General features: G+C 49.2%; 2 protein-coding genes and 1 non-coding gene across 5 annotated transcripts in view; all 3 read right to left on the bottom strand.

Moving 5' to 3' along the window:
* Positions 1 to 8,439: 8,439 nt before the first annotated feature.
* ETF1 (eukaryotic translation termination factor 1) lies at positions 8,440 to 37,013 on the bottom strand. 3 transcript variants are annotated; one of them, XM_075164073.1, is made up of 11 exons: positions 36,903 to 37,013; positions 36,674 to 36,818; positions 21,163 to 21,338; positions 20,198 to 20,337; positions 16,748 to 16,886; positions 15,614 to 15,804; positions 14,957 to 15,086; positions 14,021 to 14,176; positions 13,388 to 13,452; positions 12,023 to 12,170; positions 8,440 to 10,556 (listed from the first exon to the last, which is right to left on the bottom strand). In XM_075164073.1, exons 2-11 carry the CDS (start codon positions 36,757 to 36,759, stop codon positions 10,474 to 10,476), a joined length of 1,314 nt encoding a protein of 437 aa, XP_075020174.1. In that variant the 5' UTR covers positions 36,760 to 36,818; positions 36,903 to 37,013; the 3' UTR covers positions 8,440 to 10,473. The 3 variants fall into 3 exon arrangements, with proteins under 3 accessions (XP_075020174.1, XP_075020176.1, XP_075020175.1); XM_075164075.1 differs by lacking the exon at positions 12,023 to 12,170; XM_075164074.1 differs by lacking the exons at positions 36,674 to 36,818; positions 36,903 to 37,013 and adding an exon at positions 30,978 to 30,996.
* A 5,275-nt stretch (positions 37,014 to 42,288) lies between these two features.
* HSPA9 (heat shock protein family A (Hsp70) member 9) overlaps positions 42,289 to 60,948 on the bottom strand; it is a 22,399-nt gene continuing 3,739 nt past the window's right edge. The window contains exons 5-17 of the mRNA XM_075164072.1: positions 60,694 to 60,818; positions 59,024 to 59,097; positions 58,824 to 58,930; positions 57,840 to 58,002; positions 57,076 to 57,168; positions 55,154 to 55,363; positions 52,462 to 52,689; positions 51,540 to 51,644; positions 50,361 to 50,478; positions 47,853 to 47,947; positions 45,487 to 45,579; positions 43,617 to 43,757; positions 42,289 to 43,064 (exon numbers count right to left, since the gene is read on the bottom strand). Coding sequence (XP_075020173.1) covers positions 43,005 to 43,064; positions 43,617 to 43,757; positions 45,487 to 45,579; positions 47,853 to 47,947; positions 50,361 to 50,478; positions 51,540 to 51,644; positions 52,462 to 52,689; positions 55,154 to 55,363; positions 57,076 to 57,168; positions 57,840 to 58,002; positions 58,824 to 58,930; positions 59,024 to 59,097; positions 60,694 to 60,818 — 1,612 coding nt within the window. The 3' untranslated portion in view covers positions 42,289 to 43,004. The remainder of the gene's footprint in view (positions 43,065 to 43,616; positions 43,758 to 45,486; positions 45,580 to 47,852; positions 47,948 to 50,360; positions 50,479 to 51,539; positions 51,645 to 52,461; positions 52,690 to 55,153; positions 55,364 to 57,075; positions 57,169 to 57,839; positions 58,003 to 58,823; positions 58,931 to 59,023; positions 59,098 to 60,693; positions 60,819 to 60,948) is intronic.
* On the bottom strand, positions 52,138 to 52,208 carry LOC142088981 (small nucleolar RNA SNORD63). The gene has a single exon (XR_012676072.1). It is a non-coding gene; the product is annotated as a small nucleolar RNA SNORD63 (small nucleolar RNA).

The following is a 60,948-nucleotide window of genomic DNA, read 5'->3' as shown; positions in this document are numbered from 1 at the left end:
CGTACCAAACGCGGCGGTGCCGTCGCTATCAGCCGACCACAAACCCTAAGGACTTCTCTTGGTCTCAGCTTGTTTCGGCTTGGCTGGAACCCGACCGTATTCCCCACCGGTGCAATGAATTCTCCTTGCTGGAACGGCGGAGCTCCCAGCTTCGGTTTAGGTTTGTGCAATTACGTGGTTGTTGCCCTCGAGAATTGGATCGCATACGGTGAATATGCTGCAAAGCTCAGTCCTCAGTATTTAATTAAATCTACAGCCCCATCGGCAAGACAGAAGAGTTGACAACGGACTGCTTGGAAGCAGACAACATGCCTAGAACAAGATTTTGACTGCAGGAGCAGGACAGTAGCTCCTACGTGTGGAAGCGGGCAGCACTGGCTCTCCATCCCGCACGGGAGGAGGTGACATTTGGGAAGCTGGTGTCCTGCCAACCGTAAGACAACCTCGGGAAGCCAATAATCGATTGAGAGATGACAATAAAGCTACGAACAGACTTGCTTCACAATGCAGCACCCTTCAGGCGCATCCACCTACCTAAGCAAAACAGCTCGGTTACCCCATTAGTAAGAACATGAGAACAAAAGCAATTCACATGCAAGGTCTTTATTCCCAGCACCAGGGCAGCGAGGGATTAAACCACCCGTTGGTTTTGCAAGTGAAAGGGAAAGCCCCAGCCCTTTTGTTGGTCCTAATCGGAATTTATTTCCAGGTTATTTTTTACCGCAACTGTCCAGACTTTGGGAAGGATTAGTGCCCTGGGGTTCCCCCCGGACCCTGCCGTCCCAGCTGGCACCCACGCAGCGCAGCCCGGGCTGCAGGAGCCTGCTCGGGAGCCCCCATGCTACAGCAGTGCAGAGCCCTGCAGACCCCCACCTCCCCCCTCTGGCCAGAAACCAAAGGAAATACAGCTTTTTGCAGATGGAGGCTTAGGAATAGCAATTCTTTCTGAGTTTCGGGTGTACTTTTACGTACTTACGGCAGCTCTTTGATTTCCCTGGTAGCTTGTACCATGGGGGATGCGACGGTGGGTGATGTGGCACAGAGGCACCTCTAAACCACAGCGCATCAGTGGCACACGCCAGGGTCTGTGCCCCCGGGGTGAGAGGATCTCCACCTCAGCAAGGAAAAGGGCAGGATAATAATTTTCACTTAACTTAAATTATCCTCAGCTATGCTGAGAGCAGAGGAGCTTGCCCTGATACCATCTCCACTCCCTTCCCACGTGTATCAGTCTTTCAAACCCAGCCCCTCTGTTCCCCAAGGATAAGCTCCGATATACTCAAGATAAATAGGATGTTACAGGAAAACTGACATCAGAGCAGCCCCGTGGGATCTGCTTCCCACATGGAACATCCCCATGGGATCTGCCCTTCCCACACGGAGCATCCCCATGGGATCTGCCCTTCCCACACGGAGCTTCCCCATGGGATCTGCCCTTCCCACACGGAGCATCCCCATGGGATCTGCCCTTCCCACACGGAGCTTCCCCATGGGATCTGCCCTTCCCACACGGAGCATCCCCATGGGATCTGCCCTTCCCACACGGAGCATCCCCCGATGCGCTGGCGTGGCTCTGAGCCACTGCCGGGGGGCAGCTCCCGATGCCCCTCGCACCACAGCCACACGCAGCACGTTCCCCCCGGCGCCCTCCTCGCACCCCCGGGATGCTCCTCCTGGAGCTGCTGTAGCAAACGAGCGTGACCCAGGCATTAAACCAAACCACGCTGGAGCGCAGCAAGGCTCATCTCAAGATAGAAATGCAACGGTGGGTCTACAGAAGGACAGTCCCCTGTCCTCCCCGGCTTTGCAGAGCACGACTTTGCCGTCCCTGCATGCACTCGGGAAAACTGCGCAGACCTTGGTCACACCCGGGATGCACAGAGGAGACAGGAGGGAGGTGTTTAAGATTCACTCGGATGCAATCAAAATCCATCCTGGCACAATAAAATAAGCAGGTTAAGGGGAGTCTAGAAGTCAGCGTGGCAAAAGGCGGAGCGGCGAGGCAGAGAGGGCACGTCGGACGTGTGACAGAAGAGGGGGAACGACGGCAGAAACCCCAGCACAGAGGTATGCGAGGTGTCCCGACGACCCGCTGCCGCCCGTGACGCGGGTTTAAAGCATCCTCCCTTCCCTCCCCACCCTCCAGAAATATGTTCTTGGCTTCCAAGCGGCGCTTGGGCGAAGGCGGCCGACTTCAGCTTACGGCAACCGCTTGCTACACCTCTGACGCTGGTGTTTCACACGGAAACTCCCCGCGCCTTATCTTGTATGCAAAGCATGAGCATCATCCTTTCGGCTGGTTACCTGCCGCGTTCCTCAGGCACTGAGTCAGTGGGAGCTTCCTTAGGCGGTCCTTGTGGGCAGCGTAGAAATGGAGGTTTTTTCTTAATGAAAACTGGCTGTGGGAGCGTGAGCGGTCCCTCTGCCCGCACCCATCGCCTGCCCTGTGGTGGGCTCCCGTGGACAACTCCAAAACGCCTCTGTGTAGTCAAGCACTAAGCAAACCTTGCAAACCGCTATTTAAATAGATACGAACCCCCTTTCTTTAAACAGAGATGATCTCCAAGTAAACTCTTCCCATCTTGCTTGCTGATCCAAGTGGCTTCAATCCATCGGTGTCCACCAAAGCCACAGGGATGCCGACGTCCTGCAGAGCAAGGGGGTGATGAAGGTGGTGGAGAGAGCTGCAGAGCATGGACCCCCCAGGGCAGCCGGTTCGCAGGGGCTCCAAATTCGGGGAGCAGCATTTAAAAGCTCACGGTAGGTGCCGATATCCAGAAGCATGTCTGGCGCGGGGGGATGTCTGCATGGCGCTGGTGTACGTGGGTTTGGGTCTGTCCTGAGCCAAATGGTCCTGGGAAAGGCACCGAAGCCTCCAACAGCGCGGGGGAGCACCGCTCCCCCCTCCCTGGAGACAGCAGTTAGTTTGTGACCTGTAGAATGGTATTTGTTTAGTAAAATGCTTTTTTCTAACGTAACCACAGGAGTTTCCAGGCATCTGAAGAGCTCCGGTTTCTCTGAGCACCGCCCAGGTCTCAGCCTGGAGGAGCAACCTGGGAGCCCTGGGAGCCACGTGCTGGGCTGAAAGGCGGATACCCACAAAATACCCAGCGATGAGGACCGCGCTGTCCCCTCCCCGCGCCCGGGCGGAGGCACCACACCAGCATGAAGAAAGCAAGAGGATGCAGGAGGGAGGCACCTCCACCTCAGCCAGGCACCAGCAGCGAGAGCGCGGCTGGGGACCCCATGACCACGTGGCTGGGGACCCCAAGAGCGGTGTCCCCCACCACTGGGGACGTCTGTGACCAGTCAAAGCCACCCGGTCTTCCTGAAGGATGGCATCCAGCTACAGCGGTGCTCAGATGAGACCAGCCATCCCTCCCTCTTCTCTTCTGCTACTTATTTCCTCTATATTTTCCATTTTCCTTGCTAGGAAAATATTTTTTTCACACACTTTTAGCTTTCAGACAAGTTGCTGGCCTCCATCCCCTCCTGTCCTCAAATAAGACAAACTTCTCTGCTATTTTGGGTAAATTTAGATGTGGCTATGCAGAACTGCCCCACTGGGGGTAACCGCGAGGTCTGTGCTCTGCATGTCCCTCCTGCACACCAGTCCACCGAGCCAGTGTCCTCCTGTGCAACCCCAAAACCACCCCAAAACCACCCCAAAACCACCCCAAAACCACCCGCGGCCGAGAAGCGTGCGAGACGCGGGCTGTGCCCTGCGCAGCCTTGGCCTGTGCCCGGCCCCTCACAGCAAGAAACGCTGGAGCAGGCGTGCGGCCAGGGGAGAGACTCGCGGCACAAGCTGATCCCCGGGGAAGGACCAAAGGAGCTGGTTTGTTTAGCCCAGAGAAGCAAAGATGGAGAGGAGACGTGACGGAGCTTTTATGCGGCTGCACGTGGGGAGAAGCGCTCAAGCGAGAGGCGCGGGCACGAGGTTAGCCGTGTGGCAAGTGCAATTCCTCTTACCGAATCAGATGATTAAACACCCTTCGGTGAGTTTAACCGGAGAGCGGTTCAGCGTGGCTGTCCGAGGTGTCCCGAGCATTCCCGGCGGGTTTTGAGGAGCAGCATGAGTGGCAACGCGAGAGCATTCAGGAGCTTTTCTACTAAATTACAGCAACCTGGGCTGAAAGCAGCTCCCAAGAAATCAGCTAGAGAGAAGCAGAGGGGTTTTGTGAGCCTGGGTGAAGCCCCCCTGCCTGCAGCCTGCTTCCCGGGGGCTGCGCAGCGCCGTGCCCGGGGACAGGGCAAGCCTCCCGTGGTGCTGCGGGGGCCCGGCTCCTTCCCAGCACGGCGCAGGGCCCCACACTCGGATGCTCAGAGCAACCCCCCTGACCCTAAACCCAGGCAAATCCCCAAAAAGGGGCAGATAACCCCAGAGGAGCAGCCAGGAGAGGGATCAGCACCTGTGTGAACAATGCGGCATGATGGAAACCACCATCAGGATGGAAACCGTCAGCCCTGTTCAGGGCTTGAGGCTCCGTGGGCTGGGACATCTTCCCTCGGCCCTGTGCCTCGGGTGGGTTTGGGAGTGGGGACAGAGCGAGGGCACAGGGCGAGCGCTTCGGGGCGGGCTGAGGGGTGCGGGGCACCCTCAGCACCGACAACGGCAGGTACGGTGGAGTGAACCACAGCGTCCCGCGTGTAAGGGGACCACTGGCGGTGATCAGCGATCCTGCAGCAAGTCATCGCCACCCCCGATTTCTCCCGACACCGTCTCCCCGCTGTGCTGCACCCTCTACCGTGACGCTGGGGCTTCGCTGCCCAGCAGCACCAATTCTGGCAGCTGCCAGCCCCAGGAGCGGGGCAGGGCCGGCAGCGCACGCCGGCTGCGGCTGCCCTCTGCCGCGGGCTGCCCCGGGGTGCTCAGCTCTGCAGCACCCAGCAGCGTGGGCAGGGTCAGTCCTGCCCACACCCACCACCGGAGCCAGCCGTGGGTCACCTCCCGGGGACGCTTCAGGGTGTCCTGGAGCCGGCTGTGATTTTCTGCATTCCCGGGACATTGCCCCCGGGACCCTCCTACCTCCACGGGGCTGTTGGAGCCTGGGCGATGTGCAGGGCAGCCCTCGGGTGCCTGGAGGCTACTGGAAGCCTCAGCGAAGCCTAGTCGGAGGTCTCCCCATTCAAACCACGTCCTGAAGTCAGAGCACAGGGAAAGAAAGAGCAGGGCAGCCACCTGGGACTCTCCAAGCACACAGCAGGGAACACCAAGACAAGGAAACTTGGCTCGGAGGATCCCATTGCCAGAGAATGAGATTTTTTGTACCAGTGTGGAAACTTGGTGGCCAAACAGGTGAAGCAGCTTCTCAGAAAACTCCTGCCCTAGCATTAAAAAGAAGAAACTGCGGATTAGAAACTGTTTTTGTCTTAGAGGTGGTTGGGGTTGAAGGGACCAGTCCAACACCTGACAGCTTGACATTCAGCCCCCTGGACCTTCAGGAGCTCCTGCCTCCAGGTCCTGGCTTTTGAAGAGCTGCCACGTCCAGGGTGGCCACCACCGCGGCTCTGCGGAGAGCAGACCTGCACGCCTAGCACCGCCATGGAGCCACACAGAGACCCGGGGGAGGCAGAGGGGGATGGGGGGACCGGCCCCGGAAGGGGCACAGGGAGAAGAGCAAGGAGCCAGGAGCCACCCCAGGGTGGCAACGGCCACAGACCGCCTGCAAAAAGCGGGACAGGCTGGTGGCTATGGCTGCGCAGCGGCGTCCTACCACCCCCGCAGCCCCTTCCCCTCCCGAGCAAGGCAGCGCCCAGCGGGGCAGAGCTGGGGCGCTTCCCCCCGCCCCACACTTCACCTTTTCACCAGCTCAGCCTCCGCAGCGGCTTAAGGTCACCTCCTCGCTAACGAGCGGGACAGGATTTGCCCTTTGATTTATTTAAACACTGACAAAGATTCAAAAGTGTTGGAAGTGCAATTTTTCACCACCGACTAAAAATAGCCGAGTGAAATTCCAGAGCTGCCTCTCAGCGCCGCCGGCTGCGCTCGGCTTCCCAGGACAATGGCATTTGTAGCCCGCTAGCAACAACAGCGCAGGCCGGGCTCCAGCTCCCAAAATAACAAGTTATAAAGGGCAAATTCTGTCTTTAATTACAGCTATACAAAAAGTAGCGTTTAAAAAGAGCATTATCGGAGTATCTGAGCACACGGTGCCAACTTAAAACCGACCCGGGGAATGCAGTAAGAGTGATATGGATTTACTATACATAAAATAAAAATTCAGCGGGTATTACCGAGGGTGTAAGGCACGCGCAGTTGAAGCATTTAGAAGAGCTGAAGCCCTTTGGCATGAGAAAAAAAAACCCGCATTCAGACAGCAAGCAGAAGCCGATCACCCGCTACAACCGCTCACGCCAGCCTGCTCGCACGGCGGCGGCGGTGCCCAGCGGCACGCCGCTTCCAGGTCCGGGTGTGGAACGGCGCGGGGGGAGCGGCACAGGGACGGGACCCTCGGGGCGCGCTTTAAACCTCTCCGAGCTGCGGAGAACCGGCTCCACGCGACGTACTGGAAGCGACTATTTATTCTCTTGATTCCAGCTAATCAAGGTCAGATCCCTTCTGGGGAAATAATTATTTAAGAGCCCGCAGCACAGCGGGCACACGGAGAGCCATCCTGCCTGGCTTCCCGATACAAACCTGATCCCTTGTGCCTGAAAGCGCGCGAACTTGGCCCCACCGAGCTCCCTGCCGGATTCCAGGTTGCAGCAACCCAGCGTGCCGAAGGCGGGCAAGTCTCCCGGATGACAGCTCTGCAAGGTGATGCTCGTGTTTATACGCCGGGAAGAACCCACCCGACGCTCTGCAGCGTTTGATGTGAAAAGAGAGGACTGCAAATCAGCGCTTCCAAATACGAGACAATCCGAGCGCTAACGCAACCGGGACAAAAGCAAGCCTGCAACAGAAACTGCTTTCTGGAGGGTTAAAGGGACCCAGGACCTTATTTTGGCAGCGATAAGGAAGAAAATAGTTTCACCACGTTTCTCTCCAGTGGCCTCCTCCCTCTGTAACTGAAGCGCCTCTGGGAGGCGTTACCGAGGCGAGCACCTTCGGGGCCAGGCAGCCGGGGGGGACCCCAGCACGGGGCTCCCGCGGCTGCTCTGCGGACTGGACGCGCTTGTGTTTTCTCACTGAAACGTGAAGGGGAAGAGAGGTGAGACCCAGCCAAGAGCAGTAGGCGAGGAAACAGCAGCTTCCGAGCACGTCTGGCGCGGAGCATTTGTGACGCTGGACTCGACAGCTCTCGGGCATCCTCCACAGCAGCCAGGCTTCCCTGCTCCTCGTTTCCCCTTGGAATGCAACACTGAAAAGCAAAAAGCAGGTTTGCTGTTGCTGCCAGTAAAGGGTTAACTGGGAAATATTTCTGGTTTTTTGAAAACAATGTACATCCACATGCCCGGTTACACCAACTGCTGAGACTGCGTGGGTAGTTTTCTGCAAGCAAGAGCTTCTGTGACGTGCGCTGACTGATGGGATTTTTTTTTTTTTTAATATTTTGTGCTGATCTCAGCTTGATGCTTTTATCTGCACCACGAGCTGAATGCTGATCAGTTTTCTCTACCGAGGTTGTAGACAGCAGGAGATGCATGCAGCAAAGTGGTTTTGTGCCTCACTTTTATTTCTGCTCCGGTAGAAACGTCCCATCTCCAAAACTTCTGCTATCCGGAGAGGCGAGGGCCGTGAGCCACGCTCTCCCGTCTGCTACAGCCGCCCATCAAAGGCAGCGTGAGGCAGCAAGTACAGAAAGTGAAGCCTGCCTAAGCTCCGGGAAGACCTACTGCTGTATGAGCCGCGGCCAACACCACAGGCCAACAGCTACACGCACAGACCCTGCTCTGCTCTGGTACCGTGGCAGGAGAAGGTGGATGCTCAGCTTCAGCCAGAGAATCACCGCTAGGCAAGGCCAGCTGACAGGTGATTTAAGGCATTAGTGATGTCTTTTACCTGTCGCCTTCCAGCTGGGGAAGGAGGCAGGTCCTCTCCGGGCAAGTCACCGACACGTCTGGCTTGGACACGGGAGAAGCCAGAGGCAGCGCGCCCAGCAGCAAGTACACTTCTGATCCGGATTTGTCCCGCTCGAAGAGGCAGGGTAGAAAAGGCTTCTTAAAAAACCGCCCAGGTGTTCTGTGGCTGGAATAGTGGCCAGGTTTCTGCATCTGCAGGGCATTTTTCATCTGCCTCAGCTGTTCAGAAGACCACCTTAGGTAACACTCAGAGCACAACTTTCTGTGAACTTGGGCTGTTGGGTTCCCCCCCCTTCTGAAGTTAGATTTCTGCTACAGCTTCAAAGAGCAACTCAGTGCGATGAAGAAACACGATGCTCAAGCCCAACTACGAAACAGCTACCTCGAAACTCAAGTACTGACCTGAAGCTGGCACCGAGCTGAGAGTAGAACAAGTGTTTCCTGGACTAAAGAAAATAAACCAGGAGTCCGTACTATATTCTTAAATATGGTTTAATACTCTTCTCCATTTCTGTACATCACAACACCAAGATATCACTGCTTGGGATCTCTCTGCAGAGGCTATATAGTATGCGAAGGCTAGGATTTTTCACCCCCGTTTAACGTGTTTGTATGTGTAAGTGTAATACATATCAGTATATATTGATATACACATCAATATATAATGCAATATATATCACTGAAGAGAACACATTGATTAAAGAAATACAAAAATTTGGCATCATTTCCAAACTTAAATAGTAAAAATAAAAACTACAAAAAGGAGCTGCATACCCTAATGTATCATGTGAAACAACAAGCAGTATATTCAAAAATGTAAATTTACATCCAATTTTTCTGGTCTTGTCATGTCACATTAGACCCATTTACAATGGCAAAATCCAGAACATACCGCTGCGAAGACCGCAAATGTGCTCAAACCTGGGTTTGCGCAAATCCACGGCGGACCCAGTCGCACCTTCCGTGAGAGATTCCAGCTTTGATGTGAAATCAACAGCAAAGCCATCTGCCAGGTTATAAACCAGGGTTACAAATTATATTGCTCACAATGACAGTAATTTTGGACCTCGAAGAACAGCGTGGCAGAAATTTTAAGACAAGCTCCCCCTCCATTCAAGTGAAACAGGATTATCGGAAAAATAGGCAGGTATGCAACTTGGAACAGAAGCTGCTTTGACCGATGCACCAGGAGTGACAGAGCCAGTGAAGAACAGAACTGCCAGGCACCGCGATGTCAGAGTGCCCGTCAGAGAACCCCATAACCCCAAAAAGAAGCAAGACTTGTGCATTATCTCGTGCCAATGTTCACTTCACCCTCTGCCTGCAAGACCGTCTGAAAAACCCTTCGCCGTTTCTAGCAGGTTGAAATGCATCCTATATAGCAGGCATGACAAAAAGCTTTCTTGAGTCTTGATGCAACCAGAAGTTTTACCCATTAAGGGCGCATTAGAGTTCAGCATCAGATTTACAGGACACTTGTGAGCCAACACAGCAGACTGCCTTAGTGCTGGGAGATGGACGTCCCCAGTGGGTTGTGCTAACGTTCATCGTACGACTATCAAATGCTCCAAATGCACCAGCACTAAGGTTTCAGCCAAGGACTCCACTTACTAATTATTCCTGTAAAATACCCGCTTCCGTTAAAGAACTGTGGGTTCAAATTCACATAATCAAGGAAACCTTACGCAGTCCTAAAGCAAAAAGAAAAACTTACTGAGGAACAAAACAAAGCAAAGTGTACCTTACTTCACTTAAATTGTATGTTTATTTTTGTCAAGACTGAAAAAAAAAAAATCCTGAAGGCTGCACTGCTCAAATCCAAATTAAGCCCAAGACTTCAGCAGCATTTTCATTGCAATCAATGAAGTGCATTTCCTAGTTTGTAAGAGCAGTGCTTCTGCAAATAGATTAAAGCACGTTTGGCTGGTAAGCCTCCCCAGACCATCTGAATTTGCAAGCCACACATTATAAGCTAGCACTCTAGGTAAGTGCCTTCTCATTCTTTTGAAGAGAATGAATGGCTCCAATTTCATTGCATTTCTCCTTCTGCAGTCTAAGCTGAGAATGCCATGTAAATGGGTCACGTTGCTGCAAAATGCAGCAATTGATTTCTCCAATCAAAGTAAAAAGAAACAAACCAGTAGGATCTTACTTCTATTAATTTTTGAAGGAAGAGGTTTACAGCAGTTAATGTATCATGAAGGTTAAAAAAATCATTTTCATAAAATACAAGAGCAACCAATTTCACCATTGAGTAAAAGTAAAAACTGGGATTCTTTTTAAATTAGTCCAAAGTGGCATATAGGAACTTAGTAGTTTGCTGCTGTACTGACACTATGACAAATCAAAGTGTAGGGTTTTGCTTTTTTAAATCCAATGCTTGTGGATCAAGTTCTGGAAATGTTCCAATTCTAAGGCAGGGATCTGTTGTGTTTTCCACCATGAGTTTGCTCCTTGGGTTGGATGCTGGAGGGGCGAGGCACGTTTTGCCGGACCCAGGTCGACTACCTAGTAGTCATCAAGGTCAAAAAATTCATCGTCTCCTCCTTGGTATTCCATTCCCTGGAAGTCCACTCGGTACCGCAAGATACCTGGTAAAAACAACACACTTTAGCTTCTTCAAAATTCAAAGAGCATTTTAAGCAGTTCACTGAGCCCTGTCTGCACATCAAGAGCTTCCCAATTAGATCTTCAGAAGCTGACTTAGCCCTTGTATTGCAAGATAGGCTCAGACTGACGACGGACAGCAGACATGCAGCTGGAGTGAAAATGCCTCATCCATGTTCCAGCCTGATGTAGTTTCTTGCCAAAAGGAAGAAACACCTACCTGCCCAGCACAGACCAGCTTTCTTCTGGAAAAGCCGAGCTCTACCTCCAAAAAACAATACCAGTAACAGACCATTTGTCCCAGTATAACTGCTCAGACGAAGGCCTATCAGTGAAATTCAGAGGCAGCTGGCACCGAAATAACTTTTACAATGGAGTAAAAGCAGTATTTAGTGGCCGTCTTCCCTGACTCCTCCCACCTCAACCACCAACCTGGGTTTCTGGCAAGCCTTTATCCCTGGAAACGTTTACTTAGGTGAAGGGTATTCAAGGAGTATTTCCTTTCAACTCTACAGGCACTGGAGCATGGTAGCAAAGAGCATCCCACCAGGCCAAGAAGCTGGATCTGGCAGGGCAGGAAGGACTCCTGGAATTATAAACCCTGAAAACTCAGACACCTGTTGCTCCTTATGTAGCCCAACAATTCCAGCTTGTTTCCTTCTGATTGGTGTTCTTTGGCCCCTAGAAATTCCTCTTTACATACACTCATCTCCATGTTACATCCATCAACCTAAACGCAGTAAGCGGCAACAGTTGGCTTATCAGCAAATAAGCAGCAGCTTTGTCCCGGCAGCACTAGTCTGGGGAGAACAAGGTGCATGGCAGGTGGCTCTGCTCTACCTGCTAATGATTTTTGTCAGACAAGCACATGAGCTACCTCCACCTCTGCCAGACTTAGCTGAAACCGGTCAGTGAGCTCGAGAGAAGGACTGAAGGATTTCAGAGGCCTCGTTTCTCTATGAAGATGGGCTAAAAATACTTTTATTTTGAAAAGAAGCGGAGGACCCAGGGAGCAAAGTACAGGGACGTTCTGAGGGATGAGTAACAGATATCCAACTGCTTCAGAACTAGGCTGCTGTTTGTCATACACCACTTCCACCCAGCAGGGCATGGTCTGCCACAAATCAACAACTGCGCAGAGACGGAGCGAAGCAGTTCACGGCCCTTCTGAAATTCAGTGGCTGGAAAGAAGGACAGTCCACCCTCTGAGCACTCTGAAGGACAAAGGGATCTGAGCAACACAGTCTGAAAGCGACAGCCCATGCACCATCATCCTGCTGAATATGGAAAGAATTCACCTGGAGACCCCTGATGAACATGATAGTTTCTTAAACTGGTATTGTGACTAATAGAAGATTAATCTGTTTAGTTTTCCACTTGTGTTGGCACCAGATTATCAAATCAACCATTAAAAAAATAAAAAGCCACACATTTTTCTCTTGCAGTTTACCTCCAATTCCTCCAAATCCTTTCACAAATTGGGATCCTTCCTGTGATTTGTCTGTAACAATTTCCAACGTTGCGCCAAATTTCTTGTAGTTGTTTGCAAACCACTCCAGAAGGGGCATACTTTCTATCAGTTCATGTTCCTGGCCAGTCTATGTAGACATTTGAGGGGAAAAAATAAAATAAAAAAAATAGTTATGGTCACTGCATGTTAGGTATTGAGAAAGTTCATATCAGAAGTTGTCTTTGGCTTAAACATCACCACTGTCTTTTCAGTTCTAAGACAGAGACACCAGCCTTCGTGCTCCGCAGGCTGGAGCAGCCTGACACGCTTGCCGGTGTCAGGAGGTCGGCATTCCTGACACATCCGTATCAGACAAGTGCTGGCACAGGCAGGAGGCTCCTGGTGCTAAGAAATTAAATATTGACAGGCCTTGTTTTGGGCCTCCAGACTACAGAAGTTAGTGCAGAAGCAGGAGAGAAAATGACTTCTCTATTCTTCTGCTCCACTGTCACCTCATGCTACACTCTTAGTTTTCACTGTTTCTTTAGATTTGCCGTATACCACGCAAACGGTCCATCGCCACTCATCTAACCAGGCACTGTTTACTCTCGGAAATACTGATCTAGGCAAATACAGAGGCAAAAAGCACAGTTTTATAAGTAGAAGGTCAAGTGATTATTGGCATAGAAACACTACATCATTGCAGATAACATTGTAAACCTTCCGTGCACAGAAGGAATTAGCAATTACCCCACCAGGGGGAAAGCAGCTGGGAACGGCCTCCCTGGCAGTGCTAATACGAGACAGAGATGACCACCCTTTTTGCAAGGGACAGACATTTTTGCCCAGCTTATTCTGCGAAGTAATACAGCCCCGTCAGGGTTTTTTGACCTGTGCAGGCAAGAAACTCACAGGCAGTGAATGACAGATCTACATTTCAAATTATCTAGAAGCAAACACTCCCTTGCACTTAAATCCACGTCGTAGCTTCTAGCCTCACAGTTGTTTGTACTAACCAAATCAGCGCGCAATAAGCAGGGAGTAATGGTTTGGGACCTTGGCCTGCATGTTGCATGGTGGCTACCAAACTCTTCTAGCAGATGGTTTGATGGTCGTCAAAGACCCCGTATTGCCTGTCACGTCAGCTCATTACACAACCTTGGAACTGGCAGCAGGAAAGACTGGAGAAAAGCAAGTCTAGAATCCAGGGCTTAACAGCAAGAGCCACAGGCTACTGTCTTGAAGTCTCATCTGAGTGCCAGAAATGTCATCAGGCTCACGTGCTTGTGACAAACTAAGCTCAGATATTCAGAATGCTGCACCAGTACACTGAGCATAAATCTACAAGCCCCAAAGCTGAAATACCTCTTTATCTGTGAAGTGGGATTTATCCTTCTCTTGCTCTGGTGTCAAATACAGGATCTTCTCCTCTGAGAAGGGAGAGAAAAAAAATATTAGGTTGGGTAAGACTACCAGATGCAGGTTAAAGACAGCAAGAGACTGACAACGGCCAGCAATTACAACACAGAGGGTATGGTCGTTGACACTGCCTTTCTTTCTAGCTGAAGCTCTATGGGAAACCAAACAGGGCACACCAGTAGAGAATAAGTGTAGTGCCAAAACCAAAAGAGGCAGAGGTCCTGCTGTAGGCCTATGGTTTGTCTGTTTCGGGCCATAAGGGTCAAGTCATTCCCCCCTCTATAATGCACTGGTATCACATTTATACTGACATAACTGAAAGGCAGGTTTCACGTTAGCTCTGTGACAAGCTGCCACCCCAGCACTGCAATTCTTTCTCCACAGTGGAAGCTTGCTAGTTTCAGACTTTTCCCCCAGAGCAGCTGGGAAGCTGCAAGTTAGTGACCTGCCTACCCAGCACCCCTTGATCAAGTCCTTAAAGATCTACTTAGGGAGCTCCTCCAGTGTAATCTATCCAAGTGAGAGGGCTTAGGTGTTAAACCCTCACGGACCTTTCGGTCTCACAGAAGCACTACCTACCCTCCGTGCCTTGGCAGTGCAGAACGTATCTCATTATATCCAGATTTTCATAAACTATCAGTATCTCTACTGCTCCCATTTCCAAAGCTTTTAGTGTATCTTCAACGCCAAAACAGTACTTCCCCGTGTCCTGACTGATTTCATCGAAGTATCGTCCTGCAGCCAGGATACAAAGAGAGAGATTGTCATGAACACTGATCATGCCACACGGATTTTTAACAAGCCTGATCTGAATGCAAGAAACTGGAAAAGGAGACGGCAATGCTGCTGAAGGAAGCAAGGAATATGATAACATGTCAAAGCATGTAATTTAGAACGTTCATCGGCAGAAAGTCAACTCCATCAAACACTGCCCCGTCAGGGATCTCACTCCCTTGAAAGGCTTACCCTCCCTATGAAACAATCAATTGGGCCAACCCACCAGCAGGCACTATTTAACATCATTCTTTTCAGCGTAAGGTAGCTACTGCTACTATTGCCCTCTTGTGCTTTCAAATCAGCAATGTGTGTCTGCTGACAGTCAAACAAGGGATCATTTCTACTGCCATCTTAAAACAAAATAAATCTTAACTCTCATCTTGCCAAAGATGCAAACATCTGAGGAGATATTTTTTCCCCTCCCACCCAAATGTCACCAGAAGACCTGAAACTAAGGCGATCTCTGATAAAAAGATAAACAGAGAAGATCCGAGAAGTTTAGTGGGGGAAAAAACCCAACAAAACACCCCACTCCTTAAAGTCTCATTAAGTCCTGCAGCATTTGAGAAGGCGTCCAGGTAACAGGAAGAATCACTACAAGTCATGCTCTGCTCAACTCGGAAAGCATTGCAGGGCTGAGGCAGCACACAAAGGCATCACCAGGAGGTCTTCAGCAAGATCAGCACGTTCAATCAAGCATGTCTGGCTCAGGAGAAGGCTGAGCATGTAGTCACATACCTATTAGTTTCTTCTCTTGAATGAATTTCACATTGGAGAGGACCTCAGTTGACAACTCAATTGCTTGATTGAACCCATTTTCTCCTCCATATGAAATGTCAACTAGTTTGAGCACTTTGGATTGCAACCGCTAAACAAGAAAAAGAGGAGACATGAAGAGTCTATTACACAGCACTGCCATAAGACTACTTCATAACGCCACAAGAATAAGTACCTGGCAAGCGTCACAGCACTAATCTATTTTGCTTCACTTGCAAGCAGAGGTTCTGAGTCAGAGGGACCTCTGAATGCTTAATATTGAAGCACAGTTTTCAGGCAACAGGGCCACAGAGATTAGGTTTAGTGGCGTTTAATTCCAATAAAGCTTCTACTTTAGATTTGGGAACACAAAGAACATGAACACCCGTTCCAAACTGGGGAGGCCAGATTTCTTGTTAGCACTGTTACTAAGAAAAGGAGATCTTACCTCCTTGCAGGACTTCCTAGGAAAGGGAAACCTCTCTAGGATACATCAGATTTTTAGTTTTGATCAAATCACTTAAGACACCAAAGTTACATTCCTCCTGAGATGCATCTTATACCAGAGCTTCTATTAATATCACCATGTTACTACTGACAGCTTAAACGTTTGGGCTTTGCTCAGAAAAGGCCACTCACCTGATCAAACATGTCAGATTGACTTAATTCAGTTTTGAAGTCAGCTGATCCAGCTAAAACGAGACCAGCCACGTTCACTTTGTCGCCAGAAATGAACAGTTGCACAGCCGTCTCTGCTACCTTCCTTACATAGTTGTGTCGTTTTTCCATTCTCAAACGAGCAAAACGCAAGGCAGACTGACCTCCTCTACCTTTGCGAGAGAACAGATGTGAGGTAGCAATTTGGAAGTCATTTCGTTTCAGGAGGGTTATTAGTACATGGTCCCAACTGGGCCCTGAATAACTGAAGCCAAGGGCAGATGCAGCCTTCAGAATTAGTTTGCCACAAGCAGAGCCAGGGGCACTCATTGCAACAGCAAGTGAATAAAGAGCATTCATTCACAGCAAGAGATTTTTCTCCATGTATCCCACAGAGGAAAACATGTTGAGTTTTTTTTCCTTTTATACGGACTCACAACTCTCTATAGATCTTTTGAACATCTGTGCACATTTTCTATGTCCTGTACCTTCATTAAAAGCAATTTCCTTTGTTACACTGCCTCAGATACCTTTCCTGCTGATACAATGCACCCCAGCAGTCTCTGCTGCAGAAACTTACTGGGGGAGACGTTTCTATTTCATTTTGTTCCATCCTAATCTACAGAGAAGGATGGTAAACCACGAGTACCTAACAGGCAATTTGCCGAATTCATCAGTGGCTCACTGCAATACAGCATCATATAGTGGAACTAGAATTTTGCTCGCTCCATTAGATTTCTGTGCTTCCTGCAAGGAACAGCTTCTTGCTTTTCACTGTGGTTTGCATGCAATACCATCAGATGCAAAGTTTAAAGACACTACTAAGTGGTATTACTACTTGTGCTAGTAATATTTGGTTAAGACTGTCCCAAAACCAAGTAAAGGGTCAAATGCACCAAGAAATAAAAAGCGCCACTTTAAGAAGATCAACTGCATATTACAGCGATTCATTGATTTTGACAGAAGGCTCAGACTAGAGGCTTTGCTGTCAGATTTCAGGGGAGCAAAGCACTGAGTAGAGCTAAACACCTACAGGCCAAGTTCTCTGCTTCTACCCTCACATTCCACCCTGCGATATTCTGCTGCAAACAGTCTAGGGAGAGACTAGTGCATTACCATGCTTCTTTGGAAGATCCACAGTGAATTTGTGCAGGACTTCTCTTGTGTTTCCTTGAAGAGTTCCAAAGAGTGCACCGCTACCATCTATTACAATAAAGCCAAACTTGCTGTCGTCGGAAAGCAGCGCTGTAAGAGCCTGGAACAGAAAATGATGTTGTCAGCAGTAAGCACCAGTTTATTAAGGACCCTGGTTCAGAAAGACTACCAGAAACAATATACCTCAATAAATTTTAGTTCCGTAGGTGGTCATTGCTATTTTTTTTACAAATAAACTACAGGAAGAGCAGCAGATTCAGGAGCTGAGTCTATCCCAGATTACTACCTCACACAATGCTGCCAAGAGCAGAAAGAAAACTAGTGTTTAAGCTTGATAACTATTTTCATAGCATTACCAGTTCATCACATGACATCAGGCAGGTGTAATAGAAAACCCTGAAGATTGGCTCTGGAAAGTGTTAAGTGAAACGGATCACACCTCTACGAGGCTGCATCACCTCTCCGGTTGGCAAAGCTGGAAGAGTAATTTTCCTAGCATCCCAGCCAGGGAAGCAGAACTTGCTTAGTTCACTGATTGGGCTATCTGTCAGTCCAGTTTTATACTACAAAGCACTGATACGGACTTTCAACGTGCCAACTACCACAAATACTGGTTTGCTGCACCTGCTGACTTCAAAAAGTCCCAAAGGTAGAATGATGAAATCTACAGTGGCTATGACAAATTCAGCCCTACAAAGCAGAATTAAGTAACAGCAGCAGTAATTATCCTGTGCATAACTGGCTGGAGAAGACAGCCATAGTATTTGCTGGAAAATGAAGTTATCCTTCAATTTTCTTCCCTTTAAAGAAGGCAGCAAAATTCATCCTGGAAGGTCATTTAAGTCGGCTAACAACTAAAGCATTGCTTAGTATCAAGGCTTTTATGTTACTTTTGTCCAATTTCCTGCCCAGCCCTGGTGCTGGTGGTGTGGGACATCCACAACTACCAAACTCCACGCTCCTTTGAGAAAATCTGTCAACTTCTGTCCCTCAAGGGTAGCCTGAGCAGGCAGGCGCATTCAGCACACACACATACTTCTGTTCACTTATACATGCCCAATAAACGTAATAGCAAGAACCCTCTCTCTGGCTGGCAAAAACACATCAGCAGGATGGAGAACTTGTCAAATTCCAGATTGTTTTAAGTCACCAGTTTAATACTGAAAGAGCGATGGTGTTGGTTTACTGCACAGGACCTTTAACTGCCTGCATGCCTGCCAGCTTGATCCTTGGGCTGAATGGAAAGTATAAAAAACATCAGGCATCTTTATCCAAAATCCACACAACCAAGTCTACAGCTTTCAAGCTTAAAAGAAACAGACACTAAGGTTTAATGGAATCTACTGGCCAAAATAAATATTCTGTATTAATTCCTCAGCAGAGGGATGAATGAGAGGAGGAAGTGGCATATTACATTGCAATCTACTTAACTGGGACAGAGCCAAGCAAATCGTGTGACTGGAATGAATGCTCCAGCCAAGGTATCAAAATTAGTCATTGTAAATCCTACCCTTCAGACACACATCAGGGTTCACATCCCTCTTGGGAAGTTACTTCGGTTTCACACAGGCAATAAAATATCTAGAGGAAATCTTATCAGATACTCTTGCCAGGCAGCAGATGACTACAGCTCTGATGTTCTTGATTCCCTCTCATTTTAATAAAGTATCCAAGGATCAGTGATCCCCCAGTTTCCCCTTCATTAGTTCTATGTCAGCAATTCCACTGTTTGACCCATCAAGCACAAAAAAGGGACTATTGCTTTTATTCTGGGCTGAGTTTCCTCTTTGCAGCTTCAGCCTAAAAGTGAGATCACATACTTTTCTGCTCCTTGACATGCCCTCACTTTCACAGGAAATCTGTTGATGTACTGAGCCAGATGCCCTATCTGTTGAGCTCTAGTTGCACGTTGGGGGAACCACTGGGTTAAAAGCACGGCTCTACAACCAAATGAGATGGGTAGACAAATCAGATCTTCAGTGCTAACACCATCTCGTTGCTCAAGATAGCATACAGTGGGCTTTTCCAGCTAGATTTGATTCTGCAGTGCAGACAATACCAAGTGAAATAATGGCATACTCAGAAGACACAGGAGAGCAAACAGCCCATGGAGAAAGGTGCCGTTAGTAATCACATCGTCGGTAGTAGCAATTACCACAAATTCCGCTCAAGTTATTGCCGCTCTCTTGCGGAGCAATGCTACACACCCGCAAGGGTGTATTTACAGCTGCCTCCTGAGAACAGCCCACTGGGCAGCAGCTACTTTTTTTGTATTGAATCAGTGCCCGGAGGCAGTAGCTGCGGCCAAGACCAAATTAATCCCTTTCCTCATAGGGCAGAAGGCAACCCACCACTGCCCACCCACTGCCAACAACTGCAGGGACAAATATCTCCCTTGGCTTTGCACCTCTGGCTCTCTCCTGAATTCTCTTATTTGCCTCTTGCTTTCAGTTGCCTATGGACGTGTGGGGTCAGCAGAACTCAAGAGCTGTACCTGTGCACAGTTTTGTTATTCCTGGTAGGTCAAAGATGTGTTGGGATTTCGTCCTTGGTGGGGAGACAGAGTAACAGGGATGTACCTCACCTTTCCTTCCTGTACTCCTCCGACCCTTTGAAACCCAATCATGGATCAGATCTCCAAAAACCCAAGCAAACAAGCAGAACTACATCACTGAAGGGCCTGTCAAGCCCATGTCGTACGGGTTTGATGACAGGCAATTAAGTCTCAGTCCGCACATTTATCGTGGTGAACGCCACAGACGTGAAAGGCAGTCAGTCATCTACTACAAATATTGAGACCTCTGCAACTGCCAACAGAGCCAAAACAGACTTAGACACAACAAACTGACTTCATGCAGTCAAGACTAGTGTAATCCACATTACTTTAAATACGCCTCAAACCATTCACTTAACTAAGATAAGTAGATGGTGGATAAAAATAATCCCACTTTACCCCAGACAGATTAGGCACATGCCAGTTCTCCATCAAGGGTCTCAGTTAACACATCTGATATCAAGACTGGCAACACTAATATTATCTTGGCATTACTTTAAGGCCTGGCTTGGAATAACATCTATGGGCCTCTAAGGTTAAGAAAAAAAACCTGCCTCCCGTTACAGAGAAAAGCTTACGTCTGTGGGTTACACAAACTCAGCAGTTACTAGCTGGGCCATAAAGTCAGCTGTAGTAGGAGCTGGACAATATCTCAACTGCTTTCAGCAAATATCACACATTTCTGAATACCAGCCAGTCACAAGCCATCCAGTGGCTTCACCAGCAGGATGTCTTAATTAAAGCCTGCTGTTCTACAGACTGTGGACTCAAGCACGCTAAGGATTGTTCCAGTGAGTCTAGCAAAGCAGTCTGACTTTGACTACCGCAAGACCAGCAGGCAATAGGAGACTTCTTACCTCTGTGTGGAATTTGTTGTCACACAAATACAACGACGTATTGATTGGTTTGAAAGGTTCAAAGTCAATGTTGACTTTCTTCTCTTTTCCTTCTTCTGTCACAATTGTTCCACAGTAAACAACCAGACCATTTGGAGGTACTATAAAGGACACAATGCAATTTTAGATCACTAAGAAATACTGCAAGCTGTACCCATCAAAAACTAACTACTAGGCCTTGAGACTTGAGGCAGAGTTGAAATTGAATTTCCCAAGTTCTTTACTTTCCATTTCCCCCACCTCATTCCCTCCCAGATCTCTACAATGAAAACCAAACTAATTTAGTGCACCTACACTGAACAGCTTAGAGCAGGAAGCTAAAGGTAACACTGACGGAACGACTTGCAACAAAGCTGCAAGAACATGTACCTGTCTGTTAAACCCATGAGCTTGCAAGCTCATAGAATCCAGAAAAATGCTGGACATCCCCTTGAAGCTTTCCTAGGTCTTACACGGCAATTTATAGACGGATCACCTCAGTGAAGGCCGCTTGCCAGTGTAAAGACAGTAGCAACGAACTCTTCCAGTACTCATTTTAGCTGGCCTGGGTCTATTTCCTCCCAAAATGATGGTAGCTGCATAGTGGCATGCATAAGGCATACCTAAGTTTCTGCTTGATGGAAAACTACTAGTTTAATGCAAATGAATTACTGTGGAACAGCTCTTAAGGCTGGCCAAGTTTAGAAGAGTCAGCACTGCTAAGGACAGAATCATGAGCCTCCTTATCAAAGACAAGGGCCATCCTACTTATTCTAGTCCCAGTCTACCCCTGAAGCAGTCATCCATAGGCAACATACCTGGAATATCAGTGCAAAACAGCAGCACAGGCCAACAGATTTGATTAGCAGAAAACTGCATAATGCAGGAACTTAAGGCCGCTTCCAAGCAAGGGAAGTTTGCCAGCATCCATACAAGCTAGAAGTTACCTTTGTTATAGAGTTTCAGTCTTTGCTGTACAGATGTAATGGCTCCCAGTACTGAAAGGCGATTCACTCGAGACTTAATGTTGGAGGCGGTGCCAAACTCATCCGCTAACATTTTTGCCACTCGTGAAATCTGGTCTTTGGGGGGAATGATCAACGATATCATGCTGGTACCATTGCTGAGAAAGGAAAAAAGAGGGGTTGTGAGCAGCCACCAGCCAAAGCAACAAGTGTATTCATACCATATTCCATGCACGCAGCTGTCTCTCCTCCCTCCCCCTGCCAAGGATACTTCACTGTTATCGGTGTAATTCCCCTTCTGCTGGACAATAATGGGAGAGAAAAGAAAACAAAACGGGCTCTTCAGAGGATTTGACTCCATAACCAAGCGTTCAGGTTAGCCACTACCAAGCAAGTCCTCCAAAAGCTGCTTGTTTAACCTGGGATACTACTCTAGAAAAAAGAACATACGTACAGGCTAAGGGCTGCAAGCTGAAGGCATGTAAGCAGTCCCCAGCAGAGATTATTTAAAACAATGCAGCCACATACTTTAAGGACATTTTTAAGCCCATTCCATTTGTTCTCAGACAGCTGGAGCACTAGCCAGCCCAAGCGCGGTTTTAACACTTTGTTTTCCTCAGATTAAGACAGAAAACTGAACTGGAAGGATACTTTTGTAGCAGTTAGTCTTTTCTACTTTCCCACTAGCACATTGCTTTATAGAGAAGCTCACCAACTCTGGCAGCTGCTTTAAATAAAGCATGCTTAAGTACATGACTGCTAGCTCAGAAGCGCCAACCCCAGGCACAGAGTCAGGAGATAAGACCCCACAAATCACAGAACTGGCTTAAATTAAATGAAAAAAAGTAAGTTTGATACTCATTTTTCCTATGGCTTTGGGGTGGATCCTGCAGAGGTCCTAATCCCCGAAGCAGCCTCACGGTTCAAATCCACCCAAAGCCAAAATGAAAATCAGGGAAGTTCCTGTCCGCCTTCCAGCAGGTACCTCCCATCTGCCATTGAAGTATCCCAGATGCCTGAAGTGCTGCTTCTGCATTGTCTCAAATTTAACTCAGACCTCATACTTCACATTAGAGTAATGGCATAAAAATCAAATGCCTCATCATGTCCTCTAGCCCTCTCAAGGGCAAACCGACTAAGCTCTGTGAAAAAACCTCTACTCAGGATTCTGAGTCAGAGCACCGACAAAGTGCTTTTCAGCCATAAAAAAAAAAGGGTTTTGCTCTTTTACATTTCTTACAGTAGGACAAGACTAACACAGTACCTGCCTGCTGCTGTTTCAGATTGTCATGCACCAGTGTCCTGCCTGAAGTGTTTGGGCTACAGAGACAGCAGGGAAGTGCTTTAAAAAGCATCACTTCATTAGCCTCTTTACAAAAGTTGTACAGCCCTCTTCCAAAGATCTTCAATTCAGGCCAAGTTGAAACGGATGCTGGTAGGTCAAGTAAATCCCTGACCTTAAAGACAACTAATTGGTTTTAATATCCAAGATCCCCATACACACTAATCAAGAAAGTCTCAAAGAGACACTTGCACACATTATTCCCAGAAGGAGCTTTGAGCCGTGCTGACAGCTATCAGACTTCCAGGTCACACCAGCCAAGAATACTCCATGTACCACTCAATTAAAGCAGTTAGCTACCCCAGTGAATGGCACAAGCCCTAGGGGAGATATAATGGCCTATCATTCCCAGCAGGCTCCTTTGAGTAAGAGGCTGATCAGAATGAAAGCAACTCTTCCCAACTTTTCTGAAAGTAGCACTCTTGAGGCAAGCTCACGCAGTTCATTTCTTCCTCTGAAAGAAGAGATTCTCAGACTTCCCAGAGATTAGAAAGCTCTGCACATCGCGCCTAACTTGCTGCACGAACTAAAGGCATCCCGATGTGGCAGGTAGGAGATGGGACCATTATGCCCCTTGGGCACTCCACAGCTCTCCTGCTAGGAAGAGATTTCACACAATTTTTCCTGTATTGAGGACAGAGGAGAAAGAGCAGACAGCGAGCTAGGGGAGCAGGTGGGAACAGCGAGGAGGAAGACCGGGTGTGCCCTCCCAAGACCAGCAAAAAAGCACTTGTAAAGCTACCTTCAGTTTTCAAATGCAAGCCACCCCTCAAATCCCAGCCCCTGGTCTCGTGTTTTATTCCACTGTCCCAGAAACACTGGCATTAGCAGGGCCGCTGGCCAGAGCGCAGCTCTGCGCTCTGCGAGCCGGCTGGATTGCACCAAACCCACGCCTTGAAGGGGCCACCGTAACTGGTCATTATTTATGTTTCACACGGCGTCTTATCTATAAGGCAGAGTCACATGTGTCAGTCAAACCACTGTTCCTCAGGAACACCCTGCCCAAAGCACACTACCTGAGGTAACGCAGTGGACTTCACAAGCCCTCGTGATTTATTACTGCAAACAAATAAATGAAAAGGGTCTCTTAGATGATGTAGTCTCCCTCATTTAAGTCTCAAACTAGTTTAACACAGCACAGTACTGTGCTTGGTCCAACCCTTCAGCAAATTCCAGCCTGGATTTATATCCAAAAGCACCTTCCATTACCAACATCAAGTGCATTTCTTGGGTTTGACGTGCTTTCGCCACTATTTACTCAGCCAAAGCTATTTCAGGCACTAACGGATTCCTGCAGAATCCAGCAAAATAGCAAGCGTGCAGCTTGTCACAGGAGCAGCGGCAGCTGGAGCACCTCACGGCATCCCAGGCTGCTGGAGCCTGGAGCACAAGGAGTCAGCCGGCTTGTCCCCCCGTGTCCCCGGGCACCCCACGGGGGGCAGCCCCCGCCGGCATGCTGCTGCTGCCGCCTGCTGGGTACAGCTAATCCACCCAACCAAGTAGTTCATTAGGCAGCCAGCTAATTGAAAGTAACAGTCAGCACCCCCTGCTCATCCCCCTCTTTCTTAAACAAGCACACGGTCAGGATCTGATCACTGAATTAGATCATGTCCCAGAGAGGCTGAGACCAGCAAGACACCAGCTGAAGCTGATCTGCACACGAGTGACCAGGATGGCTGCAGAACTCCTTCACGCACCACTAAGACCTTGATATCCTACCACACGAGAGCGGTTTTCCCCCTCTCAAAGCAAGCTTGTACCTGTATGTGACCTTACTGCAGGATGTCAAGGTCTTAAAAAAAACACTGTGGTTGCATCAGCTAATGAGACAAATGTAGCAAAGAGTTTCTAAGAAAGCTGCTGTTCAAAACCACAAAAAAAATAGGTTATTTTGCATAGTAATACAATTTCCAGGTTTCCTATCGGTCTTTGCAGCCACTGCACCTGAACAAGACAACAGGTATTTCTGCAAAACCCCGTGCCTCTTCGTCCTCCGCAGCTGCTAGATGAGCTGCACACCAGGTTCTCCAGCACATTTACTCTGGGAACGAGGTAGGGGAAATCATGCTGACTACGACCTCCTGAAAGGGGCCTTTCCAAACAGCAGACCTCTAAAACCAACAGGCTCTGCTGTGCATGAAGCACACGGGACATCGCTGCCTGGCAGGCCAGTGCCAACCACCAATCCCCTAGAGAGCACACTGCCAGACAGAACTTCATTACAGAATTGTTACAGTGAACAATTAAGTAATCAATCTAGATTAAGGGCAGCGCTCACACTGGCAGCTCGGGATCGAACGTGCCATGAGCTGGTTCTTCCCTGTATCATCCCCAGCGCTCCTGCAGGAAGGATGGACCCGAAGCACTCCAGATTATATTCTGCTCAGCAGGATCCCGATTTCAAAATGCAGCATTGCTAAGAGGTTCTCCCCCCCCCGGGTTTTAGTGCACCCAAGATAAATTATACTAGATCAGCTGGAAGCCCATGCTTTCAGACTGAACTGAGCCAGGAAGTTTTAAGCAGCTAGAGACAGTTGCTGTCCCTATTCTGGGCTAAGGAGTGCCTGCACAGCAGCCAAAGAGCTGCCATTGTAATGCAAGTACGTGCATCCAGACCCGAAATGCTCAGATGTTTGCTTTGTAGGACAACGGCACCCCGGACCCCAGGACAGCACAACACATGCCACTGCACAAGGGACTGGAGAGGAGAAAACAATTAAAAGCATTAAGGGCACCTGTCCACACACTACAAAGAAACAAGGGGGCAATTAAGTGCCAACCTCTGGAACAGTAGAAACACTTGACTGTCTGGGTACTATGGTTACTACTCACACTGTGCCAGCCCTGCCAGTAATTGGCAATTAGCTCAGATTTAGCGTGGGCTCAGGTATCCTAGGTACCTCTAGGATAGAAGATGATGATCAGGGCTCCTAAACCACTGCAGGGGGGCTCCAACCTTGCTCCTACAACCTGCCAGAGAACTGTTTGGGGGAAAGGGGAAAGCAAAAACACGCACGTTTTGCTCTTTCGAGACAGCAAGTTCTTTAGAAAATTGAGGTTTGTGGGTAGGACAGCCTGTTCCATTATTAAAACTTCAGTGTTACTACAGCTTGGTTTTCAGACAAGTGTACCACAAAACAAACAGCTTTCCCAGTCACAGAGAGGCCTAAGAGCAAATGTTAACAAGTTATCACAGCCAGTGGCAGTGTGTGCGGTGCTGAGTCATCGCTAACCTAGCCCCGAAAAGCTGAAGGGAAAAGTTTTGCCAATATCCCTGCAAGCAGGTACTACGGCATCCAAGCTCGTTTTCCCTGCAAGATCCTCCTGTACTGCCTAAGAGGTATCGTCCGACAGCATCTCACCGTGCCTTACGACGGCTGTGGTATTGCAGACCAAGAAGAGAACCGTTGGGTTCTTTCCAGAAGCAAGAGCAGGGATTTCACAGAAGACACTTCGACCAGCCGGATTGCTGTGCCGAGTCCCAAGCCACGTCTGGCACCGGGAGCGGTGCGCGCTGTGTATGCGTTTTATGGTTCAGCATGAGGAAGCCACCACAACAGAAGGCAAGTGCACAAAGCGAGCAGTGTATCACATTTGAAATAAGCTGCCAAATATACCCATGGATGGTTTTCATTACAGCTGGCAGTTGAGCCTCCTGTTCTGGGTGGCCATCTTCATCTACAGGGATTCGGTTTCTACTCTTTTGCCCGTCAGAAGGAACAGCTGAGCAGATCCTTAGACCTTTAGCTTTCCGCTGAATCTAGAAACTGGTCTAGTGGTTTTCTAAAAGACTCCTACCACCTTACACAGCATCGTGTCAGTAAAATGGCTACCTGCATGGCCGCATACCACACAAAAACCAAACCAGCAAGCAGCAACTGTAGCTACCCTCGACTTGGCAGACAAGAGCAATCCCAACCAGAGGTCTGAGGGGCAACAGTCACTCAACCTGTCTCCTGGAATTTGGGATATGCACTGGCAAGGGGGAGCATTAACGTAACAGACGTGCTATATAAATAGCAGTTACTGGCCTATCCGGTGGTATCAGAGGAGACCTGACAAGCAGCAGCTGAGCTATAGTCGTTCCACAATGAAACATTTTACACTAATAGCGCACTGTGTAATTGTAGATACAGAGGCAAGGAAGGTCAGTCATTCTCTATGACTTAAAATGAGCTTATTTTCACAGGGCACTAGCTTCATGAGTGTCTTGCTTTCCCCAGGAACCAAGGGCAGCACGAGGCCTATTTGTGACTGCCAGGGACTGGCAGGAGCGTGGAGCAAACAGCTTTCAGATAATCTGATCTTAACCACATACCACAGCTAGGAAGCTTTCTATGAAATAACTGTTGCCACATACTGCTTCAAGCGATGTTACCTTCCCAAGGTAACATCTGTTGGACTCCATCCAAGAGGACTGCGGATTACTGGGCGGGCGTCACATGTACCGAGGAGCCCGAGCTGCCTGGACAGCCGAGACTACTAAAGTTATACGATAGCTAGACCAGTTCCATCACTGACACATCCACAGCCAGCTGCAAGACCGCATCAGCCTGTGTAATCCAAGGCAGAACTTCACCAGGCCACAGGTCCAAGAGAAGAGCACTACTTCTGAAAAAATACCCACGTAGCGCTGCAGGCACATGATACTTCAGTGAAGGACCAAGTTGAGAGCACAGTCCACTCCAGCAGCGATGTAAGTAAAGAATATTTGAGGGTTTTTTTGATCCTGTATCTGAGCAGAGATGTTGAATGAAGAGCTATGAAAAGTAAGTGTCCTTTGGTATAGGCAAGTACAAAATTGTTGGTTTGGGTTCTCTCAGAAAACACAGGCCATTAGACACTCCCTATTCATATAAGCCCTGTATGCAACAGCACTGACCTTGCCATAGGGAAGTTCTATGTATATGCTCTTAAAGTCTATGAATTATGGCTGTGAAGTACATAAACAGGTCATAGCTGTGCCCTTTAAAGACTTACTGTCTTTTAATAAGACAAAGCCTTCATCAAATAGGAAGTGGCTCAAGTCCACTTCAGATGCCAAATCCAGAGAGATGACAGCAGATGCAAAAGCTACATAACTTTTCCTGGAAATACTGGCAGCCTGCTGGGAAAGAGCAGAGACAATCTTAAGAGTCTAGGATCCCTTCAGTGCTTCAGAGGCAACGTCATCTGGAAGCTTACCCAAAGACTGCATTGCCTGTGAGAACATCAGTTGAATGCTTTGCAACAAACACAGCCAACGCGCCTCAACCTAATTGCTGCTTAGAAGCAACAGCTTTTTGCGATGTCTCCATCAGAAATAGATGAAATTTCACTCCCTGTTCAGATGATGGGCTCAAAGCACAGCTTGAGCGGGAGACAAGTGCTGCCCGGATACCTAGACAGAGCACACAACACCGGTTAGCTGACAGCGGGACCTACCATTAGCTCCTTTGAAGTTTAACGTGAAGTTGAGCTGAAAGCCATGCTGGTGGCAGTACTTTTTACAGCATCATTTCAGCAACAACCTCACAACCCCCACCTCAGAGGCATTCTGCATTTCACCACAGCATACACCAGAACTCTGGACCATCTACTAAAAGGCGGTATCAATACAAGTTGTTCCTCACAGGTTTCCAGGTCATCCAAAGGCGGGTATGAAGATATGAAAGAGACCAGTTCCCAAGCAAAAGTAAGGCAGAGATGACCTCTCTGGATCCAGTGCCACCTCTAAGCACAGAAAAAGCACAAGATGAGGGCAAGGTGGTTATGAGGGGAGGATCGCAGAGCCAGAAGACCAAGCTATTCCTTCCTCAAGAGTACTTTTCAGCATAAGCATTAATTGGAGAAAGTGAGCCCTCCTCCCCTAAGTCGAAGTAACACTCCAGATAGCTAATTCCCCCGTCAGTCTTTGAACACCTCTACCCTGGACAAATGAAAATCACTTAGCTGCACAGCATGAGGCCATACAGCTATTGCCACCACGGCTCACACAATGCCAAGCTCTCAAGCTATAGTTCTGTCCCAGAGCCCTAGACAGGAATCTTCTATCGCATCTGCCAGCATTACAGGAAGATGATATACAAAAAGCACTCTGTGTAACCAGAAACAGCTTGAACACAGACATTAAGACTATCCTGAAAAAGTATTCTGCCCTCTTACCCTAACCCACTGACCTTCTCAAAGAGGAAAAGCCCCCAGCTGCCAAGCAAGCTTACCGAGTGCAAGCTAGGGAGCGAAGCACCAAGCCAGAACCTGCTGGTTCTCCTCAGTGCACCCCCGGCTTCGGCAGCAAGGGAAAGCTTCCCACAGGGAGGCAGCAGATGGCTGCTTCAGCAAAGGAGCAGAGCAAGACCGGCTAATGTCTCACCAAGGGTCAGGCAAGGTAGTGCTTTCCCCCCCTCGGCAGTCGCTGGCCTGCTGCCAGGATCTGCCTCCTGAGCTCAGCGTGCATCACTCCCCAGGGACAGAAAGGAGGTGAAAGAAGAATCAGGTCACAGACCTCTATTCCTCCACGTAGCAGAGAATTTGGCCAGGTATCACCTGTCCGAAGGCTGCACAGGTAGCAGGTAACAGTCAGCCCTTGCCCATTGGTCCACCATGCACTGCCTGCACAGAGGTCAATGTAAGCAGCTCCGTGCTCCGAGCTTCCTCCCGTCCCCAGCCGGAGCCAGCTCCGACACTGCGGCTGCTGCTCCGGCAACCGCCAGCGCCCAGATCCCGACTCAGTTCTGCAGCTCCAGGAGCAGATCCTGACTTCATCCCGTATTGCCAAAGAGCGTTGAATCAGCACGAGCGGACACTGCACACCCCACAGGGAAGGTGAATCAATGCCGTTCTGAAATCCTTGGATCAAAGGCAACACATCACAAAACATAATTGCGTAGGCATGTTTTGAATAGGCCTTATTGGCTGCATCTGACCTCATGCAGAAAGCCCGGATGCCCAATTACTGGTAAGTGGAACAGACATTTCTGCACTTCAGACATTTGTGACTCACTGGGAGGCTTGGTTTTGCCACTGCTCCCCTGCTCTCCCTCCTCCCTCTCCAATTATTAATGCTCCAAGTTTAAAAGACTTGTTGCATTATGCTAATGGGCCAGTTGGGTACAAGATGTACACAGAGGGACTGAAGCAACAAATCCAGATTTGCTTGTTAAGATGTTAATGCCTCAGAGCTACATGAGAATAGGGAGCTAACGGGGGGGAGAAAAAAGTCCAGTTGCCACAAAGCCAAAAAAGTCTGTCTTCTTTTGAGGTGCTCATTCCCATCTTCTACCACATCATTTGTCTTCAGCAGTCAGGGTCTCATTCATTAGCTCTACATGAATGATGATCTGTGGATGAATCACACTGTTCACTAATGATTCACGCAGTTGTAAAAGAGGGTATCAGGCTGCCGAACTACCAAAGGCTACAAAGCACTTACTAGAGTTCTTGTCTGACACGTAACCATTCTTCCAGATCGGGTCATTTTCTGCCACTTGCTAGCATGTACTCTCAAAACAGCACTTCCTAATTGTTGCTATAATTCAAAAGGAACAGGTAGAGCAGGCAGATGAGAAAGCCCAGGAAGTGTTTTACAACAATTAGACACAGGCAACCAGCAGGATGTCAACAACCCTTTGGACATTCTCCCCAGCTCCAGCTGCCTTCTCACCTGGCACAGGGAGAGGGCAGCTTTTGCAAGCCACCCACCCTCAACACCACCAAAACACAAGCTCTTAAAAGACACTGCCGTAGTCCTGAGAGGTCTGATCAGCCCTGCTCACATGAAATCCGTATTCAGCTTCTAACCCCAGCACTATGGAGACTGGCAGCCTGAAGAGACTCGAACAGTCAAAGCAGGGAAACAGCGTGTAAGCAGCTGCAGTACATCCTATACGATTACCTGCCACAGAGCCCTCGGGTGTCACTTCTGCCCTGGACTATTTCTATTCCAGCCTCTCTGCAAACATCTCCTCCTTCTCCTCACACTACCAGAAGCAAAATACAGTATTAATATTATAGTCTTTACTTCTGTAACAGAAACGTGACCTCCTTTAGAAACTACCTGTAAGACAAGCGGGCTGAGAAAGCACTACTTCGAGGAAGCAATTCGGCTCAGGTAAGAACTTAAATCATAACCTCTTTGCTAAACACTCCACACTTAATGACGGATCATAAAGCCAAAGCAGAAGACTCACTGTCAGTAAAGATAAATTCCACGTGCCACCCCGCAGACGCTACTCTTCCAGTCCTTGCCCCACTCATCTGTTTCACATTCCCCAGAGAGGGAAAGACAGCCGTTTACCCCAAGGCTGGCCCAGCCCAGATTCCAGCAGAAGCAAAAGACTTTTAGCAAAGGTAGGTCCACTGGAGTCATCAGCTTGCTGTGGAGAGATCCTCAAGGCTATCCCGTGACTGGCACTAGCATGACATATCAGCACTGCAACCTAATTAACACACCACAAGTTGGAAAGCCAAGTAGTACCTTGCCACAGCACTGCCCTTCACAGATCGACCAGCTCACCCAGGCCCGCTTCAAGGTCTCCATCATACTCCACGTCCTAAGGTGAAAGCTTCAGCTCTGCAGAAACAGATCCTGTATCAACGGTTAAACTGTCTCCCAGAGCCCAGGCCCGAGGCACAGCCACAACGACAAACAGATCCCGATAAAGAAGGCAGGGAAAGAGATCTGCTGCCGGCCTGGGAGCAGGGGAGGGAGCCTCTGAACCGACACATCTCTGGCAGCCTGGCCAGAAACCAGTCACAGCGATGAAAGACCACACCAAATCCTCCTCCTGATGTATGACATTACTTAAAGACAGGATAGTTATACTGGTACTTGCCTAGACATGGTGGTATTGTTACACTCACATAAGATACAGTACACCACTGTATATGGTGTACTGTATCTCATATGCATCTATGGTGCAGTAGAGGAATTCACACCGGAGTTAAGAATCAACTATTTTAGCACATTCACCTATTCAACAGCTATTCCAGCACAGTTGCAACTTCAGTGCATCGAAGCTGTACAGCACCTGCTATCAGCAGAACAAGCCATCTACAGTCAAGTGCTGCAGATGCTCCCAGGAGTGACCGAGTATTTGCACTGCCGAATTCAGGAGAGAAACACAGTCACCGCTGCAGCACAGTATCACCCCGGCACCACCAGTTTCCCAGCACTTTGTTCAAAAGAAATCAGGAACAAGGCAAACCCGTACAGGACACCTACTTGCAACTGACCCCAGTTATTCCCTAAATGCATCCCAGCAGCTACCGCTGCTGCAGCATTCACAGCTGCAGTGCTAACTCACAAGAAGGTGGGCTTTCAGGTGGCTTTTGGAAAGGCCCACCATGCTAACAGCAGAACAGGCCCAGACTATCTTGTTCTCCAGAACCACCAGGCTGTCCAAACAGGTCTCAGCCTTGCCAACTTGCCTGGTCACAAGAGTGGCATCATCCCAGGACACCCCAGAATAAGGTGTGGAGATGCGCAGCCTACCACCCACCTTCTCCCAAGCAGCCTCCCGTCCCTGTTGCAGAAGGCTGGGAAACAGCAGCAGCTTGAGGCTAATTCCAAAGTTGGGCCCTTCCATCAGGACCAGCCAGGCTCCAGATGGCCAGCAGGAGAACCCAGCTGTAAATGATGCTTTCTGCAACACAAGCTGGGCAAATCATTTATGTTTAAGCGACAGGTCAGCTTTTCCACCCTCAAGCAGAACTAGTGTATGTTTCACTTTGCAGGAATTCCCACACATTTTCAGGCTGCTGGTCATCTCCTTCCTGGTGACTTTTTATTCCTCTCACGTTTGGTTTCTCCCATAGATCAGATGGAAGTCTCAACTTGGCAGAATCCAAACCCTAGCAGGAAACTGCACTGCTTTGCTTTCCCATGGCTCTGGAGACACCAAGACTTCCCCTTCTCTTGCCATTTCTCCATTCTCCTGCCTCAATACATTTCTTCCAGTTACAACCAGAATAAGTTACTTGTTCAGACTTAGTTTCTGCATTTGCTCAGAAGTCTGCATATGCCCTGTTCCCACCTTCCAAAACACTTAATTTGGAAAAATATTCTTCGACACACTCTATTTGTCAACCTCAGTTGTGCCTGCAGACAGAGCCTTCAAAGACACCATTCTCTTTGCCTCCTCCTTCCCTGTTTCAGTAAAATAACTCATAAGGGCTACTGCTCTGAACAGAAGCCTAGCCCTGCCTTTAAGTTCAAGGCAGGAGAGATGTCTCAAGGGAGCAGGTTCCTGAAGGTTTTACCATTATAACACACACCCTGCATCAGCACCTGCCGTGCTCTTACTCAGGGTCAGAAAGTCCGTCTGCCCAGCGGAGGTGTTAGTAAACTGTTTCTGAGCAGAGCCGCTTGCAGGAAGAAAGCCCTCATTTCTAAGACTTTGAGAAGTTATCCAAATGTGATTCAGATGTGACACCTCAGGCCTAAGCCTGCAAGGAGACTGCTAGTCCTTGCTGATACTTGATTTTGCCAAGCAATTACAGCTTAGATTAGCAGAAAAAACTGACCATAGCTCTGCTAACTATTCAGAACTGCAAAGACCAAAGGAACAAAGAGTGATTGTCAGTTTAACACTGACACTGGAAAACTGCATGAAACAACAGCAGAAAAGCCCTGAGAGAGAGGACAAGGGAAAAATGTAGTGGCTAATACCGCTTCGACTTCAGCTGCTGCAACATCCACATGCAAAGACACGGCTGCAACTTCTGGGGGACACAGTCTTTCACCAAGACTCTGTTTTACGAAAACTACCCATGGACTGAAAGCAGAATCCCTTTGTAGGGGAGAAGCAGAGATGCTTGATGAAAGCCTGAGCACTCCAAGCTCCCAGAGATGAATGACAAGACTAGACTTCTCACAAGGGCATAACTTGCTCACCACCAGCCTTTTACCCTCGCCTGCTTCTGGCTAGAAAGGTTAATTGCCTGTAGCACAGAACTGGGGCCTCATTTGCCCTCACTCACACGTACTCTGCAGATACCAGCTACTCCCCCTTCCCTTCTCACCAAATCAGAAAGATCAACTCATTAACTTTGTAGAGTATTGACAGTTTGCAACTCAACTTTGGAAGAGCAAGGAGGAGATAACAGACACTTCTGTTTTAGGAAGCAAGATACAGACAAAAGCTCCTTCTACTCCCTGCGAGCAGAGATAGGGTTTTGGGGTGGGTTTGGGGGTTTTAAAAATTATTTTTCATGGTTTTGATTTGCCAGATTCTTGCTATCCAGAGATCGGTGAGAAAGCCAGCTTTCCTAAGCAGGGCTGGAAAAATAACACAGGACATTCTTGCTAGGATGTTACCTTAAAGTTTGAGAAGCAGCCTTACCCTCGCTGGCCTCTAGCTGATCAGCTTCTGGTAAAGCTGAAGCTCTAATCTTCTCCCTTGGTTTTCTGACCAAATACTGCCACTTACCTCATCTATCCCAGACACGATAAAAGCATTTCCTGGCTCTTATGCTCACTTCACATTTTGATAACATTCTGCAGATTTCATTGAGATTTTACCAAAATAGCTGGGTAACAGCAGAGGTGCCCCAACCGCCAGATGTGAATTGAACGTCTAGCTCCAGCTTCCTCCATTTCCCGTCCCTTTGATCCACTGCAGGAACAACCAGCACATGAAACTGGGACACTGCTACTGGGTCACTATTAGGAGCACATGAGTAAGGGAAGGTGGAGACGCCAAGGAGTCCCTGGCCCTCCACATCACCCTATTTAAAAGCTTTGCCCCCTAACCCACCCCAGAACAGGTCTTCCTACTTCACAGGAAGAGGAAGCGACTCTCCCAAAGGCCGGAAAAGCCTGTTTCACTGCCTCGCACCTCTTGTGCCGGGGAGCCCAACGCTTCTGATGCCAAAAGCTGCAGCATCTCTTCCCCTTACTGGACCCAAACAGACTAGGAGAATTTTAGCTAGGACTCCCTGGAAGCACGACGCACATTTACACATAACCAGCATAACCTTGCTTATAGAAGGATTGCTAGCATCAGCAGCCTTCGTCAGGTGGCGGTTTAGCAGCTAGCACACATATTAAATTGAGGAACAGCAGTATCACGACATCTAGGAGATATGCTGGATCCAGAGGGCTCAGCCAAACCTCCTACACGCGTTTTATAGTGCTTGCAGCATCTTTACCATGAAGTAGAGATGTGCCAGGGATCACTGATGGGGAAGAGGGAAGACACCTAGGCTGTGGCCCCAAGAAGCTGTTACCCCTAACAGCCACCCGCTCCACGCTAGCCCTTCAGCCTCACCTCTCCCAGCAGCTCTCCGATACCAGTTTTAATCTTGTTCTCTGCAATGTTCATCTATTCCAAACAACATGAGAGCTGCCGCTAAAGGTAGACATGCTTATGCTACCACATTTTGAATCAGGGAGAGCCAAAATGCTAACTGTACATTTCCGAAACACACCCCAGCCTCCCTCAGCGCTGTAACGGGGACCGACAGCTGTTTCCACAAGCTGCAACGGATGCCCGTAGCTCCAAGCCCTTTCAACTTTGTGGCAGAAGTCATTTACACGCTCTCGTGCGTGCTGGGACCTCCCTACAAGTACAACGCATGCTGTCAACACCGTGCGAAGGCACAGCTGAACGATCAGCTTCAGCAGTCAAAGTCCACTCTGCTGCAGGGAGCAGCACCTGCTGTCCACCCTGGCTCCACACTCCCTTTTCCCACATCCCCATCCCTTGCACAGCTACATCATAGATCGGATAAAAATAATTTAGGGAGACCTGTGGCTTGGGTTCTCTTCCCCTTTCCTCTCCTGCCTGGGTTAGTTGTCAGCTGCAGGATTCCCCTGGCCTACTCTACACACAAGAACAAACGCCAGCACTAAGGAAAGAAGACGACAGCATCTTGGCTTACGCGAGTCGTCCAAAGGCAACCTGCCTTTTGGGTGGTCGCAGTACGATGCCAGCGGTGCCCCAGCTAGCTTAATGCTGGTTCAGATGAGCCTGTGGAAACTGAAACCACGAGGGTGGCTAACGAGTCACCCTTTCTTTTTATTTTATTGCATTGTATACCGAGACACACACTTTCTTTGCTATTTTACACCTCCAGGACCTACTCAAGCCCAAGTGGTGTCCCGACCCATGCAACAAGGCACTGCTGAGTTACCCACAGAAACAGGCACCATGTCACCTCTGGCATGGGACAAGCTGTAAGAACATCCAGCAATTTTACTTCTGGTGGGGAAAAAGAAATCAAAGTGCAAGGCCGATATGAGTGGGATTAGAGACTTTAAACTTAACGCTATCCAAACTCTGCAAGAACTTGCTTTTAGGGAGATGGAGCTAAGCACTTTCACTGGAAGGTGAAGGGGTGAGAAAGATGAAATAAGCGTCAGTAAGAGAAGGAATAAAGTAACCGCTGCCTCGACCCTGCCTCCTGCCTTCCCCGAGCCCCCTGCTCCCCTGGGAGGAGCCCAAGCCAGGACGGGGGCCAGAGCGGCCGTCTATGCCAGCTGGAATCCGCCGTTCCCGGTGCCAGCTGGCACGGGGCGGCCATGGGGCACGGCGAGGCCGGACGCGACGTGGAGCTCGGCAGCCAGCACGGGCCCCGCGTGTCCCCTCTCCTCCCCCGGCGCAGCGGGGCCGGGGCCGGGACAGACACCTGTGACAGCCCCGCAGAGGCGACCGGAGGGAACTCATCCGCTGAGGGGGGTGGGGGGGGAAACAGCTGACGAGCCGCGAGCAGGCCGAGGCCGGCGGGGAGCTCAGCGGCGGGCGCTGCCCTGCTCCCGTGCGGGAAATACGGTTGCGCTTCCTCTCGGCGGCTAAGCCCCCCCCGGTGTCCCCGGGGGGCAGGCGGCCCTCCCGGCCCTACTCGCCAGGCCCCGGGCTCGCTCTTCTCTCCAAACCCAAGCCCCTGAGAGGCCGCAGGGACCCGGCCGCTTCACCACGCGGCGAGACAAAAGGGCACCGGGGCCCGGGAAAGGGCCGCCGGGCCGGGGCTGCGCCTCGCCCTCCCCTCGCCCCCGCGGCGGCAGGCCCGGGGCTGGGCGGGCCGGTCAGCAGCCCCCTCGCCCCGGTTCCCGCTCCGGCCAGGACCCCCCTCCCCGCTCCCGGGGCGGGCGACCCCACTGCCCGCCGGCCCGCCCCGCGGCCGCCCTCCCGCCGCGGCCGCCCCCGAGGCGGCGCAGGCCCCGCCGCTCACCCGCGGGCCGCCTCCAGGCTCTTGATGAGCTTCTTGATCTTCCAGATCTCCACGTTGCGGTCGGCAGCGCTGGGATCGTCCGCCATCTTCTCCCTCCTCCTCCTCCTCCTCCTCCTCCTGCTGCGGCGGCGGCGGCTGCGGCGGCCTGCGGCGGGCCGGCGGCACAGACACAGCGGTTAGACCCCGGCCCCGACCCGGCCCCGCCGCCGCCCGCCCGCCGCGCCCTCACCTCAGGCCCGGTCCCCCCCGGCGGCGCGCGGCTGGCGGCGGCGCTGACGTCGGACACCGGCTGCTCGCGCTCCCCCTCTCCGCGCTGCATGTGTTGCAATCGGCTCACATGGGGCCTGTGACATCACTTCCGGGGGACCGGGGCGGGGGGCGGGCGCCCGCCCCGCCCGCGCGGGAGCGGGGCGCCACGCCATAGGCCGCCCGCCCGCCGGCCCCCGCCCCTAGCCCGCGCCGCTATTGGCCGTTGCTCCGCGCGGGGCTCTATGGGGCGCGTAGTCCGCGGCCCGCCCCGGCCCGGCCGCGGCGCTGGGCGGGCCGGGGCGGGGCGCAACGGCGGGTCTCGCGAGAGCTGGGCGGCCGACCCCGGGCGCGCTTAAAGGGCCCGCGCCGGGCGGGAGCGGCCTGGCCTGGGGCAGGGTCCGTGCCGCGGCACCCCCGGCCTGGGCCGCCCGCCCGCCCCCGAGCCGGGCCGCCCCGCCCCGCCGCCTGCGCCAGCGGCCCGCCTGAGGCCTGCGCCACCCCGGGGCCGCCCTGCGCCTGGCGTCTGTCTCCCGTGGGGCGTTCTGTGCCCCCCGGGCCGTGTGCCACCACCCCCCGTGCCCCCTTCCCCAGCCCCCCCACCGCCCACCCGGGCGGCCAGCAGAGCTGTCCCCGCTCCCCGTCCCCCGGGCCAGCCAGGGCCCGCAGCCTGCCTTGCAGAAAAGCCTGGTCCCTCCTGGGCCGCGGTCACCGGCGTTCGGAGGAAGCCAAGCGGGGCAGGAGGCCCGGGGAAAGGAGGCGGGGGACGGGGGTGTTTTATGGAGCCACAGGGTTATCTGGCATTTCTCCTGCCCCTGGAAGCGTCACCTTTCTGCCCTCCTCGGGGGGTGGCCGAGGGCAGGGGCGACGCGTGATGCCCGCAGAGGTCCCAGCCGAGCTCAGGGCTGCTTTGGAGGCGCCGGAGAAGGGCAGCGGGGCTGGCCAGAGGTTTAGGAGAGGCTGGGGGAGCGGTGCCCGGAGAGCCTGGGGTGGAGGTGGCGGTGGCCAGCTGGGAGAACTGGGCCCCCGCAGCCCTGTCCTGCCCGGGGAAGATAAGCACCGGCCTGCCTGGCATCCCCGGGCGAGGGGCGAGGGCCTCCCTGCCCCGCGCTGTGGTCCCTGCCTGGCCCTGCTTGGCCGGGGGCATCCCCCTGCAGAAACCCCCCTCTGGGTCCCGGAGGAGCGGGGGGCTCACGCCAGCCCGTCCCCAGGACAGCAGTGGCTCGGCTCGGGGCGCAGGGTTCCTGTGTGCCCCTGCAGTGCCCGTGGGCCGGGGCTTCTCATATTAATGCATTATTTGCGGTGATTTGACCCGGCAGTCCCTGGCTCGCGGAGAGCACATCGCAGTGACAAGCCGGCAAGCCCACCCTTGCGCCACTGCTCGCGAGGACTGCGGGGCTGCGGGGAGCCGAGCCACCTCCGCGTGCCTGAGCAGGCGTCCAAGAACCACATCTGAACATAACCGCAGCCTCGGTGCCTGGGTTTGCAAACCCACAACCTGCCTTTTTTGCCCCAAAGATGCCGGGCAGTGGGTTTGCTCCCGTGGGAGCGCCACAGTCTGGGGAGCTCTGCCTTTGGGACAGCCCGATGTGGAACCGGCTGGAAACGTAGTGATGAAATAACGCTGAAGCCATTTACCTGTTTCTTTTATTAACTGGTAGCAGAGAGGCTGCTTCCCTGCTGCCCCCCCGGAGGTGATGCTCTCCTGGTGATGCTGAGCAGGCACCAACAGCTGGATGCTGCGGGGGGTCGCGGCTGTGGTGTCCCTCCAGCCCCAATCTGCCTCCCTGGGACAGCCCAGCTCTGGCATTTGCCATCAGCCTGGTCCCCGCTGCCCTGCCCGGGGGCAGCCTGGCCTCCGCGCTGTGCCGTGCCATGCCCCGGGGGGATTGTGCTCCCGGGACGGCAAGCGCTGCCATAGCCCAGGCCCGCGGAAGCCTCCTGTCCCTCCTGCGCTGCCTCTCGGCTCCCCAGCCCAGCGGTAAAGCACCACTGAAGCCCTGCTGGGAGCTGGGCACTGGGCACAGCTGGGCAGCATGGGCACCTGAGCAGAGACCCGCCTGGGACTCAGCCTGGAGCCGGGTTTTTCTATCAACAGGGTCACGCTGGGGAGATGCTGTGAATTTCTGAACTACCTGGTTGGATTTAAAGTCCCGTTTCTCTTCTGGGGCTGAGCAAGTATCAATCTCAACCCTTACAGGTATTTTTTCCATGTGCATCTAGTCCCACGCAGCCCTTCATAATCCTCCTCGAAACAGGAGGATTATGCCTGGCTTTAGGAGATGAACTGCTGAGATGGAAGTTTCTGTGCCTGATATGACAGGGACGGTGTAGCCGGATGGACAGGTGGACAACAGCTTACCCCGTGCTTCCCTGGCAGTCCTGCCCTTCCAGTTCAGTCCAGGGACTCTACTCCAAAAAGCGCCCGCTGAGCGTCCCAGTTACCACCTCCCAGCCCGGTGCACTCACTTTGCCGTGGCACTTTCTGCTCCAGCCTTCCCGACGCGACAGACGCTGCCGTCAGTTCACCCCGCAGCTCTCCCGGGGTGGCTGACACAGATGCCGAGCAGCGCCTGCCTCCGACAGCCGGCACCGCTCCGCGGGAAGGAGGAGGGAGCCGAGAGCAGCGCCGGGGGCAGAGCCACTGAATTAGAAGTTTTTCAACATACTGCTGCACTATTTAGACAGGCGTTTTAAAAAGGAGCCGTGCCTTCACAGCTCGCTGGCAGTCACTGTCTTGTGGAGAAGGGGGAGAGACTCCGTCTCGCTTTCCTCCTGCAATCCCCAAGGAAGCCGAGCACCTCCTGCCTGTACAGGCAACCCAGCAGGTCCCTGTCCCCACCAGGCATGCTCCCCAAACCCGGCACGCTGCGGCTCTCCTGAGCCGGGGGAAAAGAAGCCACTGCAGGCAAGTGGAGATACCCTGCACCTAGTGGAAATCTCAGCCTTCTCTCCCCTGTTAAAGTCAGGCAGGAGCTGTGACGCTGGAATCCAGTACCCCGGCCTGTTCGTGTTACTGCATGCTGGTGCCTGAAGGCAGTCTGCCTTGCAGGGCCCGGGGAGGCTCTGCCTTGCCCTGACCCGCTCCCACCCGCAGAGGACACCGCGAGAGGATGCACGTGGCTGGACGCATGCAGCACAAACATCGCTCAGTCACCTTTTTTCCTCAAAGAACACGTGGAAAACTTTTCTTAATGACTTTCATACACAGACCAGTAATTTATTCCAGAGCTGCGGCGCTGCTGGGCGTACAGGCTTCCCAAGGTGAGTATCACCTACATGGAAAATGACAGTGGGCAACGAACCCAAACACCCCTTCTCCCCGTGCTGACAGATACTTTCCCAGCGGTGGGACAGCAGCAGCGAGCTCCTCAGGACAGGAGTCGTTCCTTTTCACCAGAGATAACTGCCTTCCTGGCTGTTTTTCACAGCAAGAAACAGTTCTCAGCATGACACATATCACCTGATTTCACTTTTCCCTCCATGATTCAAATAACTTAGCTTATAAAGGAGGAGCTAAGAACAGTGCATTAAAAAATAAAGAACATCTATGAAAGATGGCTTTAAACCGTGACAGGGAAAATAATTCATTCAAGAAGCAAAGGCCAACCCCGATCAATGATTCAGGACCCTGGAGGCCGCGCGATGATGATCCATCGCCTTTGCCCTGACGGCACCGCAAGCCCAGAACAGAGGAAAGAGCGTGCGAGCGGCAGCAGCGTTGTCCCGGGCTGCCCCTGGCTCTGCTGCCGGAACATCTAGCTGCACTTTCAGGGAGGCAGCAGGAAAAGCTTCCACAGAAGATGGTTTTTAAACCGTTTCGTTTAGGGACATTTCCTTTCAGCACCTGAAATATCCAACTCTCTTTGCCGGAGAATTCCTCCTCTTTTTCAGACTGTAGTTTTATACAGGGGATCACTTTTGACAGGAGCAGCAGAGGGAAATTCAGGACAGAAGTCACCTGCAATCCAGTTTTGTAAAGGAGATCGCTCTCAGGAGGTGCCCAGCCAAGCGCTCGCTGCCTTTACCAGACCCACGTACGGGACAGGAGCAGGGTTACGCTGTGACAGAACGAAGCACATAGTGTCACACACAAGACACACACAGGGGCACACCTAGATGGCACAAGCAGCTCTTGGGCGCAGCAGTTGCTGTGAACACCCACGTCCTTAGCCACGTGCTCCTCAAAACTTCCAGGGAACCATGCTGGTCGCAGGGTCTACGTACAGCTCAGCCTGCCGTTACCTGCCTGTGACAAATAAAAGCCCTGCCACTTCAAAAAAAACCAACAAAAGAGGACCTGGACCCATGCCCGATGAATTTGTAACCACTTGGCCACTTGTGGAAGACCTATGTCCTCACAACCAGCCAGACGAAAGCCCCACAGGCTGGCCTGCTGCACCGTGCTCCACTATCCCCCCCTAAAGAGCCAGAGAGGAGTTAGGATCCCTAGACCCCGCTATCTCCCCTGCTGAAAGCCAAGCACTGAGTTTTGGGTCGGAACTCCTCAGTCCACCTGAAGTCAGGCAGCTCAACACTCCCACTGCTGTTGACGCTCCCCGCACCGCCGCCTCCCCACCACGGCACGCCAGGCACTGCCCCTCGCCTCCTCCCATGGCTGCACCAGGCCCCCTCCTCACCTTCTTTTATGCCCCAGCCAAGGTGCTTCAGGCTCCCTCTCACTTTGCAGGCAGATCACTCGCTACTCTCTGAAGTCCCCCCCGTCCTCTTCAAGGGGCTAGGCTGACTTACTCTGAAGTGGAAGCGGCTTCCAGCACTTCTTGCTAGGGCTGCTGGAGGGAGCTCAGTGTCTGAGGCAGTCTTGGCCCCTTCCAGCCCCCAACTTAAAGGAAAAGGGAAACTCACAGGATGAAGACTTGTAGTCTTCCCCAATAGCTTCTCATAATTAGAAGACTGCCGGAAAAAAATAATCCTGTCCTCCTTCCTAAATATCTGAGCTGTCTGAACAAGGCAGCTGTAAAGTTTGCCTTTTCTGTCCAGTTGACTACACACACAGGGCAACAGAGAGGAAAAAGGAGAAACAGATAAATACACTGTGGCAAGGAGACCTCCTTGGAAGACTTGGCTGCCAGAAGCAGCAGTGGGCAACCGCTGCTCCGAGTCTAGAGCCCTGAAGGTGAAGCCCCACTGCTACTGCAGATCACAGCAGGACTTCCAGGCACCTCCTGGGCGTGCAGCGGTCCCACTCTCACCTGACACCAGGTACCTTCTTTTTGCGTGCGAATGAAGCGCAAATTCCACAAATCCGCTGCCACTACAGCTGGCTGACTGTTCCACCCCAGGAACCCTCACAGGCAGTTAGCGTGATCACATTCTCCATCAAAGGCCAGGACAGCAAGAACTCCGTGTTGGACACTTTTCTGCTTTTATTTTAAAAAAATCCAGAATGGATCCAGTAACAGTTTTATTATCAAGGAAATTGTTTTACCATAAGCAGAGAACAGACACAGGATGGAGCAGAAGGCTCAGACAAGCAAAGTATTAACTTCCACGTAGCCTCTTTATAAGAAATAACGTTACAGCTAAATTTGAAGTAACCCCTCTCCTTGAGAACAGGGTACTAACCTAGCTGCAGATCTGAACGCTCTCTAGCAACGCAACCAGCCTTCTCACTGCTGTTCACAGGTCTTATCACCTGCTCACAAGTACTCAGATCCACAAGGAGGGTCTATACAGGTGTTCTCCTCCTCCCAGTTCCAGCAGGACTTCCATCTCCACCCTTTGATTTAGTGACATGGTTTCCAAACTTTGATAGCCGATTTAGTACACCATTGTGTCAAGTATCAGAAATAAATGATCAGCGAGTCCCCAGGTGCCTCAGTGGAATACCACGGAACCAAACACTTAGAACTTCGTCTGGCATGAATTAACTTCCATCAAGTGACAATTTATCTAGCAGACACATCACTAAGTTTATACATTAAAGAATTTTATATATAGAATACTGCAAAAACACAGTAAGTCTGAATTCTGCCCATTGCTGCTCAGGAAGGTCCCTTCTCTCCCAAGCGTCAAGAAAATCGACCTCTTCTTCATACTCTAGTCAAGGCAAGACAGAGACTTCTTATTGCTTCTCTTCCTTCTGATCCCCCGGACTTCCAGAACCCTCTCGTTCGGAGGCCATCTGTGAAAGAGTTGGCTTATTAGCTGTAGTAACAACAAAATGCTTCTCCTAGACATTTTTTTCCTAGCTAGCTGCTTAGGTTAGTTCGAGACCGAGGAAACCCTTCCCTCAGTGAAAAAGGTAATTGTCCACTGGAGAATGGAAACAATCTTCATCTCCGCATGACTGCCACCAAGAGGGAGGAAATTATCTTCCCGTTATTTACGCTTTCCCAGTGGACATAACAAGCTTACACTGCAGCACTGACCGTTTTCAGTTTGACATCAGAAAAGCAGCTTTCCACAGTAAGGAGAGCTTAGCACTACCAAGGTCACCTGGGCAGAGTGCGCCACTTCCACCCTGGGAGGCTCCCCTGGACGGGTGAAGGGCCAGGGCTCAAATGGGTGGGCCCTCCACCGGGAAGGAGATTGAGAAGAAAATCCCCGGGGCCTTACGGCTGCAATTTTAGGCAGACTGAACGGGAAGCCTGTTCTAGAATCATCCTTCTCTTTGGCGTCCCGACTCACCCCTCCCCATCTGAGGGCTATAAAATGGAAGTGACCGTGAACCTACCTTCTTGTATGCCATTTCAAAGAGTTTCAGGGAAGCCTGCTGCAGGCTGGTTGCTGCCTGCCTGATGTTTTCTCCCGTTTCAGTATCCTTACGAGCCAGAAGTTCCCTCATTTTAGCAATTTCTTCCTTTAATTTGTTGCACTGCAAGTAAGTCACAAACACGATGAAATCCCGCACTTCGTTCACAGAGAATCTTGTTCCTGTTATTTCACCCACCTATTGGCCGCAACAAAACTACCTTTTTTTGCCAGAAGCCATAAAGTTAAGTCTCAAACTGAGCCACACGGTCTGCAGGGACTATAGGACTGCGCTCAGTTCCCAATGGGCACCTGTCCACTTCACTAACTGTGCCACAGTTGGCATTAATCGGTCCCCTCGTTTGCCGTCTCAGCAGAGGCGCCAAGGACAGAAAGCCCCGCGGAGACTGAACAGCCCGCCAAGGATGAGAGCTGCTCTCCCTGGCACACCTCACCAGTCAGTCAGTCACCCCGGGAGCCAGGGTAAAGGCAAAAGAAAGCTGGTTTTCATCTATATTTAAGGCATGTCAGAAAGCCAACGAGTACGGCTGTTCACCACCCTGTTTAATCCCTTTGTTGCACGTGGGAGAAGGAGCAGAGAGGCAAACAAAAGCAATACGGTCTCATGCCAGCCCCTGTAGCCATCTGTCAAGCGCTCCACACAGTCTGGCATTTCTCCGTCAGACTGGCACGCTGCTGGAGAGGCAGGCCTGGAGCAGCGAGGTTACTGCGGGACGGCTGTACCGGCACTGCTTGCTCAGCAGCGTTCGCAGTCAAAACGTGGGCAGAGCTCTCATTCGGACCCACAGGAAGGGGAAGGCGATCGATGCCTTCTGTGCCAGGCCACCATCCCCACCCAGACCTTGCAGGCCTTGCTTCTAAGCACTGCTACCCACTTTGCCTTGGTATTCCCCAAAAGACGTTACAGGGAACGACAGCCCTTGCAGGGAACAGGGATTTAGAATCTGTGCTCCTGAGAGAGAAAAATCCAGCAATCATAATCCCAAACACAGAGACGGCCAATATCCATCCTAGAGAGAGGGGCTGGGCTGAAAAACAGCATTTAAACTCATCAGAGGCTACTTACCAGTGAACTATAATCTTGTTCCCTCAAACGCCTCACAGAGGCCCTAGGAGCCCTTTTATTCTGCTTCTGAAAGTTGTTAGCTTGAAGATTGTGCAACGTTTTAAACTTGGCTTTTGAATCTCATAATGCAGAAATTAAACTGTCACTTAGAGTGGTATGAAAAGCATTCTTTTGATGCTAAATATCCACTTCACTCCAAAGATAGAAGAAAAATGGGAGCTAAGTGGATACAGTGATTTTCATTGCCTCCAAGTTCTCGGGTGCTGTGTTTGTACTACTGAGGCTGCCGGGACTGCACAGCAGCTTTGCCTTTGTCCCTCTGCTAATACGCTGTAGGCACTGTTCGTAATCTCTAGCTTTTGAGCAAAACTCTCCTCTCACACAGGCCACAGTACGGTTCTTATCAAATCACCGCAAGGCTAAGTCAAGGACATAATTCATGCAGAAACCTTTCATTAACAGCTTCCCAGGCTCTTAGATCTTCAGTGACACTGAACTCGCGCTTTGAAATAGGATATTTGCTATTATCCAAACCATGTTCTTCTAAGTATGTCCTTACATCCTCCCATCAGCCACGCTCATCCCACTCATCAAGTGTAAAACCCACAGGAGTTAGTTGATGACGGTGCCATCTTTCCACAGCATGGAAATCCACACAGAGTCGGTGCCACTGGCCAGAGCCAGGTACGAGTTAAGTGAGAATTTGAGCAAAGACGTAGTAAGGAATCTTACCTCCTTTACTGTTACGGGATCAGAAACTACCTACCTCATCTGCTGGCAGCTGATCCTTGAACTCCTCCATCTTAGACTCTGTGTCATGGATGATGCCTTCAGCCATGTTTACAGCTTCCACACGTTCCTGGGTAAGAGAACTCGTAAGGGCCTGCTGCGTACACCACTGGCACTACCAGTTGCGCGTGTGTGAACTACCAGCTGACACTTCTTTCCCCAAACTGCCAACTTCCATTCTAGCTCCCACCCAGGGTCCTCCATACCGTCGGGGGGGGAGAAGAAATGCAAGCAAACCATTTCTAGATGCATTCTGGCACCAGAAAGCCCAAACAGGCAGTCTATGTAAGGCAGTCCTCATGCTTTTACACTCAGCAAATCCCACTTCCCTGGAAGTAGAAGCAACTAATATAGCACTACTGTTGGCACACTGAAAGAGCCAGCAACTGCAGAGACAGGACAGCGCTCTCCGCTCCTCCGGAAAGCAACAGAACTTTCGGAAAATATTCTTAACCTTTTTCAGCAACAAGGACACCAGAGACAACTAAAATGCTGAGTTGTTTTACTCATGTCCCCTTATTACAAATGCTTGTAGCATCTCAACAGTGGAAAAACCCCACTGTGCTAGGTAAGAAATACCAGTTCCTAGCATCACTGTTGCAAAGACAACCAAAGGGGACAGAGCAGGCTGTAAGTACAGAGGAGCGGTAGTCCTGCTGAGACATAATGCAGTCCCAGTGCCAACATGAACTATTTCACCAGCAACGGTCTCTAGGACACCCAGCCCTCTCCATCTGGAAGAACAGTCTACCTAATCAAGGGTGTGATAATATTCTCAGGAGGCTAACCACTTACAGTGGAAAGCTGATGAAAAAATAATTTTGTTGCTACACCGTGTCTTCACTCTTTGTTGGATGTCAAACTTCACAGCAGGATGCCGAGTCCAGCAGAGTGATAACTCTGTTTATGCATTCATAGTACTTCCATGGCAGTAAAACCATGATCAGAAAGGTATAATGAGGGAATTTTGACAATTACAGTTATGCAGGTCAAATAAAGAGACAGAGAAGTGTTAGTTAAGAAAGCAACCTCATCACCTTCATCTGATAGGTCACTGGGCAGAGAGGAGTTCCACTTCAGGACTACAAACAGGGAAGAACTTATTCAGTGATTTAAGGTGCGAAGTCAAGGAAAGTTCTCAGTGCAGCCTCTTCAAGTGCTAGGCCACCACCTATGCTTCATGGCAATGACGCAGTTAAACAGCGGGACTTTCAGACCAAGGTCTTTAAATGTTCTCCATCTAACCTACAAATGCTAATAAGCCAGTGTTTTGTGGCTTCAGAGCTTTTGGGGCAAGGCAATGCTGCTTCACGTGAATTTATTCCACGCATTCTCTCCTTTAGTCCTCTTCTGATCCCTTCACTACTGAGGGTGAGATTTACAGCGCTGCCTGAACACCTGAGACAGGTTTCTACAGACTACGAGGACACAAAGCAGATAAATTCAGAGTGCCAGTTTCAGCAGTCGCTAACTATATGCTGGTGCCATATCCCAGAGCAGGCCTTCACTGTGTCTGCTTAAAAATCAATGCTCTGTATTTAGTAGCATAATTCATTAGTACTACCCTCATTAAACCAATTAGTTCCAACCATTAATCCTATGAATATCACAGATTCAGTCACTCAACCATGGCAAGTGTCAGTCTTTTCTTGACAAAGTCAGTGAGGCTTTCAAACGTCTCCTGATGGCTTCACCTGCGCTGAGGGCCAATACTGCGCTCAGATGAATATAGCATGCAAGATGCCACAGTGAGATTTTAAGCACTATGGAAAGCAACTTCCCACTTACGAAGGAAGAGGCTGAGGTCAGCTTTGCTTGGCAGGTTCTATAATGTAAGCTTTAAAATAAACTCAGAGAAAGTAGCTTAAGCATCCCTGTACTGCTTCCATTTAAACGGAACATCACTGTGAAAACCCAGCTGTAGTAGGCCAGCTTTAAACAGCCGAGAGAACAGGCAGGTGGACAGTAAAGAGCATTGATGACAAAAACCATTAACTAGAGCTGCAAAGCTGTTTACTCATGAGTAATAGGCAGGTGACTTTGCTTACTGCTGCCTCTGTGTCCCAGTAATTCTTCAGGGAGGAATTAAAATGCTAATCACACAGGGCAAGTTACCCAACCCAAACCCAAGATCCAAATGCCTCCGCATACATCTTCTTGCAACTTTGCAATGTAAGCTGAATATAAGGAAGCAAGCAAACCGGTTAACTGCACGAGCAAACAGCTCAAGACTGTGCAGATGAAAACATACAGCTCCTTCAAGGTGGGCACAGTTAATAGCACAGAATGGCAATAGTCAGCAGGTACACTACTAGCTGGAAGATACCGTAACTATCACATTACCTTTCTTCGCCTGTCTTCCTCTGCATACTTCTCTGCATTCTTCACCATGTTCTCAATTTCATCTTTGCTAAGGCCACCAGAAGACTGGATAACAACTGCATTAGGGAAGAAGCATTAATAAAGAATGTGCTCTCATCTTTGAGGAAAGGAGAGTATTATTTCCCAAACCCTCTCACTGGCAGCAGCCTTGCTCAAGGACTCTGCAGCTGTGAAGACCCCGTGGGCAGTACAAAGACAGCCAGTCTTGGAAGAGGCAGTGATGCTGCTGACAAGATAAAAGCCTGACATCTCAGATCTATGAACTCCCCAGCTCTGCCAGATGCTTCCTGTCCACTGATATGCAAGTCGCTTTGACCATTCTTCAGTTACTCCTCCTGGAAAGTGAATGTGCACACAAACCCCCAAACCAAAGAGGCATTCTAGCAGGTTAAAAATCACAAAATGAAAAAAACCCAAAAAAACACAAGAACAAAAAAAACAAAAACAAAAAACCACCAGCAAAAAACCAACCAACCAAAAAAAAAAATCCAAGCAGAAGGAATTGTTTTACCAGGGCACAGAGATTCCTTTCACTGTTGGAAAGCAGTGGAAGTCTGGTAGCAGGACAAGACAACGTTCTCCACCCAGCTCCTCACACTGCCCTTAATAAGTGAACATAGCGTGATTCTATGGGTAGGCTCTTAAAGGTCCCCTCTTTCTTCCCTCCATTAGTGCCAAAAAGTATAGTCTAGGCTTAAGCTAATTTCTGCAGTAAAGCATTGCAAAAGAGAGGAACAACATCCAGGATATCGCAAAGTCCAAAAAAAGGTATACTATGATTCTCATCAAAAATGTTTGACAACTAATATTGGTCAATGGTACAAAACCCTGAACAAAGACGCACACACGTCCTTTGGATGCAGATCTGGGATAGGCAGTTCAGCTTTATAATTAGGACCATGTTTGCATACAGATAGGCAGCTAAAAAATTCTGGTTGCCTATTATCAGAGGATGGCTATTCAGAGGTAGAAGGCTGCCACAGATCGAAAACCTACAAGGAAATCAAAGTAACAAGCAGTGTGTTTTTGGTAACAAACTTCTGCCAAAAGCCAAGCAGCATGATTAAGAAGAGCATATACCTTCAAGTTGCCAATACAGAGTTAACAGTATTTTTCTTAACTGGAGCATGCATTTGATTGCTCAAGTGGTTGCCTCCAAGAAACAACTGGAGGGCAGTATAAAGGCTTCCCAGTTAGAGGCACAAAAGAGATTTATTTTGTATCAGGGGAATCTACAAATGCTTCAAATTAATTTTCTGAGCCCACAACAGAGCTTTAAAAAATGTCAACCATGTCGTTAGTTACCCCAGACCACCGGGCCTAACATTTCATTGCACTACAGAGCAAAATATACTGACAGCTTGAAGTCCCTAAGCCTCCTGCCATTTAGAGATGTTTCCAGCCTAAATGGATGAAAATGAACAAGGTGGTTACCTGCTGCTTCAAAACTGAACTTCAAGACCTTTGTAATGGAGTAATTGGAAACAGAACAGGGTCTCGGCACAGGGCTGATCTGTTCAGCTGTACTTGACATGCCCTGGATTCAACAGAGATCTTCCTAATTCGATTTCTCCCTTAAAAGCTGGCACCTTCACACAGGCAGCCTCAAACAGGCAGCAATCTCTTCATGTGTTAGCAGAGGGCACTCCCAAAGGAACACACACCCAGGAGCACAGCTCAAGAACAACTTATACAAGATGCTGGATTCCCAAACCCGATTTCTGTCCCTTCAGGGTAGTGTAGGGCAGAATATCACCGCTCCGAGCTCCTCAGTAGCACAGGACACCCCTGTAAGCAGCAGGAGCACTGCTCCACAAACACCTGTATGCCCAACGCCTCTCTGGTGACTGAGGCACAGCTGATACATACAGGAAACCCCAGGAAACAGTCGCACTCTGCTGAAACATTGCTATAGCGATTGCGGCAGACTGCAAGACCAAGAAAGGATGGTCATACAGTGCAAAATGACTTGGAATGTGGTAAAACCCCACCAGCGAGGACTTCCTTGACCTTGGTATAGGCAAATGCTTCATCTCTGCCTAATGTGCAAGGACAGAAAGCATCCATTGGTGGCAATCTCTGTACAGAGGCTAACAGAGAGGGCAGAGTGCTGCGTGTTTACAGAGGCTTTAGTTGTTTAAAATGAAACTACAGGTCAGTTGTCACTTCTCCCTTTCCCTATTTCATTCTGCAGTAACCTTTGCCCTCCTTTCCAGAGGAGGCACTTAAGCTAAGATGACTTCAACTGCATCTACGCTGCACTGGCAACAGATTGCGTGTGCCATCCTGACTCTTAATCAAGTAACATGCATCACAGTGCCCACCTCTGGACTGTGGGATGCCCATCAGGGCAGCACTCCATTACCTTTGGAGTCACCTAGTGTTACCCGCAGTGCCCAGCGTGCTATGGCACCATCGCTGCTCCACACCTTTCCTCCTCATCCCTGGGCAGCATGCCGGAGCACTTACTTTGCTGTTCGCGTCCGGTGCCTTTATCCTTGGCTGACACGTGAACGATGCCGTTAGCATCGATGTCGAAAGTGACCTCAATCTGGGGCACTCCACGCGGCGCTGGAGGAATCCCAACCTGAGAACGAGAAGGGCTTAGCCATTAGCTCCCACACGGACATGAGCTCAGGGTACGAGGCTCCAGTGTTGGGCACGTTGTCTTTGTGATCTGTCAGCTGAATTAACTAACCCTCAAACTGAGTCCTCTAAATGCCTGCTGGCATCATGTGGTGATTAGCAGTATCTAGATTTAACAGGATACAGATTTCTACCCAGAACAAGTGCACAGAAAACACAAGAGGTAGCCCCCAAGTGTGGTTTGGAGGTGACACAGGTCCTGCTTTAGTGCTAAACAAGCCACTCTTCCCCTCCAGGACATGGCAGGATGTTCCATTTCCTCAGTTCTGGACATGACTGACTTTACTGACTACCTCTGAGGCTACCATATTAAAAGTGTGACAGGCAGTACAGCTTCCTTCAGAAGTACAAAAGAAAGGCAAAGCCCTTCCTTTCTGGATGGCTCTTCCTAGCAACAGGAAGTTTGGGCAAACAGTTACAATAGTGACAAACTTTGCCAACACTGACCAAACCAATTCTGCATAGGGAGCTGGTTAGTCAGCCACACACTGCGCACATGAATCCCTGGGGCACATCTGTTCTGCAGCAACAGGGCAGTTCCACAGGCTCTCACAGAAAGGCAGTACTGGGCTAGAAATGGGTTACCCTAGGGACTGCAAGTTAACGTGGAGCCTGCTCGAAGTCTTGTCTTTGCAAAACCAGAGGAAAGGCCCGCGTTCGGGTTACCTGCTGCGCAGGCCTGGTACTACAGAGCTCTTTTTGCAGAGAGGGCCCTTCTAAGTGATCAAGCCCTAAAGCTACAGTAGTCCCTGCGCCACGTAATACTGCTTAGAAACTTTGAGCTCCATCTTAAACACTAGTTGCTCCCCCGCCACTGAAAGGCTGTCCCAGAATCAGGCTATGCCTTTAGAGACTGGTTTTTTACTACAAATAGGGCCAGATGTCTTCTGTAAGATGACTCCGCCCCAACACTGCCTTCAGGCGTCAACCGAAATGGAGGCGGCTTTGAACTTCTCAAACGAGGTCAAGTCTAAGGTCACGAATACTGAGTAGCCAACGTACCAATGTGAACTGGCCAAGAAGCTTGTTGTCACTAGCCATCTCTCTCTCCCCCTGGCATACTTTAATCTCCACTTGAGTCTGCCCATCAGCAGCTGTAGAAAACACCTGTGGAAAAGGAACAGAAAGTTACTGGATAGCTAGAAAATTGCAACACATGAATGGATGCAGTTACAAGCTGACTAAACAACATGGAAAGGAATAAAGAGAACCTACTTTGAAGAGATAAAGAATCATTAAGTGCTTGTCTTTCTCCTGTTCCTTACAAAACACCGAGGCTAGCAACAGCCAAGCTCACTGGCATCTTGTCCTATATGCACTTAAGCACATGAAAACTGGCAATGCCATGCCAGCAGCAGGCTCCAGTGGCAACCAGCCCCATTACCAGAACGTTTCTTCCTGAAGCAGCAGGGCTCCTGCCCCAACCCCACGCCCCAGGCAGAACAAGTGTTATCAGTAAGAGCACACACTAGCAGACCCAGACAAGGCAAAGTGAAAGAAAGGATCACACCCAAGTCTACTAGGGCCTTACAACACAGGAAAAAAAAAAATAATCCCTTCCGAGGTATGCCAACCAAGAAAGGTGGTCTCAAACGGGTGTGGTGCTCAGTTATAGAAGGTCTCCACACAGTTCTTCTTCAGAATGATGTGTTGACAGTTACATCATGGCACACACACTGCAATCATGACCAGGCCACAAACATCCTGTGGTATCTTGGCACACATTAACTCAACTTACCTCCCCTCTTGGGCACACTAATAATCATCAAAGATACTCAGTGGCTGACATCAAATCTGATTTCTACGCTGCTTCTCCTTGCCAGATGAGGAGGAGACAAAACTACCTACTGGGATGCTTTGAGTAGCTTTCACCGGGTGTTTGAGACCACTGCAAAAGACCCACCCATCTGGAGTCAATTTGTACCTGGCTCTTCTTAGTTGGTATGGTAGTATTCCTGTTGATGAGTTTTGTGAAGACACCTCCCAGTGTCTCAATCCCCAAGGAGAGGGGAGTTACATCCAGCAGCAGCACATCAGTAACGTCACCAGCTAACACGCCACCTTGAATAGCTGCACCAATAGCAACGGCTTCGTCAGGATTAACTGCTTTGCTAGGAGCACGGCCAAACAAATCCTGTACAGTCTGCTGCACCTGAATGGAGAGAAAGCACAGCTCGTATGCGGAGTGAACCATTACCATCCAGTGGCCACAAGAACAGGCCAGCTATGGCTAAAGGTTTGTATCTTTATGCTCCTGCTGCCACGTAACCCTGTGGCATGACAGAAATACTAAGCTTCAGGCTTGTGACTGCTCTCTAATGTCCCATCTTCCAGGCACCCTGTTAAATGCAGTCGTCTCAGTATAGACAACCCTTCTCTGGAGACTTTCTTGCAATCAAGTTTGCCAGCTGCAAGTCAGCCTACATCGGTCCTTTCACATAGCCCAGCCACATTCAGAAGGGATCACCCCATGCTTATCAAGCAGGAGTCAAGGCCTGCTCCCTGGGAACTCGTACAAGCCAACACTGGGCAGAACACAGCTGTCAAGGACGGTACAGCTGTGGAGGCAGAGTGCAGGGAAGGTAAAAAAAATGCAGAGCAGAAGGACTGTTCATCTTGTTTGTGTGTAGTAAAGGGGAAAAAAAAAAAAAGGAGGAAATTGTATGAAGGACAGTATTTTCAAACTCTTTATTTAATGGGCTGTTTCACCAGAGAAGTAGATTTGCTTTGTCAGCAGACAGTCTGAGCTGCGTTATTAGCTTTTCACTGCTCTGCCCTTTTGGAAGGATGTGCTCATGATTACAACAGATTTACTGCTGAAGTATCCAGACGGGAATGCAACAAGGTGTCCGCATCAGAGCACAGCTCGGTAGTCCAGTCCTCCACCTTACAAGAGAAGAGCGTGGGACTTTGTTCCCACTCGCAGCTTCCCTCCTCCCTGAGCACATCCGTTAGGCACACATCGGCCAGGTGAGCGTGATGTAAACTGCTGTAAGCAAGCGTCCAACTCCTCTGCACTTACGCCAAGAGACATCTGCTGGGAGCATTCATTACAGAGGAAGACACTTTATGTATGAGCATATAATTAAGTGCAAGTCTTCCCCTCTGCAGGCATGTTTTACAGTACAAAAGAAACATTACTTCTAACCACCCGCTGTACGTTTCCTTGAGCACTGCCCACGTGAACCCTCCAAAGACGGCATGTTCCCTCCTAGCAGGGTGAGGAACACACAACAACGTACACCAGAGAAGGATCTGTGCTGCGTGCAACATACAGGCACTGATCTCGGAGGGAGAGCTGTAACCACAGGCACTCAGGAAAGCATTACGTAAGCTCAAAGCCACGGATGCTGGGGGTTATAAATAGGGCATAAAAAAGTAAAAATAATAATAAAAAAATAAAATCAATATTTAAGTACTGTCTCCCACCCCCAAAGCATACATAATGTTTCAGGAAGGGCTTCCCCACTTCTAGAAGTGTTTTTCATCACTTTATACGTAGCTAACCACGCCATTTTTCCTTTATCCAGCTGGAACAGCAGGGACTTTGGGAGGGTATAGCACAGTTACTTCACTTGAGCTTTGGCCAGAGCAACAGCTTCTGTTTATCTTGTTGCTCTGGTTCCCCTGCCTGGGTGACCTTCTGCAGGCACTAATATCACCTCCAGCCACCAGGCTCATTTAACACTTAGGGAAGAAAAAAAAACCCACCATCAAACCCCAAATCAATCCCAAGCAGGACCATGTGCACACCTACTATCCTAGAAAGGAGCTGCAAATCCCAAATCTTAACAGCAAACAAATAGTCCAAGCCTGACTGATCCCTATGGAATGAGATTTTGATGATCTCTGTAGAGAAGGACAAGCTGTACCCTTGAAGAGAGCAGTGTACATACATGTTCAGCTCTGACTTCAGGGGAGCTAAGCATTGCTACGAACAAGAATAGTAAATCACCAGCAGACAGCGCCTTATCTGCAAGACTGTGCATGTCAGCAGAGCAAGCTTTTAAGTTACCTGTTGGTGCTTATCACCACAGAACACAAGGGCCCGGTATTAGGTAACGAGTGTTTGGAACAGCCAGGTAAATATGCTTGACAACACCCACCCTCACACAGGTAGCTGAATACACGCAACCAGCAGGTAACAGAGCCGTTCTACCTGTGCAGTTTCTCCACAGCTAGCTGTAAGTGCTCTACAGAGGGGAAGAAATCCACTGGAAGGCAAAGATTACTGATAGGTTTTTGTCATTGAAGTGTACCTCTGTCACACACTGAAGTCCGTAACAAGAGAAAACGCCCTGTGTATCTGAACAATACTGCCTATGTTTGGTCCGCATCAGAAAGTCCAGTGGAGTTTTCAACTCCTGATACCTCCCACTTGTCTTTGTAAAGTGCAACTCAGCTACAGCCCCCAGATCCAAGCTGAGCTAATTAAACAGGATGAGAGAGTCCCTTGCCACTGTCTTCACAGGACTACTTAATATGTCTGCTCTGCTCCTTCAGCTGCTGGAGCTTTGAAGTTACCAGATTCCCAACTTTTCCGTTACAGATCACCTTTAACAGTAAGCACCGGCTCGCTGTGCCAGCTTTGCCCGTAACAGAGACATATCTCATACCTTTGGCATTCTGGTCATGCCACCAACGAGGATGACTTCACCAATGTCACTCTTGCTGACTTCAGCATCCTGCATGGCTTTCTGGCATGGCGCTACCGTCCTTTTGATCAGATCAGCTACAATGCCCTCAAACTGCGAGCGACTCAGCTTCATGTTCAAGTGCTTTGGTCCAGAGGCATCCATAGTAAGGTACGGCAAGTTAATATCAGTCTGCAGCACAGAAACAGACACGGAGTGAAAAACAGGAATGGAAAATAAGGCAGCTACATGCAGGCTTTAGATCAAGTTACAGGTTCTGTTCTGCCTGTACCGAAACATCTACGTTCGGTAGATTCGCCTGTTCACTCTGCAGCCCAGTCTCTAAGTGGCAGCAGGCATACTTTTATGTTTGACATTTCAGACACGAGATAGGAGAATTATTTTGTTACACACCTCATGGTTAAAACTGTTAAGTTCCAATTGTAATATTGTGTTATTTTGAGGTCTTTTACTGTTAAGAAAAACAATTTAATTTCTATCATAGCCAGGAGGCAAGAGCTCAAACATTAGAAGTGTCAACCTTAATCCTCTTTGTTTAGCACAACACAGAAGAAAGCCCACCTTCAGAGTTCCGAAAGATTTTGCCAAACGACTAACATTTCATAGAAGGTAAGCTACTTGAAGGAAATAGCTCATGACTGTTTTCTAAATGCAGACAACTCATGTTCCACAGCCAGTCTATTGCCATTTAGCACAAAGTTCATCAGTGCCAGGGACCATAATCCCCACTTTTCACAGCTATTTGTGAATGATCTTACAAATTCACATGCTGGATTTTTAAAGCAAATCTTATACTGAAACCATCTTGTTCAAGTGCTGAGTCATGCTGACATCAAAAGATACTACAAATCAAAGCAATTAAAAACATTAATGCTTTAAGCTCTAGAGATTGAAGTTTACACAACAAGAACTAAACCCATGTTACTGACTAGAGCTGTACATTCACTTTATAAATAGCACAGTCAAAAATATTAGGGGAAAATAGGGCCAAAAGCAAGTTGTTTTCCGTTCACTGCTAGAGTTAAGGAATTCAGTTTTTCCTGGTATGAACAGACTGTATTTGCCAACTCTTGAGCTAGTAAAACAGAGCCTGCTATGTCTCTGGCAGAACTATGCATCCATTGTGACTGGCCTAAACTCCTTGCTATGAGCTCCCCACTGGCCAACAAAAAGACCACCATCAAAAAAAAAAAAATGTTTATTCAGAACCTAGAAATTGGCAGAGTCCCCATTTCAATTACTATATAATTGACCTTAATTTCACTTAGGCAAGACTATTACACCCCCAACTTGCTGCTTCTCCAGCTCCTTATTCAGTAGTGAATAAAGGACATGCTTGAATGCATTAATATACAAAGCAGGTAGAAAAAAGAAAGGGGGTATATGTTGCCCATTGTCTAGACAACTCTTCTATACGCAAGTAAGTAAAGATTCTTTATAGAAATTATTTCTTGTTATTAGACAAATTAGCTGTTTCAGCGGAATGAGTAGCACCAAGGTTTTGGAACTGCTTGCACAAAGCTGCAAGTGCTTTCAGTAACCCAGCAGTACTAGCTGCGGCTAAATTCCCTGATGCCCATCATACTTCTGCAATAAGTTGGGAACAAGGTCACATTCCCTGCAAGATGAGAAAACATGGTGCCAGAAGAAAGGCAAAATCCACCCCCCACTAACATTCTCAGCTTCCAACAACTAACTGTGCTCCTGAACAGTCTACCCTGCTAAAGGGCTTTCTGTTAAAGTGATGACATTTGGCTACACAGAAGTTGGTTCTGCCACCAGGAGAAAAAAGCAGCAATGTCATAGAGCTTTGTAAACAAAAATAATGCAAAAGTCAGCGTATCAAAATGTTTTACTGGACTGCTTTGAACCCAGCCACCTACCTGCACAGATGACGAAAGCTCACACTTTGCTTTCTCTGATGCTTCCCTCACCCTTTGAAGGGCCATGTTGTCTTTAGTCAGGTCAACACCCATCTAAGCGACAAACAATATGGGTTAACAGACTCTCAGCTTTTGCACAGGAGTCATGGAGAGCTTCTCTTCATTGCAGTTCACCTTCCTATCACTCTTGACTGTAAAGATGTTTGTAGAAATACAGCCCGATATGTGCACTTCTGCTGATCTCTCTCACTTCTGGCAAACGTGTTTAGCATTGCAAAAACATCTGCTAGCCCTCTCTGCTCTGGAAGTGATTATACAGTAAGTTACAGATTAAAGCTTGGAAAAGCTGCTACATCACAGAATATAAAGGCAAGACTGAATTAGCAAAGGAGTTCGAATTACACTGCAGTTTCCTACAGCCAACCCTGTATTCTGTGCATCTGTGCTGACACATTCAGTTTGACCACAGATTTTTATTATTAAAAGTAAGCAGACTATGTACAGGATAGTCCTGCTATGCTAGAGGAAAAAAGGCAGAAGTTCCGCTATTCTGTCTTCCAGGAGAGGAATATTCCACCTCAAGAAAACAAGTGTAAGAACTGGAAGCCAGACTAAAAGGTGTCTTTGATACTCTTAAATTTCAACTGTGCCATAGATTACAAACCAAGTCCTAATAATTTCAGAAAATTCCCATCCTTCCATAGAAGTTAAGCGAGGTTGAAAAACAGCATAACACAAGATTGAACTCTGATGAGATACCTTACCTCTCTCTTGAACTCTTTAACAATATACTGTAGCAAAGCCTGGTCAAAATCTTCTCCACCTAAGAAAGTGTCACCATTGGTGGACTTCACCTCAAAGACTCCCTTCTGGATTTCCAAAATGGAAATATCGAAAGTGCCACCACCCAAATCGTAGACTGCAATACTACAAGAACAGATGCAGAAAAACATTACTTTCTAGACAAAGTCGTGTGGCTCAAAAATCCTTCTCCTCAGCAGATGAGGTGTGCAGAATTCATGTAGCCATCCACAAAAGTTAAAAGCCTTCTCTAAAGACAGCAGTAAACAAATTACACAGCGTACGCATTCCTTGGGCACTGAGTCCCGTGGAAGTCTTCTCTGAAAGATGTGCTGCACGATGCTTAACCTTGCCCGTTATTTCAGAGAGGTCAGTTCCTTCTTCTCAAATAAATACACACTCACATCCAATGACAAGGGCAGGGACACCAGAACCATTACGAAACACGTTTTTCAAGACGTGAGGCTTTCACAGCACTATAAGCTACATCAGATTTACAAAATCTGCAACAGAACCCCTGCATTTATATAACCACCCTTGACAGTGACAGAAAGCTGAATGCAGTCAGGGAAGACACCACAAGCTGTGGAAACCAGGCACCAAGCCTCAGCTGTACCTCTTGTGCTACACTTCAGCACCAATGGTGACAGCCTCTCACTCAGTTGTCCTTAGCCACACCTACCACTGCTACCAGTAGTAAGATAATCAAATTGACACTCAGCTTTAATCATTAAGTTGCAGCTGCAAGTTATGAACCCATTTTCTTTAACAAATGTGGTTGGCATAGAACAGAGGTGACATTACATAGCACTGACTCAAGGCTGCGAATCTACTTTGGCAGAATTCCAACCAATGATTTTAAAAACCAGAAAGCAGAAGACGCATTTACAAAGCAAATTACAGCATGCTTATTTAAGACAGGGTAGGTGTTATGAACAGGCACTTACACTTTGTCTTCAGACTTGTCCAGACCATAGGCAAGTGCAGCTGCTGTTGGTTCATTAATCACCCTCAAAACATTCAAGCCAGCGATCTGCCCAGCATCTTTTGTAGCCTGAGGAAAAAAAGAGGAAGAGTGCTGTCTACCGAGAGAAACTAAATGCAATTTATAAGCCTGTATATAAAAATCTTACAGCTTGATGAATACCTGTCTCTGAGAATCATTGAAGTAAGCAGGGACTGTGATCACAGCATTCTTTGCTGAATGTCCCAGGTAATTTTCTGGAGGAAAAAGGAGACAAAACAGAAAGTTATCCTTGTAAGATATGAATACCACCAAGTTATTATTACGTAGTTTGAAATAATTTTCCTGAACTAAGAAGAGAACAGGCTTGCTGCTCAAGAACCCGCTGCTTTCTGGGAAGATGCAGAGGGAGCTGTGGAGAAATCAAGTCCTTCCACATGACGTGAAATAGTTTGTAGACTTCTGACAGAACAGCAAAGCACCTCCACAATTCAATCAGTAACTGGATGCTGCTAGTGAGTGAGAATTCATCTGAGAGCTTAACTTGTCTTTTTAGCCTGCAAGACTGAAGTTGTTATTCATTTCTTCGGAGTGTTCGACATGTGTTGCACTTAAAACTTACTCATTTTCGTCCTGTTTACAGAGTCTGCTGTAGGAAACATTTATACGGTACAAATAGTGTAGATATACCACCTTTAGAAGTGTTTGAGACAGCAAGTCAGGAAAAACATGTATTACACCCTAATTTAAGGTCACAAAGTCCTCTCTTTCAAAAAAACAAGAGAAGGATGTAAAAAAATACAGATTCAGACCTGCTAAAAAATAAGAATGTGCATGATGCAGTGAGAATGCACAGACAGGATTTATGCCTATGCATTAGCCCTGCACAGACCTTACACACTGCATTATTCTGTGTTGCTTGCAAAGCCAGATCATTCCATAGTTGAATTCATGTAGCATCCAGGGCAAAAAACAACAGACCTACAGGAAGCAGACCCTTGCTTAAGGCAGAGGAACACCATCCTCAGAGTAAGTCAGATTCGTCACATCTAGATGCTCACATACCACATACTCATATTTTACTCTTGGGTGGAGCTTTAGCAAGTGCCCAGGACCTAACACTGAAAAAAAATAATCTTTGGATGAAGCTTCAGTAACAACCTTTAGTCTGCCGTCCAAACACTTATCGCTGGATGCACGACATTTACCAAACGAGGCTGTGGAAGGCAGCTACTATTATCTCCATGTATTATACTCAGTTTCCCTAGAAATCCCATTAGGAATTGAAAAGGAGAAAAAAAAAAAATTTCTCCAGGCCAATGTATACTTTCCCCTTGTAAAGATTTAAAGTCACCACTGGCTAAGAAGCTATTCATTCAGCCCAGAAATCGGGTCCCTTGAACACTCCCTTTCTTGCTACATATCTAGCAGCTGAATAAGACCAAAGCCACTCAAAACCCTGGCTGCCACAGCCCATGGTCAGCTGCAGCCCAGGAGGCACAAGGACTGCAGCTTACAAGGAAAAGGAGCTCCCCCTTCTGAGTAAGTGTGCATTCAATTCAATTAAAATTGAGTATTAACTCAATCGGTATTCAACTTCAATAAGAGTATGTTTCAAGCAAAGCACTAATATCTTGCCAAAGATCTGAGACAGAGGTAGGCACTGATCTTCCTTGAGGCTTAGTAACAGCCCACCACTGCACCCCTCCACGATCTGCCCCACACAAGGGCCCGTTATCCAAGGATTCCCGTACCAAAAAAGTACCTTCCTGGCTGCTGCACTTCCATTTACCATGGCCCAGCACCAAGGTCACAGTTGTGTGCACAGACGGCAAAGACCAAACTGTACCAACCTGCAGTTTCCTTCATCTTCATTAGGACAAAGGCACCGATCTGGCTTGGAGAATAGAGTTTCCCATGAGCCTCTACCCAGGCGTCACCGTTGGAGGCACGGACAATTTTAAATGGAACGTTCTTACTAAAAACAGAAGAATTCCACACTCAATTTTTGTAACAGCATACAGCACAAAACCCCTACAAAATTAGTATCAGCAGATGAACATTTACGAGTTCTAGTCAAAGAATACTGAGCTGGCCAAGAGTAGCCT

The sequence above is a fragment of the Calonectris borealis genome, chromosome 15 (genome assembly GCF_964195595.1).
Source record: "Calonectris borealis chromosome 15, bCalBor7.hap1.2, whole genome shotgun sequence".
In the NCBI taxonomy this organism is placed as follows: domain Eukaryota; kingdom Metazoa; phylum Chordata; class Aves; order Procellariiformes; family Procellariidae; genus Calonectris; species Calonectris borealis.
Note: the sequence above shows the minus strand (reverse complement) of the source record. Positions and strands in the feature narration are given on the sequence as shown.

What these genes read in the sequence shown, in the direction of transcription:
- ETF1 (XM_075164073.1), bottom strand. Translation starts at nt 36,759, where the DNA reads ATGGCGGACGATCCCAGCGCTGCCGACCGCAACGTGGAGATCTGGAAG. An exon ending in AATCTGACATGTTTGATCAG is followed by an intron (nt 15,087 to 15,613) that starts GTGAGTGGCCTT and finishes TTTCTTGTTTAG; the next exon opens with CGGTTGCAATCCAAAGTGCT. An exon ending in GCACTGCCAAGGCACGGAGG is followed by an intron (nt 13,453 to 14,020) that starts GTAGGTAGTGCT and finishes CTCCCTTCTCAG; the next exon opens with AGGAGAAGATCCTGTATTTG.